The following is a 72,089-nucleotide window of genomic DNA, read 5'->3' on the forward strand; positions in this document are numbered from 1 at the left end:
TTTAATCTTTCAGCTAACAACTGATCTAAAAGTCATATTGCTAATAATACATGAATCAATAAAATACTGACTACATTCTTTACTTCAGCCATATGTGTTTGGTTATTTTTTGGAAAGGTGTACTAGTGTAAAATATGGGTTTTAAATACGTCTGTCACAAAAACTGTTTATCCCAATGTTTCTGTGTGTCATAGACTACAAACCAAACCTGCTTAAGAAAAACTCCCAGTGACCTCAGCATCCCAAGCTTCTATGTGCTTTTACACTCAAGGAATCTTCTGCCAAAGATTTTAGCACACTTGCCTCCTGTGCTTTGCAGTGGTCTCTACATCTTTCTGCTGTTACCAAAATCTACCTCTTCCTCCCAGACTACACTAGTGATTAAAACAACAGGGTCTCACCAAGTTTTTTATATCTCTGTTAACACATTAAATGATATTGGTTAAGATACACACACATTGATTAAAGACAAACCCACAAACGTCTGTGCTTATCGCATCCGTCTTTGCTTGATGCTTGGGAAAAAGCCTATGACTAATTTAAATAATTAGATTCTTTGAGGACTAGTTAAATGAATATACACTAACATGATCTTATGCCATCCATAGGTCTCAATCCCAATCCTTTAAGAGATGGAAGAAGGAACACGTGAAAATACTTGGACATCTATTTTTCAACCATTTTCTCCATTAGTCTTAGTGGCTAACAGTGATAGCAACACACATTATTGTCTCTCACTCTTAAATGCTAGTTGCTATAGAAACTTGACACTGATTAAGATGAGGAACATGATCCTCAGAAAATATGCAGTGAACTGAAATTATTAATCCTGCACGTGCAACCAACACAAATGAGACCTTCCATTTCTAATACCAGACACTGATAAAACTCTTCATGGGCTTACAAACGGTATTTTAGAAATGATGCCCAAGTAGGTTTTTTCTGAATAGTATGATGCATGAAAACAATATGACCTGAAGCAGGTTTTTACATGCTGACAGTTACTGCCAGCTATTTGATTGCTAACGAAAGGAATTTCAAAGAGCATAGGTAAGAGCTTTCAAAGCGACTACTCACAAGCAACTGTTGACACAGAGGTTCTTACCCTAGCCCAGCTCTGGTTTTTTGTGTACATAAGATGCAACAAATTTCCTTCTTACTCTGTGATGCAATTCTGGAATCCATTCAGTTGTCATCTAAAATATCTCTGTTCACATTAGCAAAACACACACACACTTTACACACATCAACTTGCAGTCACAGTAAGCATTCTACCATTTTATCGCAAAAATCGTACGGCTTCAGCTGACATGGAGGTCTTATACGTGTAGACTAAGTAACAATAAAAGCTGTTAACTTTCCTAGGTGAAAACATAGTATTTCGAGGTCCAAAGTAATATTGTTTTTTTCTTTGCAATTAATAGAAGTTTCTCTATTTGCATTCCCTCAACCAGAGAGTGCATTTTGCTTGAAAAGTAAATCATGCAGGAAGGATAAATTTACTTCAAAAAGTCACAAGTAATAATCTTTATCATCAACTCCCAAAACCAAGTTCTTCAAACTGAACAAAAGTTTCTGTAACCTTTAGAAGAAACAGAAGACCTCTTGTCTATTTAGTCCTGCTATAAGGCTGTCTACACTGACAGCTCTTCTGCTATGGCACCAGGCATACATCGTACTGGCAAAGCTTTAGCGATCTCGGGGTAGCTCTGAAAACCATCAGCTTTCACTTTTACTTTGCAAAAGTATAATTTGCGAACAGTGTGATTTGTTGTAGAAAAGTAACATCTTATTTGGAAATATGAAAAAACATTGCTAGGAAATAGGAGGTCAAAGTGAGGTGCTTTTTTTATGGTGATATAACAAACTACTTTTCAAACATTTAAATAACAGGTGTTCCAAGTCATATCCAGCCTCTGTAATGATTTGTTAGGACTTCCATCTTTCCTCTTTGTACAACTGAATTCCCCTGAAATCGGAAGGACTGCCCCTGATCAGGGCTGAGAAGACACAACGTATTGGAAGAGGGGGCAGGTCCTTTAGCTTTCCTCTGGCGCTACAGGTAACAGCAGAGCCAGTTGAGTATGAAGGAACACAGGCTCGTTTCTCAGGGAAGTGACAAGACCCAAGAGCAATGCTCTTGAACATTGCTGAGAAATGCAGCGTCTTCTCTTTCCAAGCTTGTCCACGCTGAACCGTGATTTGAAAGGCTGCACACAACTGTTCTTGAGTGGAAAGAAGTACTGATCTTTCCACTGGAAAGGAGAGCTAGAGACAAGGATGGCAAAAACAATGTGTATTCTACACGTTTGCGCCTGCGCCAACAGCAGAAAAAGTGTCTGTCTCTGATCCTGGGGATGTGAGTCAACGAGACAGCTACAAAGGGCAGCTCTCAATGTTGGCAATATCTCACATTACTTGTTTGCGTATAATTCTCCCAAATTTCATTAAATTCAAGACAAGATTAGTCAGGAAGTTTCAGAATAACAATTGAACAAATGGTCTTGCCATATAACATTCACAAGAAAAAAACTTAGAAAATCTGCCAGTCCTCTTGTGGGAATAGAGGATATAGCAACTTTTTTTTTTCATTCTATAAAACATGTCTTTTAAATATTTACTAGTCTTGTATTTCCTGCATGTGGCCACATCCCAAGCAAAAGCCCACTACCTCTCACTAAAGTATGCTTAAGAACATTCACTGCATATGTAATAAGGGTATTAAAGGATCCAGATGTGAATTAGAAAAACAACTGTGTCTGTTATAGCTGAATTTCAAACAACCAGAGTAAGATCAAGCAGGAACGTTGTGGCTTATTCCAGAGCACCACCCACACAATTCTTTGAGTAGGTTACCAAAGGACAGTGGATTTAACCAGGAAAATGCAAAACAAAGCTGTAACATCTCATTAAATTCCCAGTGACTGAATGGACAATGGGCAAGAGATTTCCTCTAAGTTCTCAAGCTTTCACAATAAACGTTGTGTAGATGCACAGCCACACAGATCACAAATTTCTAATTAAGAACTATCATTTTCTTTGGCTATAAAATATCACGTATGATTCAACCAACTTGAGGAACACTTACTGGACTATTGTGTGGGAATGAAATTAAAGCTTCTCTTTTGAAATAGACGCAGTTTATTTTTGCACTCCAAACTTAGGGAAGTGCAATGTCAAGAGGTACTACATTCTGTGTGTTAGCACAAAACAATACCTCCACGCGTTGTTGAAACGGTAGTGACTGCAGTTTAAGTGATATCAGCAAATACACTACTGCATTTGAAAGACTACACTAATCAGTGCTACATTTAATTTTGACAACCATTTGCGTGCTTTGGGAAGTACTGCCAGGCAAAGCAAACGTGTTAACTTCCACCATTTCTAGGAGGTCCTCATTTCTACCTAAACTATTTTTAACCTGTAATGGACAATAAACATATATTTTCCTTAAATTTACAAGCTGATTACAAAGGATTTGCTTTCAAAACCGGCGAGCAAGCCTCACAGGCCGAGCGCCTTACAACCGTCACTGATTCCGTCGGGGCACAGGAGCGCCCGGTCCCTGCCGAGGGTACACACCTTGGGCCGCGCCCAGCTCCCACCGCTCCTCAGGCGTGCACGGCCTCTGCGCTTCTCACTGGTGCAAACTTGGGCCCGGGTTCTCCAGCTTCGGGACTAGCAGGCCGCTGCTGGCGGCCTTCATCCCGCCGTGAGGAGGAAGGGGCTCACCGGCGGCTGCGTGAGAGCGGGGCTGCGGCGGGCCGTGAGGGGAGAGGCGCGAGGGGCTGTGCGGGCTCGCGAGGCAGCGCTGCCCGGGAGCGGGGCCGGGCTGCCCGGCCAGCTCAGCCCTGTGGGCGGAGGGGGCTGCTCACGGCAGGCACCGCCCGACCTCGCCGCTCAGCCGCCGCCGCTGCTCCCGCCAAGCGAACCGGCGGCCGCCTCCGCACCGGCACCGGCTGCCGCGCGGCTCGCCGTACCTCCGGCGCGCCAGGGGGCGCTGCCCGGCCGCGCCCGCCCGCTTTCCGCCGGCACTGCGCGTCGGCGGGGCCGGTGAGCACCGCCGCAGCGGGGCCTGCTTCGAGGGGCCGGTGCCTTGCAGCTGCCATGGGCAAGAAGCACAAGAAGCACAAGTCGGACAAGCACCCGTACGAGGGTGGGTGGGCAGGGGGCCGCCGGGGAGGGACGCCTCACAGCGGGCGCGGGCCCTCGGCCTTCGCTGCCGCCCGCCCCGCCGCGGGGGCAGCGCGGCCCGGCCGGGCCCGGCCGCCGGCGCGGTTTGGGAACTGAGGGGAGACGCTGAGGCCGTGTGGGGAGCGAGGACGGGGACGGGAACGGGGAGAAGCGGCCTTGATGCCGCCGGTGAGCCCGGCGCGGGGAGGCTGCGGGTGGTCGGGGCGGCGCGGCCCCGCGGCTGTTCGCGGGGGAAGCAGAATCGGCCGGAAAGAAAAGGAGATGATGAGAAGATGGTTTAGCGGCAGCCTTTGAAAGCTGCGTGCGGCAGTGAGGAGCTTGTGCCGTGCCGCGCAGGCTGAGGGTAGGAGTGTGTTTTGTGAGGTGCTCACGTCGCTTGCTCTCTGCTCTCGCCAGAGTACGTAGAAAAACCGCTGAAGCTGGTGCTGAAAGTTGGAGGAAGTGAAGTGGCTGAGCTCTCTACTGGAAATGCAGGACTGGACTCAAGCCTGTACGAAGACAAATCTGAACATGAAAAACACAAGGACAGAAAAAGGAAAAAGAGAAAGAAAGGCGAAAAACAGGTTCCTGGAGAAGAAAAGGAGAAAAGAAAGAGGAAAGTTAAGGTACATATTGATGCTAATGCATTTTAGAAAAAAACATGCTTCAGCTTTCTCTAGTTTTCACATCAAAAGGTGAGCAGATATGACTGTAACTTGCATCTTTAAGTTGGAATACCTTCAAACTCAGTTTTGCTGATTCCTTTTCTCCAGGTATTTTTGTTGGAAAAAGATGAGTGAAGTAATCTGAAATTTCTCATCTTTCAAAAATTTACTGGCGAGTATAAAAACGCAGAAAATTAAAAAGGGGGGAGGAAATTCTGTGTCTAAATAAATCCATTTATATAAAACACAATGAAGATTTTACAAGTTCTTAATTAAAAAGAAAAAAAAATGTATTTCCCTCTCAGGGTTCTTAGTGTGATAAGAAATGATAACACATTTATTTGAAACATTATGGATACCTCTAATTTTAAATTTGCTGACTATTTCTTACTAGTTTTTCTAAAACCTTCAAAAATCATCTTAGGGGCTTCTCTGGAGGCAGTTCTCTGTGCAGGGCTAGTGTGGAGTCGTTCCTGTCATGCCATGAGTGGCTGTCTGTCACATTTTTTAAAAAAATAATTCTGTGATACGTTTCATTTTATACCTGAATTATTTTATTGTCCAGCAGATGGAGACAGTACCTAAAGAATGCAAGGATTTTAAAGACTTACAAACTTTTTTTAAAAAAAACCAAACCTATGTGAGATTGTTTTGAAAAATCCAGAGCACATTATCTACAGTAATAATGCTGGTTTTGCAGGTTCTCTAGGTGTCTATAACAATCTTTCTCTTTACAGGAGGATAAAAAGAAACGGGATCGAGACCATGCAGACAGTGAGGGAGAACAGGAAATGAGGTGTCAGACGCCCATCAGATTGGAATTGCCACCAGAGAAACCATTGACAAGTACTTTATCAAAACAGGAAGGTAGGAGAGAAAAAAAGAAATTTCTTTTGTGAATTCCAGGTTTTATTTATGACTCACATTTTATTGTTCTTTGTTTGTATAGTAAGTGACTTGACGTTTTTTGCCATCTCAGTGTTTTTCCTCATCTCATACAAATATTTGAAATTATGTTACTGTATACTTCTTTTTCAGACTGGTACCTGGTACCTATGTCAGAGTGAGCAGGGTGTCAAGTAAGGCCACTGAGAAAAGCAGATCCCCTGAATGTGTTGTGGGTTTTGCCACTGTATTCTTTTCCTTTATGATGAATTCACAAGCTGTGTCAGTTTTGTTTAGTTGTTTTCTGATATCTTGCAAGTTTAGTTTGCAGTCAGTTCTGTTTCACACCCTTTTTTCCTCTCGCTTCTTTTTGGTCTAGAAGTGGAGCAAACACCACTTCAGGAAGCTTTGAATCAACTCATGAGACAGCTGCAAAGGTAAATGTCTGTGCTGCAGGCTTTTAGAGCCATGAAATCAAAATTCGGGAAGAGGCATGTAAAAAGCTGAGTGAAAATATAATTGCTAGATATATTGCTAACAGGACTATTTTAGGAATTTAAGTACTAGTTTAAGAATGCATACTTACAACTTCTCCTCAGCTTAGGCTTCTTGTAATCACCTTGTTTCAAGTTTAGAGTACTTTTAAAAAACTTTACAGTAGGACAATTTTCCAATAACGCAATGCTTTCTTTATAAGAAGCTTTTTTCAGAGAGGCTCAAGAGTTTGGGATGAACTTGCCAAAACTTCTTTTACCTTGAGTTCTCCTATTTTTAGCATTATTTGCTACAAGTACATACTTGAAAATTTAAGTCATATTCTCTTACTGTCTTATTAACCAAATGTCTTTTGATTGAAACAATCAGATTTGCAGTATTTGTAGTTCTTTCAAGTAGTCAGGGGTTTAAGATGTTATTTCTTGACTTCAAGTATTAAGGAAGTCTGTGCGTCTTGGACAAGAGTGGTTGAAAGATCTTTCCCTTAACCTGTCTCACCAGGTTAAGCTTGCAACTTCGAGTTTTCTGTTAACCTTTCATTTTCAAGACCTTGGTGTCGGTTTCAAGAAGCTGCTTACCAACTGTCAAAAAGCACGTGTGTTTGTTTTGGCTGCCTTTGTATGCGTAAAGAAAGAAGAAACTTTTGCTTTTGAGTCCTGTCTCGCAGTTGGAAGCTATTGTGCAAGCGTTCCACAGGCGTTGCAGAATATCTGCACTGTGTGCTTCTGCAGTGCGTGTAGCAAAATGCTTTTCACTGTTCTGTAGCAACTTTGCACCTTGGAGTAGAAATCCACAAATTGTAAGTAAGCCTCAGGAAAAAGGCCTCAGGAAAAAGGCCTGAAGTGCTGAGGGTTTCACCAGTGTATGTGATTAACAGCGAGGAACATGTCGACCTTGGCGTAGGCCGCCAGGCTCAAGCTGCAGAGTTTAGTGAAAAGCCAAAAAAAATGGTTCTGGAGGAGAGGTTCTTGCCAGCTTATTAACTAAGCCTGATCCTAAGGAGAAAATACCAACCAACTGTATTTGATTTTAACGCTGTTAAAAGCACCCAGGAACATCAGTGTATGTCAGATATCACCGAAAGTCTTGGGAAATTTTAAAAATGTAATTTTTTAAATTTTAAAAATGTAAAAGAACTATTAACGTTACATAACCTGAACATTAACATAATCATAAATACACACATTCAATCACAACTTTTAGCAACGAGCTTTCCCTTCTGTTAATTTCAGAGTAAGCAATGAATGAGAGGTATACGTTGTTAAGACATTTGTTCCCTTTGTTTTTCAGTTAATTATTGTAAAACCAAATTTCAAAAAGCTAAAATTAAAAAAAGAGGGGTTTTTTTTAATCTTCTTGGAAACTCAGTTAATCAAAATGTAGAAGTAACTTCTAAAATATGTTTGTAGCACTTTTTTGGTGTATGGGTTTGCATATGGGATCTTGTCAACCTTCAAAAGTGAAAGATTGTGCTGACACAAGCCATTTCTAGCTTTATGTTTTTGATTCCTTTTCAGCTTAGTCCTTTCCTTTCTATTTAATTCCAAGCTCAATGTGTTCTTTGTTATAAGCTGAAACATAAAAAACTGTCTTTTCATTTCTTAACAGAAAAGATCCAAGTTCTTTCTTTTCATTTCCTGTGACTGACTTTATTGCCCCTGGCTATTCCATGATCATTAAAAACCCAATGGATTTCAGTACCATGAAAGAGAAGATCAAGAACAATGGGTACCAGTCCATAGAGGAATTAAAGGTAATTCTGTACATTTTATTTTGACTACAAAGATGTATAATGCTCAATTAACTTGAGCTCTGGTATTTTATGAGAATATGAAGATGCCGAAATAACCAGTGCTTCTGCCTGAAGAAATGTTTCTTATTGAATTTTTGTGAGTAGTGAAGTTGTGGACATGAAAGAGAAAACACTTCTGGTAAATACGCTCTCAAAGATGTGGATGGCTTTATGCAGGATGAAATAGAACCTGTCAGTTTGTCCTTCAGCATGTCATTCTAGATGTTAAGAATGAAAACGTTAGCATTTCTGTCAGACTGCTCTCTTTTTTTGAATATATTGCCTCTCAAAAAAACAGGAGCCTGGTGAATTTACTGGCTTTGCCTTTTGCTACTCTGTCATTTGCCTCCTGTCACCTCTGTGCCAGCCAGCCTTGTCTAGTCATGTAGATCCCCAACTGGTGAAGGCAAGATGAGCTCAGTCCTTCTGGCAGCAAGCACTTGACCCTGCGCTATAGTGTGTCCAGCGGATTCGAGGGCCTGTTCTGAAGGCCTCTAAAGCTTTTAAAAGGTCTGGGGGCTTGTTTTGTTTTGTTTTCTCCAGCAGAAATATCCTCTACTTCTTTACTGGGCTACATGAGGACCTGAGAAGTGTAATTTGTATATAGTTAACAGTTGAACTTGGGCAGATGTTAGTTAATAGTATTGGTTGTTTTCTTACACATTCTTCTGTAAAGCTCCAAAACTTAAGAGGAATGTTCCCTGTTGTTTCAGCTGTTTCTGGTTAGTTTTTCATTTTAACTTTTTGCCTTTGTAAATAGCTGAGAATGTGATAAAACATACCTACCTGTAGAGGCTCTGCAGTGAGTATAGAAGTGAAGTTTCTAGCTCAGCCATTCAAGAACTTCAAACAAGCATGCATTTCTTTTCTTCATTGTAACTGAAACTTTGCTATATTCCTTACAATGATTCAACTTTGAATTGCAGCTTTTCTGGTTTTAATGTTAGGTTCTTGTCTTTTTTATGTTGCTTTGCTTTGTTTTTCTTTTAATGACTGCTGATTGGTCAGGGGAGTGGGTAATTTTAGCTAAGAGGACTTGCATTAAAACTTTAAAAACGACAAACAATACTGAACACTTAAGAATGCTTTCAGGATGTTTGTTGGGGTGCTAGTTTTGAGATGTGAATCTAATTTACATGCTTATTTCTGTTTAATTTTTTAATTAAATAGATTTCTTAAACTTATTAATTAAAGTGTTCTCTGAAGTTCTTTTTCCCTGAAGCTCAAGACACTGCATATGCAACAAGGGTTTTAATACAGTATACTATAAAATTTTAACTTTCATCCCAAAATTATTAATGTCTGTACAGGATAACTTCAAACTGATGTGTACTAATGCCATGACTTACAACAAACCAGACACCATTTACTACAAAGCTGCAAAAAAACTGCTGCACTCAGGAATGAAGATACTTAGCCAGGTAATAGAAAATACAAAACAAAATATTAAAAAATATGCTGCTTCCTTTTGACCCCTCTTTCATTCCACTTTTCTTACAGTGATCTCAGGAAAATTAATAAAAATTTACTTAATGTTTGTATGTTACAATTTAAATAATACATTGCTTTAAGGCTCATGCTTTAGTACTGCTCCCAGATCAGTTATTGAAGAAATATTTACATTTAATATTTCATTTTCTAAACTGCATTTATACTTGCTAGTGTAAGAAAGAATGAACTGAAATAAGATCATCCTCTGTGGATAGCTTAGGAGAAGATTAATTGAAGTAGCAAATAAAAGGATTCCGGTGTTTCTTAGGAGAGGATTCAGAGCCTGAAACAAAGTATAGAATTCATGGCTGACCTGCAGAAGACAAGGAAGCAGAAGGACAAGACGGAGCTGCAGCAAACTGGGGAAGATGAAAATGGTCCTGGGAAAGACAAAGGAGAACCTGTGGATGGTGACACCAAAGCTTTCAAAACACCTAGCAAAGAACACAAAAAGTGAAGTATTATCTCAATAACAATTATTAAAGGAGAAACCCTTTAAATGCATCTGAAACATGACTCTTAGGGACCAGTGGATGTGGGTTTCTCTCTTTCTGGTACTGCATGTACACTAAGACTTTTTTTTATCTCAAGGAAGCACCATTTATATAAAGCGTCCTCATATACCAAAAGTTTAGAATCTGTTATGATACCATTATTTTTTAATGTACTTAACCCTATACTGCTCATCAACTCCATTCCTTCAGTTATTTTCTATATTAGTGTCTGTTTCACAGAAGCAGTATTGTGTTGGAGAGAGCCTGCAAACATGACCTTTTACATGTTTTGGTACAAATAACTATATAGCCAATGTCAAGTCTCTGTTTTTTTTTTAGTAGTAGCAGTTGTATTTGAAACATGTAAATGCATGTACATATAGAGAACATATGCTTCCTGAAATATCTTTCAGTATCTAGAAATATCTAGAACCTTTCAGTGTTCTGAAATACTAGTGACTTTGTTTTCACAGATCAGAAAATACAGATACTAAAATTCAGAGTATCTAGTATTTTATTTTACCAAAATATCCTTGTTGGTTTTGTGGGAGTGATGACGTAAAATCTGGCAACATGTTAAACTAGGACACCAGTATGGCTGATGTAAGCTAAACATAGGGACCTGTACAGTTACTAACATAAAAAAGTATTTGCTGATATAAATCTTTGTCACATACTTTCCCCAGCTATATTAAATAGTCATATTAAATGGCTTTTTTTTTGTTAGTTGTTTTGTCTACAAAAACAGTTTGCATAGGTGGCAAAAACCAATTTCTTCACTGTATCCTTTTGTGATATTTAGCCGATTTGTGTCTGTTAAATCTGTTAACACTAGTAACTAAGTTGTGTGGATTTTCTTCACAGGAAGGACAAAGATCTGCTTGAAGACAAATTACGAAACAATAGCTTGGAAAGGGAACAAGAGCAGATTGATCGCATTGTTAGGGAATCTGGAGGAAAGTTAACCAGACGACTTGCAAACAGCCAGGTAAATATTTGTGTGTTTGGTAACCCCTTTCAGTTTTCCCTAAACCAGACTTACTTGGCATCTTATGTCAGCTGAAACTCAGGCTGTGCTTTTGCTACAGTTGACACCATTTTGCACGTGGCTGATCATCTGTGTGACATCGTAAGATTAAAAAAGAGGGGCAGAGCAGTTGAATGCCTGCTGAATTTCATCAGCAGAGCAAGTGGAGCTTAAATTTTCTATAAAGTAGTAGAAAAGGATGAATAGTAGGAGCCTCAAGAAAATATCTTGAATGTGACCTGCAAAAAACCCCATAGTTCTGAAACAGGCACATATCTGATCAAAGCTTATTCATGTTACAGGAGAAGGAGCCCAGTTTGGTAGTACTGGGCCAGTTTAATTTTCTACATAAATTACTTATTTTATCTTTTAGCCTCTGCAGAAATGTTAATATTTATCATAATTTCTTAATTCCTTGTGCCTATACCAATAATAAAATTACCTAATGAAAATAAAAAAGTTAGAGAGCAGCACTCCCCTCTGAGTCTGGCTGATCTTTCCAAATCCCTTTCTGATTCCTACAGATAGGACAGTTTCATTAGATGTTTTTATGAGTTTAAGGACCATGAATTTCAACTATTAAGTAAATTAAAATAGTCTGATCTTACTTCAGTGTGAATTTGAAAGAAGAAAACCAGATGGTACAACAACTCTGGGCCTTCTTAATCCAGTTGACCTTACTGCAGGAGGTAAGTTGGCATGGCTCAGGTAACAAGCCACTTTCACATACCTGGTCTGCTGCTTTTTTGGTGGGGCAGATCAGCAAACACTGGCCAAGAACCTAATGTTCCATTACAGTCTGATAAAGATCTGGATTTAAAAAGCTGCAGCTGAGAGAGCACATAGATGGGAACCAGTTGTGGCTGTTGTTAGGAGCAGCTGGAGGGAGCCCTCAGTGGCTCTTGCTTCTTTTTGCATCAGCTGTCTGTGGGACCTGCAAGAGAAAACTTTTGCCATTGGAGAAGAGACTACGGGCCATATGCTTGGGCACATCTAATTCCTGGGCTCCCCTTATGTCTGATCCATGTAGAGTGCAGTGTCTGCTGACCCCAAAGGTCACAGGTGTTCCAGAATCAGCCACTGGGAACTATCTGGGTCCCAAATCGTTTTGTCATGTCAGTACCATCTGTGTACGGCCATTAGCTAAAAGAGTGCAGGTGCTTGACTGTTCAACTGCCAGCTCATGACAGAGCTGAACGGACCAGGACTAGGTCTAGAACAGACAGCAACCAAGCTGAAAACTTGACTTCTCGCGTCCCTCTATTTGTGCAGTAGGAAATGTCAGCAAGAGTAAATAAAGAGTGGTGTTCCACGTTAACAATCAGATCCTCTTTAATGATGCAGCCTCTTGTTAGAGGAGGACAGGAAGGAGGAGGAAGACTGATAGTGAAAACTTAAATGTTAAGTTAAACATTCTACACTTAACTGGTATTACCACTTATTTGGTCTGGATTCATGTCTAAGACGACACATGGTCTTTAATATGAAGCATTTGGAAAGGAAAACACACTTTGGGAGTTGTATTCTATTTATTTTGAAGTTTCTGGCTACGAGTATCAGATGAGTTTGGGCATCTTCCTCTGTCGCCTAACTATGCCTTGGTTATTTCTCTTTTGATACATCCTGCTGTAGAACCAGGTTACTGCCCTGTAAAGCTGGGAATGACAGCAGGAAGGCTTCAGTCGGGAGTTAATACATTACAAGGGTTCAAAGAAGATAAAAGAAACAAGGTTACTCCAGGCAAGTGCTGATTTTTCTTTAAAATATAAATCATCCTCCTCATATAAACGAATTAGGTTGATCTCATTACTGGCACACAAATAGTTTGGAGCTAAGTGGTTTGGTTTTTGTAATGATAAAGCACATTATTGCATGTATCTGTGACATGGCTAAAGAGCGCATCACGAAGTCTAGCTTAATTTACACATCTAAAAGGGGAGGCGTATTTAGTGAAACGTTCATCTATATTGAGAAGAGGAACTACAGAAGATAGATAAAGGTTTTTGCTGGCTTTGAAAGAGCTTAGTGGGGAGCCTGAGAACCTGTTACTGGCGCCAGACTGAATTTCCATACTGTGTTAAGGCACACAGCATTGTTAATAAAACATTTGTAAATAGAAATGCATTTGATCTAGATGTGAGTAAAAGATGTTACAGCGTGAACAGATGGTACTCTGTGAAAGCTTGTTTTTACCATAAGAAATGTGTTCCTGAAAATTTCTTTTTGGGGCTTGTTTTACAACCTCTTCTTGTTTTTATCTGATACATGTGTGTCGGAGGTAATAATTAGTACTGTTATTCATTAGTGACATACTTGAACTACGGACCCTATAGCTCCTATGCTCCCACATACGATTCGACATTTGCCAACATCAGCAAAGAAGATTCTGACTTAATCTATTCAACGTATGGAGAAGATTCTAATCAAGGATCTTTCAGGTAATCAAACAAGTAGGATGCCTGTTACAGCTGTCGTGTACAGCAGCAGTTATGTGCAGCTCTCTGCAAAATGTGCTGGTTTTGTTTTAAGAAAACAAGTACTTTACAAGAAAATTTGACTGTAAAGTGAAATTAGCCAAGATGGAAGGATTTCGATGCTACTGATACATAGGAACACAGTCTAAAATTTAAGTATGTTTGTGACCAACTCTGAAGGACTCATGTTCAAAGCCAGAAGAACATTGAATGGTACAAATGTTTATGCAAACTGGATTTTTTTTAACATTAATGAACTTAGTTACTGCCTTGAGTGAGATGCATCTTTGTTAATGTCAAATACTGACCAAGCCACTATGGTCATAGTGGGAGAGCTGAGGCCAGACATAACGATTCCCGATTTCATTCTTAAATAGTGTGTATATTGTTGATTTTCATATTATTTACTACAGTAAAAATATTTAATTCTCATTGTTTTTATTATTCTTGATTATAAAAACTTCAAAGTCCTTTTGTTTTATGAGAATCTCAAAGATAGAATTCATGGTGGTGTAAGTTCATATGAAATGTGGGAATATTTGGGTACAGTACAAGTGTTAAGTGCCTGTGCAAGTCTGCGGCTGCCTTAGGCAGGATGCTTTTCCTAGTTTTCCAGTTTTTGTTAGGAATCTGAATGGGTTCCTCAGCTACAAAAGGCATGGATAATTAAACTAAAGCAAGCCATTTGCATCCAATTCTGTGCTACTTCTTGTGTTTTCTATGCCGTACATATTGATGTGACTTTACGTAACTTTTTTCCATTGAATGTTTGGTATGAAGGTAGTTACTGTAACTGTCTGTTGATCTTTTAGTATTCATGATTTTTTGATGAAATCACAAGATTATCCTTTCTTAATGGCTGATAGTTTGCTTGATGTTCTAACTAAAGGAGGACATTCTAGAGCTCTCAGAGAACTAGAAACGGTAAGAGTGGGTTTGGGTACTGTCTGATCTTTGGGTTTAGCACACAAGCTCTAAAGCTAGGGAAAGATGATGCTGCTTCTATTTATAGGCTCCCTTTTAATTGGTAAAATTTGAAAGTGAGGACTGATCTTTGTCTCCAATGGATGGATTTTCTGGAAAGGAATTATTCTGATTTGTTAATTTGTGAAATGTGAAGATTAACAAAATATTGTAGATAGGGACAGAGTCACACATTCTTTCGTGGTCTGCTGGCTGTCCTTCTCCTGTTAGCACTAGCTCCTTTTCCATTTAGTAAGAAAATATCAATAAGCAGTTGTTGAGAAATGAGGGAATCATGAACGGGCTTTCTTGCTTCTATTAGAAGTTTCTCATGTTCCTAGCAGCCGCTGTTTAGTTCTGGAGAATTCCTAACTGTTTTTTCTCTTTAGTTGGTGCAGTGCTTTTATACTCAACTATGTACTATGTAAAAATACTAAACACCTACTCTTCAAATTCTCAGGAGGTTTCAGTACCTGTATGTGCCAAACACGACTGGAATCAAAGGGGCTGCTTTGACGATCTTAATTGACAATCTGAGAATTGGTTGAGAATCTCCACAAGACAGTTCCTGTTAACTGAAAGTCTTGAGTTTCACATCAGTGTAAACTATTAAAACAGATCATAGCCTCTTACTTAGGGGTCGAATCTTAGCTAAATTAATACTAGATATATTTCATGGATCAAAGGTCAACCTTTAGCCCCAGTTCAGACCTTTGCTTAGCATCACAAGTTTAGCTCTTTTCTAGCACCCAGAAGTGACAGGGTTCAACCTCTACTGTTGCAAGTGTTAAGAGAAACACAGTTATGTACAGAAACAGAATAGATGTCGGCCTCTAGTACTCATCCTTCCTTTTCCTGCCCCCCCAGTAAATAATCTCGGATGTGACATCACTGGGGATAAGTATGTGGCCTTTGCAAAGAGCAATAAAATGTATTATAGTTAAAACGTTAATAGCTGAAGAAACCCCTCTAAAAATAGCTACTCTGTAACTTGGCTTACAAAGCAAGCTCATCGTGGTATATTTACCTCACTTTAAAAATACTGCATTTTGTAAGGTTTTACTTTGAACTTAAAATATTAATTTTATTGCCTTTAAAAATCCTTTCTCTGTTCAGCCATTGGAGGAAGCTGAAGGCCCACATGAAAGAAGTGATGCAATAAAAGATGTAAAGGTAAAATTCTTCTATATCAGCTAATGGCTTTAACCAGCCTGTCTAACCTCACGGAGACAAAACTGCCTACAGCCTTAAGGCCTGTGCAGCTACGCTGGGACTTTGACGAGCTGTAAACACACAACTACACACTGCGTGACTCACGACAACGTTTGCTATTTTGTAGGCATTTGGAGAGTAAGAATCTCCAAAAGGTTAAGTCTTCAAATGAGGCTATCTGGCAAGAGAACTGGAAGAAAATGTTTTGTATGTTTTCGTTTGTGATTGTTTAACCCTGTGTTAGATCTTCTGGTTGGCAGCTACAGTTGCTTTATTCCTATCTTAATCTGATTCGGTTTAACACGAACTTGTAAGTGTAAAATACCACACGATACATAGCTATCCTTGAGGCGTTTTCACCAATACCTTGTGCCCCTAGGGGCATACAACATATCTCTAAATTAATCATTCCACTCAAAGTTTGTTCAGTTACACAAAGCATAGCGGCCGTTCTAGGGAAAGGGCTGCTCTCCTGAAGCCTTCCTCTGCAGCCTGTTCCCACATTGGTTTTGAATTTAGCCTCACATATTTTTTTTTTTAGTTGGGATGCTCGTCTTAAGGTGCTACATCATTGGTGCATGCCCCCAGTGTTGTTGGCAGATGCCATTTTCTGTTTGAGTTTGAAATGGCATAGTAAACCAAATAACCGTAGGGCAGTAAAATTTCCACAGGGTGTCTTTTCAGCTTTCCCTCTGTATGTTCCCTTTTTTTGTAGAGCAGACTAATTTTAACTAACTTTCGTGTTCTTATTTTCCTCAAACAATTTTGTTGTTTCAAGGCTGATACTATCTAAATTATTACTTACTGCTTTTTTTTCTTTTAAAGATTATGGAAATTGATATTGCTGCCAGGCTGGACTCTGCTACTAATGACAGACTTACAGCACTAAAAGCAGTTTCAAACTTTGGCATGCCTATAGAAGAGTTTGATTCTGAGGGTGAGTTTTCTTGCTACTTGCACTTCTGATATGTCTGTAACCGTTTCAGTTTCTCAATCTCTTCGCATGGTCAGGCTAATCATATTTTACATCATAGAGTAAGTAAATATACTCTCTTACTAGTTAGGACTTTCTTTTTTCTTCATTAAACAGAGGCTGAAATCTTCCAGAGGAAACTCGATGAAACAACAAAGCTTCTGAGAGAACTCCAGGATGCTCAAAATGAACGACTAAGTACAAAACCACCCCCTAATATGATTTGTCTTCTGGGTCCATCTTACAGAGAGATGCACTTGGGTAAATACACTTTTTCTGATCATTCTTGCAGAATTGATCAAGTCCCAACTTGTATCAATTCCAAGACAGACAGAAGTGTAAGAGTGGTACAGAATATGTACCCTGTTAGGCCTAGAAGATGGTGTGGTTTTTTTGGTACGTAAAGCCAGATGAAAGTTTTAAACAGTAACTACAAGTATTTTCTCTTTATTAATAAATTTTCCTAGAACAGACGGGAAGCTTTCTCTATGCCATGAGGCAGATGTAGCCAAACACCTCTAGCTCCATGACTTTTAGTGTCTTTGAACAGGGGTTGCTTAAGTGTTATTAAATTCTTATTGTAAAGGTGGCTTTATTCCAGGTTTGATCTAGCTATCAGTCTATTTTATTATACCAGTTAATACCAATCATAAATTCATTAATTATTTAGTAAAGCTTCTTGTCTCATGGTCAGTTATACAGCCTGGTCTAAAAAAGACAGTGTGGTCTCAAATAACCACTTTGATGTGATAAGATAAATTCCCCATTATTGCAGAAGTATCACCAAGTTGGTATTATACCAAGTCTAAACCAGATCAAATATTACCTACCTTAAAATGTTGAAGTACTTGGAGCTTCCTTCTTGAAGGAAAACTGCACTGCAGTGACAAGAACAGTCTCTCTAGTTTATGTACAGAACTAAATGCTGAATCCTGAGAGCCAGGTGTTACCAACACACCTGCTCTGTGGGTGCCACCACCTCTCTCCCAGCTGCTGTACTGGTGACCCAGGCATCAGTAGCTCACTCTAACTTTCGGTGGTTTTGATGGCAACAAGCCTTGGTCAGCAGCTATTTCATTCCTCCTGTTCATCTTAACTCTCTTTTGTAGTTCCCAGTAGGTCTTGCACGATTGCACACAGTACAACAAAACTCTTGTGTTTCAGAAATATTATTTAACTTTGTTCCATTTGTAAGGAACACTGCTTACAGGGTGAAGGGCTCATTTCAGCCATTTTGTGTGTATGAAAGTACATCCACTTCTCTTTTCTAGCGGAGAGAGTAACCAATAACCTGAAAGAACTTGCACAACAAGTGACTCCAGGTGATATTGTTAGTACATACGGAATCCGGAAAGCAATGGGAATTTCAGTTCCTTTACCCGATACTGAAGACAGCTGGGTAGATTTGACAGGGGGTGAGTATACAAAAAAGTACTGTAGCATCTGTTCCAACTAAAACAAAACCACATCTGCAAATCATTAGACTGGCTTGTGGTAACTTAGTTCCAACTTTAAATTTTTCTCCCCTTTTTAAAATTCTGGTTCTAAGGGAAAGTTGCTGTGTTTGGTCTCAGTCCAAAATTAATCTTTTGGATGTAGGGAACTTTGATTCAACTACATAAAGTAGTTATTTTACCATTCGTCTTACAGTATTGCCAAATTTTAAAGCTTGGCAATCCATTCAAATTTTAATTTTTCCATTGAGTGTGAAGTTACAAGAGAAGAGTTAAAATTCCTCATTTGCTAAAAGTAGGACATCATGCTTCCTTCTTCTCCAGGCTTTTGGCTGTGCACTCCTTTTGCTTAATTTGGCCAGCTGTAGTGTTTTGTAAATTGATGGCACCAGCTCAACTCAACTCGTCCAGCCAAAAGTAACTACTGGTTTTGCTGGATTAAGGAGTCAGGTCAGTGGAAAATCTAAGTGCCAGAACCACATCTCCCCCTTGTGGCACATAAACTGTAAAAGCATACCCCGAGTTTGTGTTTGTCCCCACTTTTTAAGGCAGGTAAGAATTTCCTTTCAAGAAACATATAAAAAGTTTCAGTTAAGTTGTTATTTAATGAAAAGAGCGGGATTACTTCAGGAACTTTCTTACATTTTCAAGGAAATTGCTTAAGAAATTTCCATTTCAAAGTTGCCGAGCGACGTCTTTTTCGTAGCGTTGTACAAGAGGCTCTGTAACAGAACCAACTGAAACATAATCTTTTCTTGGACTCTTGGAGAACATGCAGCTACTCAGGACTACCTGCACAAGTAGCAGCAAATAGGAGTACTCTATTGCGTGTGCATTTCTTTTGTTTAAAAGCTCTATATGCTAATTGACCTGGTATCTTTCAGACTTTCAGGAACCTAAAAAGGCTGTCACCATCCCTGAAAATGAGTGTGGTCCAGTTACAGTCTGAAGCTTCGGTTAAGTTTACAGCTGTTTGTTTGATTCTATTTAAGAACCAGATAAACTGCCTTCAGGTGCATTCACCGAGCAGGTGTATATTGTGTGTTCAACTACTTTTGTTTATTAAATTTTGAAACTGATGACATTTGAAATTGAATGGTTTGTATTGGAGTTACTTCTGCTACATCAATGCACTAAATTATTATTTTTGCATTCCTTATTATTTTAAAGAACGTCAGAAGCATTTAAGTTTTCCGAGGTTGTTAAGCATCTGGAAAGGTCAAAGTGTAAGTGAGAATGTGCCTATATACGGCGCAGGGACTCAACCACAGTTTCTAAAAACAAAGTATGGGCTGTATGTGAATCTGGTCGGGTGAAAATCATTAGTATCTGAACGTGCAGGTTTCCCTTTTTAAAATTACGGTGCAGCTCATACGATCATGAGAAAGAGAAATAAACTTTTTAAATACAACTGATGTAGCCTGATGAATTAACAGAAAATCAGCGTTGTGAGACTTTGAATGTGGATGAATCTCCTCTGAGGGAAACACCACCCTGTGCTCACAGCATTCTGAAACTTGAGAGCAAGCTTAGAGACACGTCATGATGGTATGGTGAGACTAACAAACCCACTTGCTGCCAGTAAGTAAAAATACCGCATTAATACAGTACCGTCAACTCTGAGACACTCATGTAGGCAACTCTTACTCCTTGGAGACATTATCTGGAAAACGATGTTAGGCTCACTTATCAGAAAGGAGAGCATGTTTAGAAGACGCCTAGCATTGAAAGTCAGTGTGCTGTTCACCGAAGCTGCAGACAAAGCAGACTGACAGTACAGCTTTCAGGCACCTGTGCAGTATGAGATACGGAGCCTGTGACTCTGGTACAAGCAGGCTTTTCCCTGTGCTCATCAGTTACATGCACAATCACGCAGCACTACGCGCATCCTTAAGTGTTTTTAAATGTTGCTCTTTTTACCTCATGGCTCCAATATAATCTTGGACTCTACCAGGAATGACACGCAGTGTATCAGCTGCATCTGATTAGCAATTGCTCATGGGTGCAGTGGCATGGAATTGAAACAAAGAGTAACGAAGGCAAAGCATAACCGTGAATTCCACCCTCTACTCCCAGTCTTACAGCCTTACACTCCCTTCCTCCTCTCCAAAAACATGCAGAAGTGTTTATTTAAGTGTTTTTAAACTTCTTCACAATTCTTAAAATTCCTTCCAAAAAGAATGAACTGTCAACCTGGATTTTTCTCCAATATTTTCAGTTCTCCCAGAATATATAATAAAGTCACTGCTAAAATTTTTTCAGTTCTAGGTAATTGCAGCTGAAATACCACTCCAGGGAATGAATTTTTCCATTAATATTTAAGTCATTCTCATGCTACAAGACAAGACGCACAACAACCCTGCCAGCTGAATCAATTATTGGCTCACTTCATAGCATCTCATTTCCCATCACTTACCTTTCATCTAGGGCAGTAGAAGGCCACAAATGACAGAAAACTTCAGTATTTAAATTACTCTTTAGCTGTTGAACTTGAGTATGTCACTATGTATTTTCCACTTACACAGTTTTTAAAAAATAAAGCCATCAAGTTTAGTTTATGAGTAAAAACAATCTCATTAACTCTACAGGGGTATAAGAAACATGCCTCCTTTTCATGGGAATCTTCACCAAAGTAATCGCAAAACCAAACAAGTTTCAGGAAGTTTTTTATTTACTGGTAAAAAGAAAAGTTTGTTCTTTGAAATAGGTTGCTAATTCAAGAGGTTATTAGCTCTTCAAATTAGATACAGTGCCATTTTAAGAAAACAATAATGCTGTAAGGAAAATTTTTCTAGCAAGGTTATTTCCTTAATCTTAAATTTCACAGTTCGTTCTCAAAAGGACTGCTGAAAACAACTCTTTAAATACAGTTCCTTCTCAAATTGAACTTTTTCTGCGGTTGAATGTAGCTCTCATACAGTTCCAGTTCTGATGAGAAATTAGAAAGTCATCCTCAGATACCACCCTTTTTTCATTACACACACTTTCCAACTGCACCGTACACGAACACTGAGTGAGCAGTGTAAGTGCACAATGTCCTTTCAAAACGGCAACAAAACCTACTCCTTCCAGTTTGAAAGCGGCAGCTCCTAATGCCACCCTGGAAAGGAGGTCAAGCTGAAGTTGTGCCCAAGCGAGTTACCAGCCTGACAGGCAACGGAATGTAAACAAAAGCATTTCAACACGCTGTTACAGAGTTTTCTTTCACAGGTAACGTACATCTACATTCTACTAGTTCTGGGAACAGAAACACTTCAGAGCCAGCTCTATCTATACACGTAACGCGCTTTTCCAAATACATTCATGAGGCAAAGAGTCACTTCACCAAACACAGGACATCAAAGCCTGCTGAAAGGAGCCTTTGACACATGAATGGTCCTTATAAAACAATAAATAAATAGCTCAAAACAAATGCTTGCTGAGCATCTGTTACTACAAATATACAAGAGTAGCAAAAGCTGTTTGAAAGTTTAGTCAACTACAACACCGACTTTATACTGACAATAAACCAAGTATGAAACAACTTCTTCAGCAGAGTCCATACATGAACCAGACACCCTCAAACTAAGGTTTTCTATCATGCTATTTTCTGTTGGAGACTTACTACAAACACCATTTTGACCTACCAAATTGACAAAGGCTCTAACCACAATTTTTAATCCACAGCTGGACAATATTTAGATTTGTTCCTGTCTTGAAACATAGTCACTTCATCTTCTAAAGAAATTACACAGTAATTAGAAAGCGGCAGTGACGCATAGGACTGCTTGTTAAACACTTTTCCAGTATGGTTCAGTACTAAACCCAGAAATATTAGTAAATGCTGCCTTGTCTGTAGAAAAGTAAGGCTTAACAAAACAAGCTGAACTCGTTAATCACTGTGCTGTTTAGTCATACTACATGCAGTATATTGGGGGAAGGGGGAATCCATCCCTAGTTAACACATATAACTGGGCACAAGATGTTGGCCTTACGAAATACTATCATCTCCACCACAGAAAACAGTGATTGCAATAAGAAGAAAAGTACTAATTTAGGAATTAGCAAAAGCCATTAACAGCTTAAAAACTTTACAAACTAAACTTACAGCAAGTCAGTCTCTGTGATCTTACTCATACTCTACACATACTTGCAGTACTAAGGCTCTGCTGAAACATTTCCATTATGAATATGTTTTTCCGTAAGTCCTTTTGTAACTCTCAAAACCAGTTTGTTTCATAAACTGCATTGCCTTTAAAAGGAATGTAAACCAGCCAGTGGCTAGTCACTTTGAAGAAACAAGAATAGAAAAAAAAAAAAACCAAAACCCACCTCAGGTGCCGTTCTGTTTATACAGTATCTGCCACTGTTTCTAATACTATCTTATCAGTTCTGTTCTTCAGTTTCCAAACAATCCAAAACAGATCATTTTTTCTACCAGGAGTGCCCTCAAGAAGGCAGTCAGGATGCAGAATTCCTGCCTGTATCAGCGACACGAGCTGTTACCAAAACCTGCCTAACCAAGCACGCAGGATAAACTGCAGGCGCTCGGTGCTCCTCAAGATTGGATATGTTTTTTGAAATTTAAAGTCAGAATTTTAAAGAAGTTCTCTTATGTGATTGTGCACACAGATGCTGAATACAGAGGCACAGAAATACAAAGGAGAACATGTAACGTAATGTAAACACTCCAAACTAGATGAAAGTTTCAGCTGTTGGTCATGAAACCATTTGCATAATACAAGGTGCCACTATGGAGGATGCAAAGACGACAACAAAGTGATTCGATACCGTGCAATTCATTTTCTTTTGTCCAAAGGAGCTCAGCACAATTATTGTCTGATGTATTTGAGTTTACTTGCATTTCTCTTTCCATTATTCAGCCGTCTGCTGCTGTGAAGTCTGTTCAGCATTAAAAGCGGGATATTCAGTGCCCAGAGCATCATCTCACGTGGCTGTGGCAAATGCAATACTGTAAGAGGTGTGTGTCAAGGAATGAAACAGTGGAATGTTTTAACACGGTTATGAGTTCTGCAGTGCATCCACACATGTTGTCACTGGAGCTATTCAGACTCCCACAGTGCAGGTAAGGAAAGGAACTAACTGAAAATGCTTCATGGCAATTCCAGGTAAATCTTCCAATTACTTTAGGAAAACGTAGTCTTTTTCCGACTGGTGGTTACATGTCTTCTAGGAACTTCTCTGAACTTCTTTCAAATAAAAAAAAAAATTATTCTCTTGTCTTGAGATGTAGAAGAAATAGGAATAGTATATACGTGTTTAGAATAAAGTCCTTCACATAAGGAGGGAAATTCTAAGTCTTCACAGAAGGGAGGCAGTTCCAAGTATCTTCTGATTAACTTCATTGTAGCCTCAGTTCAGTCCCACAGCTTGGAATTTGGCAGTCTCGGTGCAAACAAAGTAAGTCCTCAGTTCTCCCTTGCCTTTGACATTAATGAGTCCCCGACATTCACATGAATATCCCAACTCCTGTAGTATTTTACTCGTTTCTTCTGTGACCTTTGCATGAAAAGAATTAGAAACACTTGTGAAATTCTTCTGTTTATTCTCATTTTTAAAAAATCCATAACCAATTAGAAATAATTTCTTAGACATTCCAAGGCTGATATGTTTACCTGGATTTTCCCAAGTTCCCCCGTGCTCTCCATTCGGCTAGCAACATTAACAGTGTTGCCCCAGATATCATACTGAGGTTTCCGGGCACCGATCACACCAGCAATCACAGGGCCATGATTTATCCCTTCGTATAAACAAAAGCAGGTGTTATTACTGAAGGAGAAAGTTACATGATATCTCGCTTCGTTATTAGCCATAAGTCATGAGCTTCAGAGATAAAATCCCCAAATTACCACTGTTCTATAAACATCAGCACTGAGGCTTAGGAGATGTGAAGTGACTCGTGAAATGGAAAGAAAGAGCTAGGGCAAAGTTCATGCCAAAGCAAAATTCTTCCTTTTCTACTCTCAACATATCAAAATAAACATTTGTATAATGACAATACTGGTTTTAGTCAACAGTTAGTAACAGGTACTTCACTCTTCATCCATACCTGTAATTTTTTCCAAACTCATCCAGCTGCAGCCTTCTATTGCTCCCTCCAGTGACTAGAAAAGCTCATCCACAAAGAAGGTTGGCTATTTTAAAAGCTGGACTAGACAACACTACCCTCAGCTATTCCGCATTTTGTAATAATCCAAACGCTGTGTTCAGTGTTAAGAAGGGCTCCACAGCACTCAGCAATTCACCTCAGTATCCTCCCTCATTTTTAATTTTCTACGGAGCTGCAGAGTTCCTGTTCTTCACGAACTGAACTTACCAATACGTAAGCGGAAATTGTTAAAGGAATGTCGGTTGATGCCATCCAGTTTACTCATCAGGGCAATTCCATATTCCACCATAATCCCAATGTGAGCGTGCTGTCTGTCCTTATCCTACGCCATTCATAACACACATTAATGGTCAAATTACAACACAAAGTTGCGTCAGGCTGCTATTCCAAACCAGCACTAACGTATTTATAAGGATGAGACCACTCATCCTTGTAACTGTGCAGAATTGTACAGTTTAACAAACATTCAAACATCCAAAATGGATTTTAAAAAAAATATTAAATTCCATTGGAATGGCTAGAAGACATGAAGCTGGAAGAAGCATGACATGATTAAATTTTATAACAAATTTATGTCTGCCCTTTAGGATTCCAGATTTCATTTTACATGTCTTGTATGTATTACATATGTGCATCCTAATGTCATACACAAACCTGCTATTGTGAAAGCGAGCCTGAGTACAGAAGTTGGTTTTAACTCTTCTGGGTAACAACCAGTTTCAGATTCAGATCTAATGTGGCACTTGAGGACTCCCTTTTTGTGCCAGTTCTCAGGTATCACAAAAAGCTTACTGTCCCATTCTGAGACTCCCTTTTCTTTGGCAGCTGTTCTTCGACTTCCCTATTATTGTTATGCATCTAGATATGTCAAGCTACTGGAATGAAGGACTAAAGATGTAAAAAGTATGCTGGGGTTACAGACTAAATAACTGCTTAGGAAAATAATGGAACTAGGAGATAAATAGTGAATTCAACAGGAGACAATACACTTTTTTTCCACATTTCAGAAAGTCACTCTTGGTGATTTACTGTCTCTTTTATATCACATTACATTCTGTTGCACAGAATACCGAAGGCAGGTTTCAGAGACAACGTACCTGGTTGTTCTCTTGGCCTGGTGTAATGCTGAGACCAGCTGCTGCCATGTAAGTGCTTCCAATGGTTTTTATTTTTTCAACACCACTAAATTTAGGTTTTAACAAGAGCTGTTTGAAGGGAAGGAAAACAGAAACTTGAGACTGTAGTACCGTATTTCAATGTGGTAATTGACCAGAAATCTTATACTGTCTACAATAAGCATTAAACATCTTTAGGAATACTACCAATCACATGAAGGTTAGAGAAAGTTCTGAGTTTTGCCATACCTGCTCATAGGAGAAATAAAGCGCTGAAGTACTGAAACAAAATACCAAAATTCAGGACTTTCAAACCATATTATTAATGAATTAGATGATTTAACTGAAAAATCCCATCAGATGGGAATATATCTTAAACATTTAAAGGCTAAACTCAGAATATAAATTCAGTGTTAACAGCCTTTTTTCCCCGGCTAATGCTTACAGATCTAGTGAAACATTTTATTTTGCAGTAAATATGTAATCCAGTTCATTTTTTGCCAGAAGCTTAATTACCTCATCAAAATCAGCAATGATTTCATTTAACAGTCGCAAGCATTCCAGGCCTTCTTTATTGACATCACATTCAGTATAAAACACCTTAAAATCTGGTACCGATGCAAACATGACACAGACACAGTCATAAGATTGATGGTACCAGTCCTACAGGAAAACAATATATTCACACATTGTTAGCAGTCACCTTCCACCACAGGTATTCAAAACTATGATTGTTGTTTGTAACCAGTAATCAAATTACAGTTTTCCTATGACGTCAACTACAGTACTTTACAGTGGGCATCTCTTATTTTCTCAGAAACATTAACAAAGTCGATTTGCCTAAGGGAAAGCTGAGATATCTATGCATCTTAAAGATTCTCATCAATTCCGGACAGTGCCAGTCTTCTGCCACTTACCATATGAAATCAGCAATATTTATTCTGATAACATGCTGGCTGAATAAGATGTGTGTCTTAAAATCAATAACATTATCGATGAACTTCTCACCGGGGTTGTTACCAAAGAGATACTATCCGTTCCTCAACTAACTTTTTTTAAGAGGCCTGTCCTCTCTGGTAAAATATGGTCTTTGGAAAGCAGTAAATCCTTTTTAAATATTTGCCAAACTCAAACTGTGTCCTGAAGCCAGACTACCAATTCTGAAAACAGATTTCAGAGGCCGACACTAAAGTGCCTGCATTTTTTTGCTGCATTTCTTTGGGGCCATCTGGATAGCAGATTCTTGGGTTTACAAAGCTCTTGGGACACAAATAAGAGGCAAAGTGTGCAGAACCTCAGAGTATTCTGTGTGTTTGTTAGCATGATGTTCTATGTCACAGAAGTCAAATTTACTGTCCTTCACATAGTAGAGATTAAACATACCTCGTTTCGTTTTTCACCAATGAAATAGGCAGCAACGTGTGCTGGAAGTACATTTTCCAGCAAAAGCCTGTTAACATTCTCCATCGTTTCAAACTGTTCATGTTCTTTTTTAAACTTATTCTTCCACAGACAATCCAGTCGACAGTAATAGTCAATCTGCAAAGGGACCAAATATGATAAATTAAATCCACATAATATCTTATTGAAAAATATTAGTCGATTTATTCAAAAAGCGTAGTCGCAATAAAGTTTCTTCAAGGCCTTTTGAGTCTATTTAGTTATGACAAATGTGCTTTGAGAGCAAAGGTCAGAAAAACATGAAGCAGTCAGTATGAATGAATGCCATTTGGGTACCATCAGGTGTATTTACCAAAATGACACTTAAAAAATATGGTCTTTATTTTTATCTTGAATTACTGCCTTGATTTAGGATGAATATTGATATATAAATACAGACAGATCCAAACTGGAAGAATTTGACAGTTCTGACTTCTGTAATGCAAACACTATTAAAAATACAAAAACGTTCCCACCCTTTCACAGTAAAAATGTTTGCATTATCTATAACAAAGTACAAGCAAGTACATTATCTACGACTAAGTACAAGAATATTAAAAAAAGATTAAAATATATACAAATTTAGTGTACAATTTCAATGAACAAATACTTTTGCATTTTATTTAAATCCATTTGCTGCAAGTAAAAGAACTAACCTATTGCTTTTTAAATACATACCTGTTTTGCAAGTAAAATTACAGTTACATAAAACAGAACCAGATATAAATTAGTCATGATCCTCGGCTCTTTGACGAAAAGCCTGAAAACAGGAAAGCAATACAAAGTCATCTGTATCCTTTAAGAAAACCCACATGATTAAGGGTTGGAGGGGGAAGGGGAGGTGAAGAAGCACATAGCAGAAAAAGGTGTCTTTGTTCAGACATACACCACCAGTGGCATTGTCTATTTGTGCCAGTAGCTGTCTGGTTATAGGTTCTATCCTAATAACGAGAAAGGTTTGTCATTCAGTTCAGTACATGAACTGCGTTTCACGTGATGACAAAATGGGTGCTGAAACCCTGTTAAGTAACTAGTGCAGCAAGATGTTCAAGTAAACATGGCTTTATCTTAATGGAGGCATTTTAACTTCCATTTCACTGAGCTCAGCTTTCCTCTCCACACTGCCCCACAAAAACACAGCCAACAAAACCTTGAAGCAGGAAAAAAAAAAAAATCACTTTCTTATTTGTGGAAGGAAAGATGGTAACAAATAAAAACCTGAATGTCCGAAACAAAGACAGCCATGAATTCACACCTGTATATAGTTCCATACAAGTCTGAGGCACCACTCATATTTCACAGTGAGATCAGTCTGTCTGACATCTATTAATTTTCACAAACACATCAAACTAAATTCTCATTATATGAATAGCCTGAGATTAAGAGGCTAAACTAAGAGCTCCTTTAGGCTTTTTTATGATGCGCTGACAGCTCACAGTTGGCCTCTGCAAAATAAATATATCTTAATCTTCAACTATGAGACTATGCTGAGAACCTGAGAAACAGACTTATGAATCAACAGTAAAAACATTCCACATATGATTTCTTAAGTATCTTTATAGTTTCTTCAATTAGATCAAGTAAATTGCTGTTCCTTTTCAAAATACGTGCAGTTAGTGAGGTAGGTAAACGAAGAGTTCACTATCCTATTGACTGGCGAGGTCTCAAGCACAGCTTGAGCATCGGACTTCTAGCAAGGCTTTTCTCCATAGATTAACAGAAGATCAACCTTATTAGAAGATTAATATTCTACCTCCTAGTCTTCAATGTAAGCTAAGCTTCCAGAGATAGCAGAAGCCATACTACAGAATATTTCAGACAACAGACACTTTCTTCAAAATAAAATAAAAAAAGGTGTAATGGTCTAATATGATTTCCATGCCACTAACTTTACAGAAAGGTTTGTAATGTCTTTTACATGATTTTGACATTTCAATATTCAAGTAAGTGTACAAAAACCTATCATCTTCTTTAATGAAACATTATTTTCAATTATAAGAAACTTTACACTGCACCTGGTACTGTTGCCATAGAAGCTGAAGTTTCTCTGCTGAACAGTGTTGAAAATGATGAGGTATACAGTCACAGCAATGGACAGGAGGAGAACTTTGAGTTCAAAGCTCATTTGAAGAAATACCGAGCAAGCAATGAACCCCAATATGCAGCAGTAAGTATAATACTGTAAAAGAAGAATTTAAGGAACACTTGCATTATTCATGCTTTATGCATAAGAGACTTTCAAACTATAGCAAATGCTCTAAGTTCATGATCATTGGAATTTAAATAGAAGAAATTAAAATCTCTTGCTAAAAACACTTGAAGCTTTATTTTTAATTGCACTAAAAGGCTGAGCTTAATACTTTTTTTAGATTACTTTTAAAAAATTTTCAAGACAAACAAAAAGATTTAAACAAGCAATACACCAACATAAGCAGTGTCAGATAAAAACTGAAGTGTGTTGAGAATTTATCTTCTGAAGTCTATTAATTTAAGCAATTATTCATTTAAAGTTCAAGACTAACCTAAAGTAGGTTCATAGCCCAGTGACTGGCCGTTAACCAGTGGAACTACTGAAAATCTCCCAGAGAAATCACAGTTCCAGCATAGTATCCAAGGTCAGCATGCAGCTGGAGCAAGAAAACTGTCAGGCCTTACAAAGCACATTGCACAGACAGGATCGCTCCCTGCAGCCGCAGGCACAGGTAAGAGATGTCGAGCTGGCACGCTTTCGTCTACAACAACTCCAGAATTACCTCAGCTTCCACTCCTCAAGAGTTTATTTATCTGTATGTACGAAGCAGAGTTGTTCACACATAATAGCACAGACCTACCACAGACGTGGGAGATTCTTAGCTAAATGGTTCACATTTCTGCTGAAGTGAATGAAACCAGAACAATTTATGGGGCACCTCAGGACCAGAGCCCGTACAGTAATGTATTGTACCAACTCAGTCATCCTAAAGGCACTGCGCCTAACTTCCAGAAGGTAAGGAACACTCACAGTCACAACCCTGGGGCCAAACCTCTGAAAAAGAAACCACCATGTATAGATAACACTAACACAGGTCTGTGGCCTTTTAAGCCCTGTCACTATCAAAACGCTTTACTGGGATGCTTGCAAGTACAGCTCTCATCTCGCAGACTCCAACACAACCATCATCCTGTTCTACCGCTCTTTCCTCAAAGTTTTAGATCTACTTTTAAGCCTGAAATTTCAGAAAATTGCAGAGCCGTACTTCATTCAGCACAGTAACAGCAGGTGACATCTTGATTCCCTGAAGAACTTTTCTGCTCCGATATCGAAAAAAGCTGTGGTTTGTTTATACAGCAGCAGAACCTGCCAGTTGTCAGCAATACATACAATATTCAGAGATCTGGGTTTTAAAGTAACATTTATACAATACTTACAGTTTCCTCAATGCAGGATTGAGTTGTGTTTCCAAAAGCCTGATTTAGAGACATGCAAGAACAAAAAATTACCGGGTAAGTACAATATACATTATTTATGTGTAACTCAGCATTTATCACCAGGACTTAAATGAAAGGGTCCTCGCACAACCTGCTGCACATTGTTCAAAAACATGTCCATCATCTAAAGGGGTGGCCAGGTGACAAAGGAGCTTCCCAAACATAAAACAGAATGCTACTTCGGAATCAGAGAGATAAAAAATGAAAACCTCAGAAACAATTCTTTTGCATAGTTAGTAAGTGCTGCATCTACCCTTACAGAAATGCTAGAGAACACCTTTAAAAGCTAAGTGAGCAAAATAATCCAAGACTTCAGCTTTATCCATGAGTACTCCAGACTTTTGGAAATCTCTAAAAGATGCACAGTAGAGCCACAGTTCATGATAGAAACTATCCCTACAACTGTCTTGTGACAGGAGTAAATCTTTGTGTTCAATGATTTTAAAATTATATCTTTATAAAAAGATGAAAAAATATCAAAATGCTGCCATTCATCCATATTATGCACACCATCCAGGACTCATTGCATTTTAATCTTAGAAATTAAGACAGTACTCTACTCACGTAGGTGGTAGTGCACAGGTCATTTGATCCAGTAAAGTTTGCAGGTTTGTTCTTTTCAGTAGGCTGATTTATTAGGGGAAAAAAAAAACCACCACAATAAAAAATCAAAACAACAAAAGCACAAAACCACCATATAAATTTGCCAGCAGGTAGTGACTAATTTTAAGTTTTTTCTCTGTATATTACACAATTAGTTCTGATCGATTGCCCTTTCAGTGCTGCTGCAGTATAAACTTTGCAATATAATGATATCTCATATAGTTTTATTAAACATATATGCACGCATAAGGTGCAAGAAGGTTAAAATTGCCAAGTATTCACTTATTTTTTAATTTGGTGTAAAGTTTCACGTTATGGCTATGCTAATCTAACAGCTAGCTGACACAAACATCCCTCAGTTTCACAGCTCCTGATCCTGTTTTCTTTTAAGCTGTCACTAGTGGTGTTAACACGGCACCACTGTGAGTCAGTTCAAGGATCTAAGCCAGCAGAAAAGCAACCCTACAAAAGAAAATTAAGCATTTTCTGTAATATAACTTTCAGAATAAACTCCCTATGGAATCAGAAGAATGGCAGACCACGCACACGGGATGAGAAGGACATGGCTTTCAGTAGCCAGCTATCGGATAGGTTAAACTGTTAACATGGTATGTCACGTAAAGGTTGTTTAAAAATAACCACAACAGAGTGGTCTTGAGCACGAGGTTACTCCAAAGAGTTGTCTACCACATGAACTTTAGTTCTCCAAACTGGGAATTTTTATTTTTAGTGCTTTTACATGGCATTGTGCATTTTCCTTGTGTAAATCAACTCATGTTGTGAATAAGACATTAGGAAAAGCAGCAAAAAGTGAAGCACTTGAAAAGAATACAGGAAGTTACTGAAACCGCGGACATTACAGTAATTCACAGAACAGAGACAATGAGGTTACTTACCAAATTAAAAATGGCTATAATCAGCAGGGCACCTATCGTGACGACCGCTAAGGGAAGCCTAAGTAAAGGCTTTGTTTCCACCTTTTCTGAGACAGCACTGAGATAGCGCAGGAAAGGCCACTGTTCCGAGCAGCACTTCTGTAAACACAATTAGTTTGTTTCAGTAGCATGGATAACATTTTGACACATGGGAGGAAACATTTCTAAATGTAAAATAGTTTTTCTCTGCAAGAGAGTGTCAAGACTCTTTACAGGAATCCTAACTTAGAACTCTGAATCTAGTCATTGATAGGAAATGCCTAATGCCTTTCCACAACTGAAATGGAAAGAATGCTTCCCTATTTCAAAGGGACTAGGTGCTAACATTTTCTTAATTTCTTCCTTAAAAATACAAAATTATGATCTGATTCAAAGTTATAGAAAAATATTACTAAAAATATAGCAACAATCTATGTTGTATTTTTTAGTTATAGAGCTGCAGTGTTATCTACATTACATTTTCAGGTGACTAAATCAAAATCAGTCCCAGTCACCTTTCTTGCCATCCTAATATCCTCCATTTGTTGCTATAGAGAAAAACATCTAGTAAAGCATATACTGTTAACAATTATTCGAGGACGCCCTATCAAAACACTCCCAGTGTAAAACTGAAGTCTGATGCAATTGCAATTTTGGAATTTTCTTTTCTCCATGTATTTTTACATATGTAGAAACCACACATGTGTATATATATGCACACACCTCTCTCTCTATCCACTGATATATATATGTATATAAACACCACACATGCTATCTAACTGTACTTTTAAATTACGCATAAAACTTTATCCCATGTACAGAGTGCAACATTTTTTTTTCCTTTCCATTTTACACAACCTGAACATGGGTTTGTAAGAGGCCGTTTCTTTCTGTGGCAGTGTTCCTGGGAGACCACCATCATCGCTCTGCAACAGGATGATGGTGGCATGTTCTCAGCAGAACTTCAGAATTCCCTCTCACCCTTGGTCTAGCACAACATAGAGTTGACAAGTGTAAGGAACACTCCAAAACGCCTTCCATCTCTCATCCTCGCCTCTGGATAGTTCTTGGACTGGAGAAGGATTTTTTTTTTTTTATTTTGCACTGTCGAACTCTATGTCACTTTATATTTTTAAACAGCAATTGCATACATTTAATAATGCAAAGAAAAAGAAACTACAAATGCAAAGTGTCCTAATTGATATAATGGTGAATTTAGAGTTCTAACAGCTGTGAAATTGTTGCCAATAAATTATTCATATATTTGTAATTTTCGTAAGGTTTATAAATGATTATGAAAACTAATCTTGCCTTCAAACTTATTTTGATTTTAATGTTGTTTCCAGGATAGAAAATATCAGGATTTAGAACCAAAATTACTATTAAGGACAAACACAAAAACAGAAATAAATTTTAAAAACCCAACCCCACTCAGCAAGTTTTAGTATCTTCCTCCTCCCTCCCACCTATCTATTCTGGCACCCAAATAGTTCTGAATTACAGCGAGAATTTTCAGACAAGAACATCTGTTTCAGGCAACGAAATCTTCCGGCAACCTGAGGTTCAAGGCTCCTGTAACTCCTACTGAAATTAACAGCTTAATTCATCATCTTAAAAGACAGATCAAGTTGCCGAATTACATCATCCACTTCCAAAAACAGAAAACGTTTGGGTTTTTTTTAATAAACTTACCATGCATTTCTCAGCAAAGCACACAAACAAAATAAGTGCAATGATGACTGCAACAATGCCAAAGGAAATTCCTAGTTTTGCAGTTCTAAACAGAAGAGAAAGCATTAACAAATCAGTGTTAAATGAAAAAAAATTCAAACTGCAATTTAGACTAACGTTTGCTAACAACGTTTCTCTACATTTAAATAGAGGTTTTCTTCTACTAGCACTGGATTGACCATACCATTGCACAGGTTATTGTTGCTCTGTTGCACAAACATTACTTTAAGATATTCTGCTCCTCACTCACAGCCTGAACCACTACCCCATGCATAAACCACATGGAAATTGCACTGCAACAGCCATGAAAAACAAACATACCACAAACTTCAGAATTATCAATAATCTGCTTTCTCGGAGGTATGAGAAGCAGCTCAAAGTTCCCTGCTTGTATCTCTACAGACAAAAGGATCACTGAGCTCATTTTAACCAGCTAATCCCAGTTTTCTGTTGCTCACTCAAATGTGCTTACAGTCAACTACTCTTATAAAATAGTATTTCTTAATCAATCATCTCCCTGTGTGTACTAAGCAAACACAGTATTAAAAAAATATTTCAATTTTCTTTTCATACTGATATGTAGACTTCTATGCCAACAACATGAATGCACTTCTGTATTACGAGGTAAATTATTCCTAAGAGTTGTACGTTCCTTAAATGTAAACCCTCAGGAATTCCAAAAGACTTCAAAAAGATTCATGCACGTGAGTTTCACTTTAGCAATTGGTTAATTTGAATTATAAATTATTAAAATACTGACACTTACTTTGGCATTATAAACATCTGTATCAGAAATATACAGAGAAACACAAAACTGGCACACGCAAAGTAACTCTTCAGTTTTAGAATAGGAATGGTGCGATACTGAAACAGAGATTATAATAAATTTTAAGGATAATTCTAGTGTTTTTTTTTAAATTCTATTACATTTTTGTGATGATATATACGCAAATTTATACTGTACTATTAAAAATGCACATAGAACTAAAAAAGAACAAATGAACACCATCAGATAAAATTCACTTGACCATCTGTCAAGAAAAACAGCCAGCCTAGTCCAAAAGATAATTTCAAACCTAGAGGGAAATCCACCGAGCATGTAAATAAGCACTTCACAGATGCACATAGTCAAAATCCTTATTAAAAAAGGATAAACACAGAAGTAAACCTAAAATGTGTATATGTACACACACATGCCAGTACCTACATACAGTACACCACATCACAGTAAATTAAAGAACAGTTATCCAAGCAGAAAAAGCACACTGCACCTAACAAATAACGGTTTCATACTTGCAATGAAACAACCACAGAAAGCAAAGTATTTTCATTATGGATGCAGGAATATTTTTTATTTTTCTAAAATAAAAAACCTCATTACTTTTGAGAGAAGTTCTTTATCTAGGTAAACTGCCAAACTCCTACTAACTTCCTTACGGCAAGAATTTAACCAGAGATTAGAGACCATCTCCTTTAATCTACAGAATTAGCATTATCAAGGAAGAACGACCAACTGAAAGGAACCATGAGATCTGAGATCTGCTTTCCCTTAGTCACCAAAAACCTCTTCGCATGTGCAGTCGAAAACAGGCAGTTTCAAATATATTCTTATGCTGCTCTGAAGCACAAATCAATGACCAAAAAGGATTATTTTGCTCTTACCAACCTCTTTTTCAAGACCAGGTTCTGCAAAAATCAGTGAAAATCCACAGAAGTCATCCGATTTGCCACACCACGGACTGCATTCAGAGACACACACATTAAAAAAATGTATGTAACAGACCAAGGAGAATGCAAAAGCATCATTGCAGTTAAGACTCCACAGTACACAGGGTGAGAGTGCCACTGTTGTACACGCATTTGACAGTTCTGCAACGTCTTTATGTTTCATAGCGTAACATACAAGCAGCTACATTTTAATGTAGCTGACAGGCAGATCCAGAACACTCTCAGACAGCAGTGTCTGCCAGTTACGTGCAAAATGTGACCCCTAAGGTTTACAAATTGGAAAGTAAAATAGAAGATGTTAGAGATGGCTCACAGCCTCCAAAAACTTTCCCTAAATAATATAAGACGCCTATTAGGAATAGCTGAGGTACAGTGATAACAGCATGGCTATAATTTAGATGAAAGAAAGTGTTTTTCTTCTCAAATTCACTGGTTTACATTTGATAGAAATTTAAATACTCTACTTTAAATAAAAAACTACAACATTACCTGTGTTTGTCCACTTTTAAATGTGAATACAGTGCCAAATGCATCACCTGCTACTGAGAGAGCATTTACCTTCAATGAAACAGACACTAAAGTAATTTTATTATTACCCCCAAAACTGTGTTTTGACTTTATATATAGGGTTTTTTTCAGGACTGCACCCCATTTCCTGGCACTTATTTTAATAAGCAGAATACAAACATTAACTTCTTATCCCTTCCTACACTGCAGTTCAGCTCATTACTTAGACAGTCATAAGAAACAAAGCAGTAATTTTGCTCTTTTGTAGGACGTTACCACACGGAACAGCTAGACTAACCACTGGCTTCTTACTGTAATAATGCAGTAATACTGCACTCAAATTAAAACCAAAAGGAACTAAAATAGGAAAGGAACAAAGACCAAAAAACAAGGCAAGACAAAAGGAACAAACAAAGATCAAAAAAAGGCAAGATAAAAATCCTGCAAACTTTTCATTTTTAAGAAGTAAACTTGATATCTAGATTTAAAATTCAGAACAGAGATTATTCTCAAAGAAAAGATGAAGAAAAAACTAAAATACTGCATACTTAGTTGAACTGAGGCCCTCAATGGTTGACATCATTTCATCATAAATATCTTCCTCTATCCTTCCCTTCTGAGATGAATTTCTGAGAACAAAAGGACGCCCATGTCACAAATGCTATTCAGAAACAATTAGTGGCTACAGAGGATCATTCTTTTCAGCACACAAGCAAAGTAGGCTACCAGGGAAAGTTAAACAAGAACGCTCTGAACAGATCAACATATACATCCATACGCACTTTGCTAAGCATTTCTCTAGTTACTCAAATCATGCATTTTTCAACACAGTATTTTTATAGACTAAGACAAGGTCTCACAAGTGAAAAATCATCCAGTTCACTCAGTGGTACAGGTGCCATTGTAAGCATCTCTACATATAGTGCCAATTTTTTATTCCGCTACAATGGCATACATTAATGGTACTAACCAAAGATATATATTGTAAAATATATTTACCCGTAATATTAAGTTAAACAGTACTTATTTTGTACTACAGTACTTACAAACAATCTAGCATCTATGAGTAAGAAAACTAAAAGCTGAGGTAGCACAAGCAGTTACAATATGTACATGTACACAATATAGGAGGTGTTTTGTTTTGTTTTCTGCTACTCCCCTCCATCCCGCTACAGCCCCTAAAGCAAAATGCAACCTGAATGAATGAGGGGCCAGTAGGATGAAGAGGGGGGAAGCTCCTTTTAGAGTCTGCTAACAATAACAAACCGGAATTGAGAAGCTTTTTAAAGGCCTAAGATTTAGCTTAGCCTTTCTAATGTAGGGACACCATGCACGCAGTGATTAACCAACCTAAAGACACATGCTTACAGCACACCGAACTGCAAGAGGAGCACAGGATCACCTATTTTAAAAAAAGAAAGTACTTGACAAACCTATCAGATGTTCTCTGGCGCCCAGTGGAACACAAAGGTATATCCTAAATCAAGTAGGGAATTAAGAATAAGTTACACACTCAGTAACACACAACTACAGAAAATAAACTTCAGGAAGCTGCCAAAAATATTTTTATTCACAAATAAAAATGAAGAACCATTCTCAAATAGAAAAACTTATTAAAATCAACCCTCTCCACAAAGAGTAGTCGTACAGCCTTGCTGCACCTCCAGGAGCATGCCTAAAAGCACGCACCTCTCCTCCTTTCAGGTTTTGAGAAGGGCAGATGGAAGCAAAAATGAGTTTTCTTAAATTTTAAGATCTTAAATATCTTACGAATTCTTAATCTTAAAAATTCTTTACTGATAAAATCCTGATGCAGGTGGAGCATGTGGAAGGACTGTTTATTTTTTCTACATTTTAAATAAATGTTGAGCGCATCTAGAGGCTGGGATAAATAATCTTTTTGCCAAAACCACATGTAGCAAGCAGGACCCCAAGATGGAAAAGTGTCAGGGGAAAAAAAAAAAAAAAGATAGTTTCAAAGTTTTGCTTTGAAGGTTTACTATGAGTATAGCATGCTAGAGATTGGCAGAGTTTGAATTCTGTTAAGTTCTGACAGAAATAGTTGTTGCACAAATACTTTCTTAGTTCTGTGTTCACATTTAACACCAAGAATAACAGCAGAAATCGGTCACAAAAATCTTTTCAGATTTCAGCTTTCACACCACAGACACGAGGAGCAGTTTGCAACTGTAGGATGACAATCATTGCTTCAGACCTCACCTTTCTTCGCCTTCCTTGTGAACTTGAAGAGTCACTGCTCACACTTTCCCTGTGGTTCAGGTGGGCAAAGGGCCGGGCTGCTCCCCAGGACTCTAAATAACGTGTCATCCGAACAGATGCTCGCATCTTCAGCCCATCATTAACTCTTGTTTTAGGGAGATGATTATTTGATACACATTGTTTGGACTAACAGAAAAAACATTCGGAAAACAGAAAATGACACAAATGACAAAGAAATGAAGCTCTGTCTCTGTGTGCTTGAGTAGTTTAGGAATATACAATCTAGCTACTTAGTAAGACTCTAAACATATATCAGCAATGCGTCAGCCAACCTCGATTCCTTTATCTCCTTTAATTAATGTGAGCTAAAGCAAACCATGATAATGAATTTGCTTCAGCTGCCTTTACAAGCCTTCACTTGTAATACCACAACGTTCGAACTTCCTGGTTTATTTACGATGGTGCGTGAGATCACAGGATTTTATGAATAGATACAATTTCCCTGCAGTCAGCACAACAGCAGGGGAAAAAGACTCCTAATTCCTGAGCTAGGGTGTATCAAAACAGTGGTGAGGAGAAGATCCCACAAATTACAGACTCTACATTAGATTATATCCCTATGTCACAGGTGAAGAGTCAGGCAGTATATTCAGGGTATATAGCAATATCCTGGTGGGTCTAAAAGGAAGCTAAAACTACAGAATAAACCAATACATCAACGACTGGTTATTCTCTAGTATTTCACAGGTATCTTCGAGTGAGCAGGGACCATTTAATAGACTTAGATCTTCATTCTGAGAACAGGTGCTGTATACACGTAGAGGAGCTTGCAGTGTTGTGCACATAAAATATGCAAAGATAAGATTGAGTTCTTGCTAATTAAAAGCAGCTCTATACTGTTCCTTCCTGTAAAGATCCTTAAGGAAAGAAGTTTGTCATTTTCACTCTTTTTTCTTTTGAAATATTTTGCTCATCATCCACAAGCCAATCTAAAATAGCAACACTCCAGCTGTTTGCAGTTATCAGGCTCTAAAGGGACAACCAACAGTTACTAACTTTACACCTTGAAAGTTGAAACAAGGTGAATCTCACATCTGAGTAGCAAGAAAGAAGATGTCAGAAGCTATTTTACAGGGAATACTTTATCTGAAAGCGGCCACACGGTACAGGTATTCTTTCATTACTTCATCCCACCCTTTAACCTGGATTTGAGACATAGTTTACACAAATACATAGTCAAACACATATTTTTTACTCTGTGTGGACCACATAAGAGGTCTCATCATAACACTTACTACCTTCAAGCTAACAGACGTGTCATAAAACAGTAGGATGTGCTTTCAGATCCGAAGTCCCAAATCCAAGCTACTTAGATGACTCATACCATGCTTTATTTCTGTTCCTAAATTAAAAAGGTGTATGCACCACAGACACCTATGTACTTAAAATGTATGCAGATATTTGAATAAATATACACGTTTGGAAACATACACCTACCCTTGGATCAACCACTAAGTAGGTTTTGATATTCATGGATTCAAGGTAAGGATCCCTCAGGTGTCCATTCCCTTCTTCTACTTCATAAGCTTTGCCTAGGTGATTTAAGGTTGCTTCAGTGATGTGAACACGGCTGAGAAGGGGAGAAAGAACAAGAGACCCAAAAGCTTGCAGAAAGGTCACATTAAGCGTTTCATTTACATTTCAACGGCTACTGCTGACATTTCTGCTTTTCAGTCAGCTTGTGCTTTGGCAGCCAACTACGAAATCCTGCCAGTACTTAAAACCATATTTGCAATCCTTTACTGCGGTTCTGTGTCCCCATCCTACACAGCAAGTATGCTAAAAACACTTCCCGGAATCCAATAGTTATCAGTATAAAATGAAATTGAAATCAGCAGAAACATATAAGAAACAATGTGATCAAAGGAGATCTGATGACTGACAAGGCACACTCACAGCTAGGTTGTTTCAGGTGGCAAGAGCTACAAGGAAAACTCACAAACAAAACACAAGCGAGGACTGTCTCATGCTAGAAATGCATGAGGAGGGGAGGAGATGGTTACAAAGTCCAGAAAAAAAAAAGCTGGGAAAGGTTTTTTGTCAACGAGGAGGACAACTCTGAAAGTCTCTTTTCTGACTGAAACAACTAACTGGAACAGAGCGTAACACAGCAACACACTTCTAAGGGGAGCAGTTAGTATTTTTCTGTACTCATTCACGCCTTCCTTTGAATGTTATTTGGGTCAGTATCCCAAATAACATATTCCCATATAAATTACAAGTAATATCTTTCCATAGGATTTCTCAACAAGAAACTTGAGTGTGTCCATAAAATAGCATTTTTTTCTTATATTCTATTTTCTTATTGTTCACCTCCTCACTTTCCTTTGGCACAGAGGGGTTAAACACTGTGCTGTCAGTCCTACAATTCATCAGCACAGAGCTGGGAACAAAACATTTCCAGAATGGAAGCCGACAGTGTGCAGCACTCCTGCCTAACCACAGAGAGCCAGGGGATCACTGTCTCATTTGCATCTACCTCCTTATGCTGCATGTAGGTTTGCCTAAAGATAATTCAGCCAAGACCTGGAGACCACTGGCTGGGGCTTCCCACAAGGAAGAACAAAAAATTCCTCAATCTTTTTGCAGCCAAAAGGTAAGAGTTTTGGAACACAGAGCAATAATGTTTTTATTCGTCCCCTGGTAATTGTCTCAAAGAACTGTTTTTTAAAGTGTTACCTTGATATGCAGTTTTGCAATCGAGGCAAACCTTCAAATCTGAAATTTTAAAGCTTGCTCTAAAGCATCATTTTCTCCCACAGAGACTGAGGCATCTGTATTAACTGAGCCTTAAAACACAGTCCTGTACTGCAGCAAGTTTTCTGTGGTTTTCCACTTATCTCAAAAAGCAGCACATTTGTTCACTATCCACAATTTTCCATTTTTCCAAGCTTCCTCTCCGCCTTCCTCAAATCACACACTGTCGTAGTACATTTCAGATCTTACTGCAAACTTTCCATTTAACTTAGCATGCTGATGATTTCTCAGCAGTTACTAATGCTGACTGGATTCCAGGATCAGCACGTGGCAAAAGCTGCCTCCCAAAAGCGAGCTGTAACACGCACTATGGCACTTACTATGCTGGTACAGAACGCCTCACACGCCGCACTCCGTTCCCTCCGCTAACAGGCCCAAGAACAACATCTTCCTATCTTTCAGGCATATACATATTAGAAAGAATTGGTCATAAATGCATTTTTAATTTGGGGTTTATGCTAGTCCTTTCTACTTTACTAGTATATTATATTGCTATGAATGTAAATAATTTTTAAAATGAGAAAGAGGATGAACAAGGATACTCTGTCAATGGCAATAAACTATTTATAAAGCTAGAAGTCTTCCTGCATCCTTTCAGAAGTCTTTAGAATTCCTTCATTTACAGAAACCCCAAATATATAGACTTCCTACTTTAAATAAAAACCTCAAACTGCTCCTAATGACACAACTTCAGCTTCCAAAGGAACAGAACTAGCTAACATTGCAATGGGGAATCTCAGACACATCATTTTTCCACAGAGCAGGAAACTAACATAACGTTTGCATAATAAACAGAAACCCTTCCTCCCTGTGATGCAGTCTTCCACAAGTGGAAGCTTTCCTCTGGCTACTTCTGAGCCACGTAAGTGAGTGCTAGACACATATAGATATAGGAAGTATGAAGTGCAATGTCTCAGAATCAGCATGCCAACCTAAACTAGCTTTATTCTTTAACAGATTATCAAACGCAAGTATGAATAACGTAATAGAATAATCAAAGTTTTCAAGATTAGGCAATGGTCTTAAACATGACTAAGAAAAGTATGTTTTCGTGCCGTATTCAGAGTCACGTAGTTTGCTTTACCAACAGAAGCAACTTTACAACTCTGTATTCTCGTTCAATCATGCTGAGTCTACACTAAAACACCCAACCTGGATGGTATTGCAACCATTAATCAAGCTTCCATTAGTTTTCCTTCTGTTTCGGTAACCAATGCAAGAAAATAATTTGATACTCATATCCCCTTATCACTTCAGAGAAATTAGTTTTAAGTTACAAGCACATACCTAAAAGCTGTCTGAGGCATAGAAATAGTAAGAAACCCTGTAATGTCACTGGTTAGAATCACTTTCCGAGAGAAACCAAGACTTCAGTGCTCAAACATATACCCATATGAATGCCATTTGATTAGTAAGTACTAATTTGCACACACTACCAAGAACCTACAAAACCCTGGTCTCAGTTGGGAATGGAAAAAGGGAAACTCTTAATATGGTCTCTTTTGGTGCAGACTACCAGAGAAAAGAAAAAGTTTCTTAGCTGAATCCTAATCCTCAAGTTCAACTTAGGGAAAAAAAACAAGTATACTTTCCCAAATGAGGAAAATACAAAATGCTAGTGTTTTTTAAAAACATTTATAGTGGTCCTTTTCAAGGAGCATCTTCGAAAAGGCAGCACAAATATCAATCTCAGACAGTGAGTAGCACACAGCGAGTTACATTACTGCTTTGCCTCAGCCTTTCCACTCAGGCCTACTCACTTTCCTTCCCGTTCTGCCCATGTCAAATGCTATGCAGAGAGAATATGCAACAACCAGCAGCTCCAAACTTTCCTTGCTGCATTTTAATTCCTGAGTTGTGCTTTCCTGGGGCGTGGTTGTGGCGAATATAGTGCTAATATAAACCTAGTGGGACTGACCTGTCTATTAACAGAAACACTAGGTAAATGCGCAGCTTTGCCTTGCCAACATAAGTAGCGTACCTGTTCTTTAGCTAAGTTTACAAATACAGTATTATCCCTGTGCACGGCATGAATTAACTAAGTCAAAATAATGCACTGCTGAAGACGCACAAGCTTCCTCAACAAAGGGAAGGTCAAGAAGTAGTCACTTGCCTAAGAATAGAGTTTTATAGCTCATCAAAAACAGAATCAGAAAATATTAACATTTTACAGCTCTGGTAAGTACACATTTGTACTATTTTCATCATCCCATTACGAGGATTTGTGTCACGGCACAGTTACAAATTCCAGACTCATAAACCAGGATTATGAAAACCACGATGACAGAGTGAATCAGCACCAGCAGGGAAGATCCTCACCCAGGTACGCCGGCGGACTCCATGCGGTTCGCCAAGGACACGTCGTGCGACCAGACGTCATACTGCCACTTCCGGAGGCCAATCACACCGCACAGCACATTCCCAGAATGAATACCAACCCTCATGTTGATATCCACTCCTGTGGCTTCTCTCACCTGCCTGTGGAAAGAGGAGAGTATTAGAGCATAAGTTACACCTTTGATTTTCTCTCCTCCTCCTGGAGTTCTGTCAAGGTTTAGTCTCCTCATACACTTAGTGCAAAAACAAGAGATGAACTTATGACCTAATGTGTAACTATCCAGCTACAGCTAACGAATACACTTCGAGTGTTGACAAGAAAATTAAGAATTACTTTAATTCAGTATCTTCACAGCCTCGATACATTAAAAAGCTATCTGTGCTATACTTACTTTATTGCTTCACACATGTCGAGTCCCATTTTAACACAGTTCCTGGCGTGAACTGGTAAGGACACAGGTAGGCCTGAGACACAGTAGTAACAGTCTCCCAGGATTTTTATTCTCATGCATTCATTCTCCTGTGAAATTACAGTAAACATATTTAACAGAAAAAACAAGCTGCAAGCAGGCTAATGACACGAAAATTAGGACTTGTCTATATAATTTTGAGAAAGTCAGGCTTCATTCAATTCTTGTTGAAGCAAAGCTTACTTCTCTTTTCCCACATCCAAATGTCTAGATGTTGCTCACTGGAGGGCAACAGAAATGATCACTTCAATCATTTCTGAAATAAAATCATCTTACTAGTTTCTGACTTTATTCTCAGAACTGTTCATCACAGAGAAACTCTAAATAAAAATAAAACTGTCCTAGAATTTACCACCTAAAGGATGAAATCTACTTAGCTATCTTTTCATCTTTATTAACATCTGAGTTACAGTCAGTTTGTTCACCTTTTCCTCAATTTTCGCATGGCAGCCTCATAAGTAACATTGTGCACTGTTGTACGACCTGCACAAAATTTAGGGAGCAGTTAGGAATTAAGATGCTGAATCTGCTAGCTTTGCAGAAGCAAAATGATTAATTTTTGTTTCATATATGACAGAAGAGGAAGCTGGCACACACTACAGTTTGCTATAACTAATTAAAAAAAACCCAACACAATACTATCTGGCAGCAGAAAACTTTTTCTTAACTGCAACAGAGGATACTGCTGCCCATTACTGGCTGGAGAGAGGAAAGAGAAAAACCAAAGAGCTCCTCATGCTGTCTTTTGTTAAAACATTACTGAAGAATTTTAACTGAAAAGGTTGCAAGCAAGCCAGGGCCAATTCTGCTAGGCTGTGTAGTGTTTGACTGATGAGTAGAGATGGTTCAATTTGGGCCAGCTGACAACTTCAGCTGCCCAGCCCTCCTTGCTGTGGGAACAGCCCAGCAATTCTCCAATCAACTCCAAAATCAGCCCAAATCCGTGGCAATTTACCAGACTAAGTTGTTCTCCCTCATTGGTCAAAGTCTTAAGAGAACATCCATCATTCTCCACCATCTTACGCCATCCAGAAGGTTCTGAGCATTACAGCAAGCAATGAGTTAAGATAACCCTGTGCTTCAGTTTCTGAGATCAACGGGGGAACCTAGCCCCAGATTAGAGCTGTTAGACTTCAGTACCCAGCTCCGTGTCCAGGTTCGCCATCCACTTATCAGGTAAATTGGAGCCTACAACATTTTTACTTTCTGGAAAAGATGACAGAATAGTCCCCAGCAGAACAAAAATGGCACAAAAAAGGCAGAAATCTCTTACAGCTCAACCAGAGTTGCAAAAGACCTTGATTCACTAAATCCAGACATTTTTTAAACAGTGCCAGTTGCAGATGAGAGTGAGAAATTAAAACATCATCACTCATAATCTGGAATCTCTTCTGTATCTGAGGAACAGTTGCAAAAATGACCAAATGTCTTGAACTTCAGCTTCTACTGTGGCATAAAAAGCTTGTGGCAAGTAAGACGATGTGACTTATTCTCTGTATTCTTAATAGCTGCTTTGCAACAATACAATTACAATAGTCAGTATGACTCTCTTATTTACCAGTACTTGAAGTTTTAACAGCAACTGAATCCATATAAATGCAAAGATTAGCAATGTCATTTAGTCAAAAAGGTTAACCAGGATTTTAGCCAAGTTTTAATCAGTAATATGTTTAAGGATTTATTCAACGACATCCACAAAAGTTTAATTTAAAGCAATTCCACTCCTCTGCTATATTAATAATTCTAAAGATTTCCCACTTTTTCTGAAAAATTTTTTAGAATTTCACAAAACCAAGATTTTCCAAGTCCATTAATTTTCTAGTGTGCATTCAGTACATCCAAATATGGTCAATTATGAAATCAAATCAACATCTTTAAACCATGGGAAGTTTTGATAGGTAGTCACTGGTCTTGACTTATGCTTTACCAATGCCAAATTTCAAGAACCAGAATTTGCGTTGGTATTTGGGTTTTTATGTCACATAGGATGTAACAAAATGCAGCATTTATTTTCCTAAAGACATATTTGCCTCATAATACTTAACAGAAAAGTCGATGGATATGACAGAACATATACCCAAGATTAGGGACAGTTTCAGAGAATAACAGAAATCATCACGCAGAGTCAATCAAGCAAACATGTATATGATACAGTCCCTGTAATCTGAGAACTCAAAAGCTGAGTTTGTGATTACAGTTGCAAAGAAATTAACCTCAAGCAGCACTTGGAAGTGTAAGAACTACTGCCAGCCTGAAGAGTCTGTAGTAAGGGTATGTCTTAATAGGGACCATTTCAGTCTGCTTCCCACTCTTATGCTTTTCTCTGAGTGTCTACTACTAATTACTACTCCTGAGCTAAAAAACTCTTTGGTGTGATGCAATACGACTGAATTTATGAATTTAAATGTGTGCCTGAGAGTTCTCCATGTGTAGAGCAAACAAACAACGCTTCTAACTGAACACAGCAAACCTCCTCAATAGAGCTTGTATACAGCACCTCTTACAGCCCTATTACAATGATTCATTGCCATCAGACAATTTCCTGAACAATACAGATAAACCTCCAGACTCAAGAATTGGAATTATAGTAACAGCTTTCTAAATTTCTCATTTTTGTTTTAAGTTTTGTTTTAATGTGATTTTGCTACTTAGCTTTAAAGCCAAAGCAGTCTTCCCTTCCTGACTTCAGAAGTACCAACTGCCTTCTGTCTTGTGGAAGGGATTTCTCGCTTTTCCAATGGTGGCCTTTATCCCTAGTGCACAACAAACTACAACACCTACCTTTGCAATCTGATCAAACTTTCCAAAAAGTTCATTCAGCATCACCACCAGTTCCTTAGGAGAGCAGTCACTGGCAAGGCGAGTAAATCCCACAATATCTGCATAAAGAATACTAGACAAGAACAAAAGGAAAAACCAACATAACCGAAATATGAAGATATGTCTATTCCACAGCTTAAATACTAAAATGCATTTAATAGAAAGCATTTCTGTCTTTGGAAAACTCCAGAAAAAAGGGTTCTAGTACCTTGACTGTTTTAGAAGACAGCACATCAGTTCAAGGCACATTATCTTCCCACAACAGGAAAGAAGCTCACTTCAGCATCAAAGCCTACCTCCAAATTTTAATTTCACTGGACCATTTACACTGTTAAGAATGAGCAGCTTACATTAATGCAATTACTTCTAGAGTCTCCACTTACCTAACATTTTGGTGCCTTTTTACATATAGACTGTGGAAGTTGTTGTCATGCATTTGCCTATTATCATTGGTTTCCTTTAGTCGCTCTATGATTGCTAGCTTCATTTCCATAGAGATATGAGCTGGCAGTATGGATAAAAGCAAATTTTCCTACAAGGAAACGGGAAAAAAATTCATCATGCAAAATCCTTAACACAGAATTTTAGTGACTGCAAGAAGGAATTAAAAAACCAAACAAACAAACAGCAAAACACCTTTATTCAAATAGCTTTTAACTAATGCATGTCAGGTTTTCCAGAAAAGACTTTTACATTTCTGTTCTCGAAAAATCACTGATTTTACAGTTAAGTAAGGGTGATGCACGTTTTTTTCTTCTGTTCTTTGTGATCTAGATGAGACATCTCTCTGTAACCATAAAACACACAAAAATTCAGTATTCAGTACTACAATTTCTGGATAAAACAAACTTATTCTGTCCACCAGTCTCGGTGTTATGTTAGCATCCTCTGCTAAAGCTTCTGGTAAAAGCTTACATTTGTAACGAACAATCTATGCAGCGTTAAAAGCCCTTGTGAATTCTCAAATGCTGGAAAAGCAGTAACAGATACAAAAGCATCAACAACCTGCTGCTATAGCTTAAATGAACCACGAACTGGTGCCACTGAAATAGAGTCGTTCGAACTTGATGAGAATACAGATTCTTCAAAAACCATTTACACTGTTTGAGTATTCAGTGCACTGTTTTACACTGGTTTTGACTTAAAGGCCTGTTCTTCAAAGACAACCCTGCTAAGTTGCTGGGCAGAAGAGGAAGACAAAAAAAAAAAAAGAGTACTTTTAACCCAGGAAGCACTCTATGGTCCCAGAGACAGAGTCATCACAGGAGAGGAAATGTTACATGGAGCAGCTACAACCAGGAACTTTTTCAGATGACATCACCAGCAACGAGTAAAATGCTGTCTCTGACCAAATCTTTGTCCCCTGAATAACTGATGCAGCAGTACATAGATGGCAGTAGGCTGCCAGGGCTGCTTAACCAAGTGTCTGCCACCAAAAAGAAATACCTTGGGATTAGAGCGGGAAGTCGGAGTCCTCGAGCATCAAGTACTGGACTACAGTAGGTAAAGGCAGCAGTTTAGTTTGAGACTGTCCCCAGAAACAGAAAACACCTCCTTCCCCTCCTCTAGCATTTCAATACTAGGAGAGTCAACCTTGGGGAACGATTTAAACTGACAGCAGAGCCCCAGTGAATGTAACGGAGCTGTTCGAGACTAACACATTACGCAGTTTTCAAAGAAGTGATGATGAACCCTGAACCGCATTTCTCACATTATTTTCAGAGAAAAAGTGGGCGGCAAAAAGGAGACTCAAAATTGTGTGACAAATTACAACACAGATGAAAAGCAAGCTGTCCATAGACTTAAGCACATCTACACTTCAAACAAGCAACCATTAAAAAAAACCAAACCACCACACACATCCACCACAACCCCATGTAAGTTACCACATGGCCCAAAAAATGAGAGCACACTGCCTGTGTAAGCTGATTAAATGCTTCCCAGGCTGCTGCATGGGGGAATTCTGCCAGGGCTTTCATGCAGATTTGTCATCTCATCTCACCAGATTAGCATCAGAGGACAGACAGCACTACCAGTGTGGCATTTTCTTCTTTTCAATTCGATCAAGTCAGTCACTTTTCAGCCCCTTCCTTTTATCTAATGACTGGTGGGCAGGGAACTCAGTACACACCAGGCTTGTAGAGCTGCTGTTATTAACCCTACTTATACCAGGATAAAAGAGGAAAGGTGCCCTAGTTTCAGATTTGATACTTCTTCACAATCTTTCCTCAGTAAGAAATTTATGTTCCTTGCTTATTCTTTAACTATCACTGGAGTTAATGAAAATAAATGATGTCATACTCAAATACTATAATCTATTATAGGACTTTTTTATCCCTTAGGCTCCAATTTTCTCCTTCTTGCAAAAGAAAATTAGTTTGTGAAACAAGAAAATACAAGAACAAATAGTACTTTGGAATTCAAAACAAAAAAACGTAACCAAGGTAAGCATGAAACTAACTGTTGAAATTACCTCACAAGTATTTTTCTGGGCACTAAGAGCATGCTCTTTTAAATTACCTTGGGCTAGTCTCAGCAACATTTTATATTGGAAAAAAGGTAACTAAAATAACTGGCAATTACATTCCTGTTACAAATACTGTGATTCTCATACAGACAAGCCACAGTGAACAGCTTCCTCCCCCTTAACTTCCTTCTTTTGTTACAAATGGCACAGCTTTTATTTTCGACACTAGGTGGGTATCACAAAGACTGGACCAAGCCTTTCAACATGCATTAGTCACCAACCTTATAAATTTATACAGACTTTAGAAATGAAAACAAGCAATTCATAACATGGATTAGTTCACTCACTTGTTGCCTCTTTTCAATCTTCAGTTTCATTCGGACCTGAATGCACTTTAATGTGTATCTGTACAAATCCCACGAAGCGACCTGCATTTGGCGTTTGTGAAATGCACCCATCAAGTTACCACAAAGAAAAATGACGGCATTGGCAAGCAGCTGCACAAGAAGAAAAATATTTACCTACTGCAGAACAGTCATTGATACTTCACCTTCACAGGCCACATTCACTTTCTCTTACCCTGTCACACACCACATCATAGCATTTCAATGAGCCAGGATGTACCTGGGAAATATAAGCTAACTTTCAGTCATGGCCATTCCTGTATGAATATACAGTAGGATAATGAAACAGAAAATTCTGCTATACCATTTAACATTTATTTGCAGGCACCAGTGCTTGATTTAGGGAGAAACCAGTCTCCGAACTGATGCATCAGCATGCTGTGTGAAGCCTGACACACACCTGCATCAAAAGAGCTGGGGTGCTCCTTTGAACACACCCAAAGCACCCAGTGGCACTCTCAGGTCCTGCTGACTCCAGCAGCAATGTCCCTTTAGATCCACCCTGTAGGCAGTGCCAGATGAAGTTAGATAGGACCCATCTGAAACAGCACAGCTTGGGAAGAACGATCATGACAAAGTTCGTCATATTTTGAGTAACTTAGTTAAAAAATTAAAATAATAATTCTGCTTCTTCCACTTAGGTGAGAAAACCAAAATGCATTATAGATGAAAAGAAATGCAATTTTATGAAAAGCATACAAAACACATTGGGCCCAAGCTCCAAATCCATGAATTTGGAACATTCACGTGGAAGTCTGGCACTTTTCTAAACAAGATAGTTACACCAGTGTCAAACAGTAATACAACTAGGATATTTAATTACTTTACCAAGTAAGTTTTCCATACCTGAAATAGAATGGATTCCTTATTTTCCTGGGAAGTGATGCTTACCACAATGCTTAGAACAATAATATGAGAGAGAGCAGAAAGAACACTAATGATGACAGCACCTCTCATCCCAAAAGGTAGCATGGTATAAACTGTGAAGATTATGAATAGAAAGAATGGCACCTTTGGAGAGAGAGAAAGGGAAAAAAAAAAAAAAAAATCACACATACATGTTACTAGGTGCCTGCCAAAAATCACTACAAAACAAGGAGGAAAGTAGCAGGATTCTTGCTTGTTTTCAGGCTGAACTATTAAATACTGACGTTTCAAAAGCACAGTTTAAAACATAAGGGCAGTGGTAGTCCTGAAAGCTTTGAGGGAATTAGCAGCTATAGATTCATAGATAAGACAGTTTAACATGACATATCACCTTTAATTTTTTCAGTTGTCCTTGTCCTTCATCCTGAATTTATCCACTGCAGCTGAAGATGCACTTTGCACATCATGTATTGGGAACAGTGTGTTGCAAGGACAGCAATACTGAATAGAATCAGATTTCTCACCTTTTCCAAGTTACTATTCTAATTTTAACATCACCTGATCACATGTGTGTGTTTACTCCATGTTTGATAAAAACCAAAAATCCAACTAATACTTACTGGTGCTGACACAAGAGAATAATCATTATTGCCACTAACTACGTATTTAGCTGCACAGATTTTACAAGATGCACACCAGTCCACCAAACTGCTAAGGATCAGAAGGAATGTCTGTAAAACTTATATCCATATTTATAGATTTCTTATAGCGTTTAGCTCATATATATGAAAACTAATAACTCTGATCACAGGAAAATATTGCAGTGTTCCTGGCTCAGCTCCAGCTCATCACTGCAACTCAACTTGTGCCATTCCAGACATGAGCTTCCTTCAAGGAACTCTCAAGGCCCAGACTGTACTTAAAGGTTTTGCCAGAATAGATAGCTTGGTTGGAAGAACAGCAATAAACAAACAAGCAAGCAAATAAAAGTTTTCATTCAACAAAAGTAATCTTTTCATGTTCACCTTTACCATTTTAACTGGACTATAATAATCTTTTTTCTGCCAATCCTATAATCCCTATCACACAATGTTCTGAATGCTGTGTAATAGTTTTACAAGCATGGACAAGCAAAGGTCATATCTGCATTTAAATAGTATCTTAAATTCGTGATAAATTCAGAACTTGAGATAACTGAAACGAGCCTATTCACTTCTACTTTCTAATCTAAGTTCTCCTTATATTTTAGGCTTTAAATCAACATTAATGAATTATTACCACATGACAACAGCATACGACATTGGCTTGCAGCACTGAAAGCAGCAAAACCAAATCTTGCTTTGTTACATGTTTGTACTTACAGTTAAGAACAGTAAATTTTGTTTTTTCCTAAGCTAATAGCTTCTTCCTTAAGTTAAAAAAAAACTGAATAGCAACTGTAAATACACAGTGCTGGATCCAGGCCATAATACAAATCAGATTTTGGTTGTTTAACTGATAATTTATATTTTTCTTTATTTGAAATAAAGAGGGGAAGGGGAAGAGTCAGTAAAACAAGATAAAAAGTCATTTTTATTTCATTAAAAACTCTTCAGTTTACATTATGAAAGCTTAGGAGGAGTTTCCTACAGATTATGATATTTTTGGCATCATGAAATCACCCGTCTTCTGATCAGAGATACCAAGCAATGAACTTAAGCCACACCCAGCTATGCCAGGATGTGTCATTAATCCTTATTGTTCACTTCACCTCTCCCACTGATTTGAAAACATGCTCCCTAGGGCACACCCAGCTCGAGAGTCCTTCATATATTTCTTGAACACCACTTTGACCCATATAAATTAACAAAGCAAGTATTATTTATGAAAAATTCTCTCAAAGATGAATTCGTAGTAATTAAGATCTAGTAAAAATCTTAAATAAAAATACAATTCAATTACAACTTAAAGATGCAGTTCCCACCTAGACTTATGCAATTATCCAAATTTCTCAGCTGAACTGTATTGTCACTATTATAAAGAATACAAACTAAAATTGATTATAATAAGCCAATAAAACCAATTTAGGAAAGTGAAAGTTATGCAGTTATAATATTTAGGGGGGAAAAAAAAGCACACACATTCATATATACTGACTACCAGTTCTCTGTAAGTACCTGAATGAAGAAGACATACATACCTGTTCCCACAGTTGATAATCATTTTCTTTTTCAAATAGAGATACATATCCTACGATTAAGAAGCAAATCCAAATCATAACTCCAAATAACGTTAGCCATCTCCGAAACAGGGATTCAATACATAGAAGTAAGTACATGACTGTAAATATGACAAGAGCAGTACATACTGCAATAATGAAGGCAAGATGATCAGATGCTTCCTGGAAAAGCAAATCAAAGTGTTACATTTGTTGTTAATGATGTTACAATGAAACATTACAAGGCTGTTAACCTATATTTCTAAATGTCCCGGTTAGAACAAAAGGAAAATGCATCTATACTGCCCTGGAAACAGCTCAGACAGCTTTAAAATATGCTAACTTGAGTTCCTAAGTCGTCTAGCTGTAGCAGCATTAATAGTTTCTGACATTCACACATACCAAGATAATATAATAAATACTATTATAGATATCCGGTCTACTCCAGTTTCACCATTATTATCTCCTAAATGAGTGGTTTTGGTTTTGTCTTGTAAGCTAAGTTGTAACTATACTACATTGCACAATGCAGATGTACCCAACGAAATGCATTTAAGGAGTTCAAACTTTGCTAAAAGGAAGCGTAACAGCTCTTTTCCTAAGTTTGACAGGAGAGGACTTTTAACAAAAACAGTGCTGCTACTTCTTTCCTTTTTTTAACAAATAAAAGCTAAAAGAGATAGAAGTGCAACTGGTAAGATTAGATTTGCTGCTAATGAGAGACTTCAAGACATTTTATCATGAAGCATGGTATCTGGCAAGTAGTGTTAGAAGGCAACAAAGGATTATAACAGCTTCCTTATTACCTTTTTACAGCATTATCTTTAAATCATCTCCCATTTTTACCATGTAGACTGGCTTAAGAACACCTAATTTCTTTACAAAATATCATACTATGCTACACAACAAAAAAATCTTGAAGTTGCATCTTTCCTGCGACTACAAAATCCCTACCCTTTGCTGACTATTGATTCAACAGATCACCCATTGTACTGGGAGATTCCTGTTGTGGTTTTATTAAAAAAAAAAAAAAAAAAGAATAGGAATTAATATCTACAAATCCTTTTAAAAAGAAGTCACCTCGGGAATTCATAACCCATGAATCACTATATTATTTTACATTTCTTATATGACTCTAAAAATAAAATAGGAGAAATGCAGGACATTTTAACTTATGTTCTTGTTCCTCCCTTTATTATTTATTTACTATCATAGGTGCCATTTAGCATAGATTATGATTTGTTTAGAACATATAGGAAGGAAAGAACAATCCTTATAGTAACTGCATGTGCCTGACAACACTGTCTCCTCTTTTCCCTATCCCTTCAAAAACATACACAACATTAAATACACAATTACTTGATTTCTTTCAAAATTGCAACTTCGAGACTACGTGGCTCAAAAATATTATTTAGTCAGAAATGTTTTGTGTGCTGTTAAAGTGATTCCTCATCATCTTTGAAAACATTGAACACAAAGAAAAAAGTATACTCACATCAATGACAAAAAAGATTATAATCAGAGTAGTCCAGAAGATGATTGCAATGAAGAGCAGCAATAGCAGGAGTGGGTGCTGCTGGCTTGTGTAGCGGTACTTCTCATAGAGCGGGTCTGATATCCTGCAGTCATCATTTTCATTGAAGAAGTATTTACCTTTAGCTGGCATTTTCTCCCAGGTTGGCCACTGTTTCTCTCAGTTCCCAGAGGACACAGTAAGGCACAACTGAAGCTACTGCTTCAAAGAGCAGTTTTGTCTTTTCACCACTGCGTCTGGGATCTTTAGGCACATCAAGTAACTCACGTTCTCTGATTTTATTTCTCATGAGCGTTAAGTTCAGATTTCCAGTGCAATCAAGAGGAAAACGAGTTAGTCTCCCCAAAACCACAGGCAATTCATCATCAGCTCTACACAGGAATTGCTACATCAACTTGTATTTGTGCAGATAAGAGTTTCTGGCGTGGTGGTTTTTTAGTTATTATTTTGCAAGTCTCTAACTCCATAAACTCGAATCTCACTTCCTGGGATGAAATCTGTAGAGAGACAGTATTATAAAATTAATGTATTCTGTTTAAGTGTACCGAGTGATCCCCAAAGAGGGGGGAGGAAAAAAAAAAAAAAGTACATTCCTTAAACTTCGTGTCTGCATGCTCTACCAAGCAAGCAAAAATTGTTTCTTGCTGGCAAGGTGGAAGCCCAGCATTCCTGTGCGTGGGCAATGCTGCCCAGCAGCTGCAGAGGCAGGGCTCAGGCAGTGCTCACCAAAGGCTGCTCTGCCCACACCACTGCACTCTTCTCTAGCAACTGAAACATTTTTGTATGAAGAATGGACTCAGTTCCTTTAGTTTCCTGTTGAGTAAATGACCTGCGTGTAAACAACCCCTGTATGTATGTGTATATATTAAAAATCTTGAATCATAGTCCACATTGTTTGTATTCTTTTTCAAAACATGTATCTTAATTTTTAAGAAATTCTTTTTTTATGCCTTTCACACTTTAATTAACAGGCATGGAAAATGAGAAAAGAATACAGCTGCCCAAACCAAAATTCAGTAAACTAACTTCTTTTCTTTCAAAAAAAAATAGATACTTAACATCTAGTTCTATATATTTCTTTCAACTCTAATTAATACTGTTTCCCAGGCAATAGGTGTGTTCTGTTAACACTGAACATTAAGGGATGAACTGTATCATTAATTAGTAACGACCAATGTTTTTCAAATAGATGCATGAATATAGTTCACTCAATGCCAAGAGACGTAAAACAAAAAAGCAGGGGGATGGGATGGAGGGAGCATGAAAAACAGGATTTCAGAAGACTTTACAACTTGGTAACAGTACAACTGCTTCTTTGCCACTTGACTGCCATCACCATGGTGCCCAAGGCCATTGCTCTGAGGAGAAAGGACCCACTAAAAGACTTGCAGAAAAGCTAAATCCTAGCCAGTTACTCTCAGAAGGCAAAATGCTTAACCACACACGTTTAGACTGCATTCACACTACAACCAGAAGTGGTGTTAAGGAAAAAGTTTCAGAAACCATAAGGAGTGAGTTAGCCTATGCAAATAGAGCCAAGCACTAGCATACTATCCCATCCCTAATGATCAAGCAGGCAAAACCAGATACTAACACTGGACAAAAAAAAAAAACAAAACAAAACACTTCTGCAGCAAAATGAGTAACTACAACTTCTTGCCCAGAGCAGATCACAAACTTGGATTAATCACAAGAAGAGAAAAGACCATATTGCATCACTTTTATTCAGCAACACCCAGAATAAACTCACATACATATAAAAACTGAAATAAAACGGAAGGCAAATTTCAACACATCTTTCCTGTATATAGTTAGTAGTACAACTAACATCTCACCTGTACTCATTATTACTGAGCTTTTCTTCATAATAAAAGGCCTCTCATTTTTCAACTGCAAAAATTCTTCTGCTACTCGTACCATCTGCGTGTTCATAATAATGCTCTCATGAAGGTGCGTGCATGCATCTTAGAAATCACTGACACTTCAAAGGAGACGCCAAGAAGAACTTGAAACATTCAAGTCATGCCCTAATGCATTTTCCAAGTCATACGGGTGACAGCAGAATTACTTCACTTGAGTGCAGGCTAGTTTTTTCCGAAGAGAAAATTATCAGAAGGTATGCACAGGGGCAAGTATTTTAATCCGAATTCGTCTTTCGGTAGCAAAGACAACTCGCCATAGGCTGTGGGAAGGTTACGACTGCAACAGCTCACGATGCAGCCTGAGGAATTCCTTTACCATGAGGGTGGGGATGTGGGAATGCACTGCCTGATGTGATACACTACATCAGAGACGACGAGCTTGCTGTCCTTGTTCTCCCTAAAAGTGTATTTTCAGAAAAAGAACAATGAAAAAGTTCTTTAATATACCTGCATAAATATGATTTTGAGGGTAATTTTTATGATAACAGACATTTTGAGAGGCAGCTTTATTTTTCCAGTTAGCAGAACCAAATCCATTTTCTAAAAATAACTATTAATTGCTAAGCGGTAATACATTCATAATGATGAGACACGAGTAATCCTGTCTTGGGCTACTTAATACTGAAATCCAAGAAAAATTACTTCACAGCTTGTTTTCTGTAATTTATCCTTCTGACTACGTCAATGAAAAAACAATACCAGAGGAAATCTCTGTTCTAAGGACCTATACTGTGTGGCTGTGGTTCAGTTATCCAACGTTCAAAAGGTGAAAAAGACGTCAAATGTCAGCTTGGAACTATCTCTGGATATTATTTAAGAGTTTTACAGGACACCAAGTTGAAGAGACATGTCTATTCAGTGGTTTTCTCCATTTTAATTAAAAAAAAAGATTGCTACCTTATCAATTTGTTTGTTCCTCTGCTGATCTTTGTAGACATACATTAAAAGTAATTATGAATGACTCCTGGGTAGTAGTATTTTCTTCTCAAAACTCTATCATGTAAAGAAACTCCCAAACAATACTTATTGATTTACCAAGAATCTATAATACATTGCATAAATGCTACTTTGAGATGAATAATTCAACTCTGAACTAGTTTCAATTTGCATCCCATGTCCCACTGCCACTACCACCCCCCTTTTTTAAAAAGTACCACAGAGCAACTTGTAGTTCTTCAGTACAAGTTACATATTTAAGTTGTAAATTACTCGCAACACACAAAATGAGCTATTTGAGCATCATGCAATTATGCATTAGTTGAATAAACACATTTTTACATGTGACAAATGTAATGACCTGCCAATCATCATCATCTTACAATCGAAAACAGAAATATATACACACACACACATATATATTCATTTAGGAATTGTATTTCAGCTCCAAAACCACTTAAACAGTCTTTTGTCATTCCCCTCCCCCCCCATTAAGATTACTGGCATTAACTCTTTCCATTAACAGACAAGACAATCTTTTGTTTAAGAAACTTTAATAGACTTAGCTGAAAGTCATCACTTTTGTGCCCTTCCACCTTCTTTGATTTTTTTCCAACAACCTCCTGAAAATGTAGAAGACAGATCTGAGAGAGAGGAAAAGATTCTGTCTCACAGGTGACATCACACACCAGTAAAATAATCCATTTAACACACTCCTGTTTAACACACTCTGCACCACAGCATCACTTTTGCTTTTCTGGATCACTGTTTCTTGGGGATTTGCTGTTCTGACACCACAAGACAGGTGTAACCCTGAAATGGCAACAGGCCACCAAAACCAAACAGCACTCCCAGAAGCACCAGTGGTAAATGCACCAAGACAAATGGGGACTGGGTCTGCTGCCATAAAACCACGGCACTCTAATCATCAGTTTATCAGGAAAAAGCCTCATTTCTTTAGAAGCCTTCACTTGTTCTAAAGAATTAGAAAAGAGAAGAAACAATTTGTCAATCAGATAAGTATATATAAGAAACAACTTTAGCAGTGTGGATCGGAAACTGCACTGAGAACCTACAGGAACATCTACCAAACAAACGAATACGATTTAGCCAGAGCTGGTGAGCTCCATAGCCACCTGCATGCCAATTAACACGAAAAACATTTGGTCAGATAAAGAAATCTGCCCAATAAACATGTATGAACAAACACTGGAAACGTGATAGGCATAAAAAAATTGGACAATAGGATTGCTTCCAGAACATGAATCAGAACAGCTACAGTCTTCCAAATCTACTCTCTTTCAAGCCACTGGGAACAAGGTTGTGTTCAGATTCAGCAACAGAAACTTATCTTGGGAGTACTGGGCAAGACCTGGCACACACGCACAGCCACCTTTCACCTGCAAGCGAAAAAGACAACATTTCTATCTTCCACAAATCTGGATATTTCTGACTGCTCTATGCTTTCTTTCCCATAGATAGGAATTTTCAAGCATCGCTAAACTCGCTGGTCTCCTACTGACAAAGTCATGGGATTTTGTTACAAAAAATATGAAAGCAAACATTTCATTAGGCTACTAGGCTTGGACTGAAGCTCTTTTGTTCCCCTGGGCTAGTTAAAACTGTCCACAGTGCTTTGTGTCAATACACAACGTTTTCTTAAGAATTGGCCTGGACTCAACAGTTGCAGAATAGACACGACCATCCTGCAAAGCCTACGGAGACCAAGTGTTTTAAAGCAAACTAACTGAAACATGATATCATGGCTACACTAACGAGTCATACCACAAAAGTCAGAGAAGCCTCTTCCTTTCACAGTTTGCTCAAGATTGGCAGCTACAAAAAAGCAAGTCTCTTCACAAGGAAAACTAATCTGGGAACATGCATCACACAGACCAACCCTTTACTGGGGCAAAGCAGAAAGTTCAGGGCAGACGAGGCAAATCAGCTGATGGGCTGAGAACACAATTCCTTGTGCCACCAATGCAGCAAGGACTTCCCTCATTTCCCATCTCCAGCCTTGTCATAAACGATATGCAACGTATCACCAGGTAACAGCCTTCCCTCCATGCAGGCATATTTTAATAATATATTTTCATAAAATGGCTAGTTACTCAACAGAGCATTCTTCCTCCCATCTTATTTCTAAACAGGCTATTACTACTTTCCAAGCCACATCAGCACTGTATTTTCCATTCTAATAGCCAACTGTCACTCAAATAATTTTGTTAGCACCTCAAATTTCATTCTCTGGTCAGTTGACTATCTGTAAAATAATGTAAAAGTTTGCGAGAGGAGGTGATTTTTGCCTCCTGGTGATTACCTATGCATACTCCAACCAGCACAGATGAAGCAAGTCCTGAACAGCAAGGAAAAATCAAGTCGATTTTTCTATCACATCTAATTCTTGCATTTCGTAAGTCCCTTGAAGCTTCTGGCTGCACAGGTTTCATTTCTCTGGAACAATACTGAATGGGTAAATGCCATGAAGCTCCAAGGCTTTTCAAGATGCCTCTCAAAATATATGGAGATTAAAAGTTTGGCTTGAGTCTTTCTCATGATAACAACTAAAGGGTCTTGTCTCTGAGCCCCAGCTCTTTTGACCAGCAGTCATTAGCGATCACTATCTAGCAGCTCTGTTTCAGTTCCAGTGACCTTTCCTGCTGTATGGACAACTGTCTTGCCTCCAGAAAGCCCCTAGTCCCCACTGCCTGCTTGGACCAAAAGGTAGGACCTGCTTTTCTACGCAGTTCCATCCCAATTACCTCTTGGTCATCCACTTTCCATCAAGAGCTCAATAGGTATCAGAGGTCCATCAGTTCTCCCCCACAACATGCAGGTACAGTTGTTTCAGGCACACTGCATTGGGCCCTTTTGGTTTTTTTCTTTTTTTAAAGCACTCTGGGTCACATATCAGCCCAAGGGTGTCGACACATAAGAACTTCAGCACCGTCCTTCCCAGCAATTGTCTGCAAGGAGCAATGCGAGGGCAGACGGAGGAGGGAGAAACAGGAGAACATTGAAGGCATTGAGAGAGCAGAGCAGAAAGCCGCTCGTCGCAGTGACTTCTCCCCCTGGTAACGCAAGGTGGACCAACAGAAGGAATTATGTGCTACCTGGTACCAAAAATCAGACTGATAACAACAAAACAGTTCTTGGGATGGCCCTCCTTTCTTCTCTGTGTTTGCAGAGCACAGTTTTGAGGTGCTAGCTCAGTCACAGGCTGGGGAGTGGGTCCCTCACTCACACAACAGAAAATGCAGACGGGCAGTGATGACAGCCCTTCTCCCCTCTCGGGACAATTGTTCACAGCAGTTCACTTACCAAGTTAACGCCTTCCTGAACCGAATCAGAGTATGTTGCAGCTCTGTTCTTCATTTCAAAACTACTGATGTATTCACAAACACATCCACAGTAACCTCCTGGACAATTCTTAAAGTATTTTTTCACTTAGCTGTTCGTTTGCCAAGGACTTAAGTCCTGCTCACCTAAAGCTGTTTACTAAACAGCAGTCTCACCCATGAAATCTTAAAACAAACCCTAGTAGCAAGAACCAAGTGAAGTGATATACATTGCCTTATTCCTTTCAATAACTGCACACAAAAGCAAGCAGAACCAGTTTTCCATTTTTAACTACTACAGCACCAAACATAGAGGGTACAGTTTTGATTTCCATTCCCTCATTTATTTCACACAAATGACAACAGCGTTTCTGAAATTAATTTAGCCATTTCCCTGACAAGAATGATTGCTGACCGTAATTACCCATTAGCAGATATTAAAAGGGAATCAGGAACCTATAAACATCCAGTAGAATAATTGAAGGAGATTAGTAGATGAATTATGAATCTCAGGCAAAAATAATCTCCAGTCTAGTGGACTCCACAACTAATTCAGTCTAGGAAATGATTGTTAGCACTCCAAACGTACACCACAGGAAATGCCATTCACAGTAAAAGACAACACTTCTCCCTTTTACTTTGCTTTCAAATGCTAGCCTGCAGTCACCTTAGCTTTTTTTACTAATACAAAAACATTAAACGAGAACAGATCCATTTTGAATGACCTATCTGCTAGCAGTGGTAAATATTACTTGCACAGGTAAGTTTCTTTACAAAGATAAACCTTTTATATATATATTTTGGAAGTTTATATGTGAAATTTCACCTTCCTTAATTACATTTAATTTCTGAAGAGTTCCTTCTGCAATACGGAAAAAATCTTACTTATATTTACCTCGTATTCTCTTTTTAAAAGTGAGCATACTCACTTCAACGCATCACCACCTAAAACTGTATGTACATAAAAAAAGCAAATCAATACAAAAAAAAAAAGTAGTCTGTCATTTGGAAAAAAAAATATCAGGAGGTAGAAGAAATCCAACCATGTGTCAGAACAATCAGGGTAAAATACGACACTACATCATCTAGGCTGTGCCCTTGAGCACTGAGAGCCACGGCAATAATAGTGCTAAATATACTGCAAAGAAAGTGTTGAAATTGACCTTTTTTAATTCACATTCTTATTTCAGTAGATTGATTCTTCTCACGACATTCGTTCCACAATAGCCTTTAAAATAGGCAGAACGAGTTGTGCAATTTGAAAACAGTTTTTCAGTCAGCAGCAGAAAGGGAAGATGTGAAATAACAGAGGCTGTGGTTTCACAAACACCTGAGCTCAACAGACGGCTCAGACCACCAAAAGGAGGAGGTCTCACCCACTCGGACCCCCTCCTCCTGTGCCAGCTGTATGGCCTGCCTGCCCAGGCACCCAGCTCCTGCATCCGCTGGGCTCTTTTCAGAGCCTACTCGCCAAACAGAACAACAGAAAGCTATTTCTGGCAGGTCACTTCCCTGCCGGGGTGGTGGAGCGTGACAGCTAGCAGAGGTACAGGTGAGCTCCGTCCGGAGCTGTGTTCGGAAAGGAAAGGCAAACCAAAAGTAGGAGAGCAAGGGCAGCAGAGAGTAGGTAAATGGACTCATCGCTTCTCATGGGTCCACAGCCTAAGAAAAAGAATACCAAGATATCACTTACAGAGTTGGAGGGTTTGTTGCTCATTTTTAAATGTCACTATTATTACAGGATGTGCTTTAAGGAAAGAGATTACAGTCACAGAAAGAAAACTCTATGCTACTGATCCAGGTAGGACAGACAAATGGCAACAGAAGGTGGCTCAGGAAACTGAAGATTTTTAATTTAAGACTAGCTCACAAGCCAAGTTAGTAAAAACGAAAGAATAATCCATATAACCAGATTGGTGCATCGTTGGGCTGAGGCCAATGGCATGAGCTTTAATAAGGCCAAGTGCAGAGTCTTTCACTTGGGGTATAAAAACCCCAAGCATCGCTATAGGCTCGGGGAAGAGTGGCTGGAGAGCTGCCTGGCGGAGAAGGACCTGGGGGTCTTGGTTGACTACCGGCTTGATATGAGCCAGCAGTGTGCCCAGGTGGCCAAAAAGGCCAATGGGATACTGGCGTGTATCAAGAATAGTGTGACCAGCAGGAGCAGGGAAGTGATCCTGCCCCTGTACTCGGCACTGGTGAGGCCGCACCTGGAATATTGTGCCCAGTTTTGGGCCCCTCGCTTTAAGAGAGATATTGAGCTCCTGGAGCGAGTCCAAAGAAGGGCGACTAAACTGGTCAAGGGGCTGGAAAATAAAACTTATGAAGAGAGGCTGAGGGAGTTGGGGCTGTTTAGCCTGGAGAAGAGGAGGCTGAGGGGAGACCTGATTATGGCCTATAAATACTTGAGAGAAGATGGTGGGGAGGTAGGGGAAGGACTCTTTACATTAGTGATGGGTGATAGAACAAGAGGAAATGGGCATAAGCTTAGACAGGGGAGATTCAGGTTGGATGTTAGGAAGTATTTCTTCTCTGAAAGGGTTGTCAGCCACTGTAATAGGCTGCCCAGGGAGGTGGTTGAGTCCCCATCCCTGGATGTGTTTAAGAATAGGGTGGATGATCTACTTGAGGATATGGTTTAATGGGGATTAGGGATGGTTGGACTCGATGATCTCTAAGGTCTTTTCCAACCTAGAAATCTATGAATCTATGAACTGAATTACATAGGAGGGTTTGCTACTGTTCTAAAGTAGTTTATCGTGCAAACACATGATGGGTCAACCAACAGATCTGTTAAGCCTTATAATTAACTGCTGGGTCTGGCTCAGCAGGGGCTGGAGGGAGAGGAAAAAAAAGTAGTCCTTTCATAATACTGGTTTTCATAAGCAGCAAACTGCAGGGTGCAGAAAGATACAACACGCCAGAAGGGAATTGAGCCGTGCTTTGCATCTTTCAAAGTCCAAGGTGCGTGATTATTTCATGACTCCCAGACTCCCTGTCATATCTTACAGATAGATTTTCTGACTTTAGCTGGCTTAAAATTGAACTTATCACTACAAAAGTCAATATTCCACTTACACTAAGTTTTCAGTAAACTACTTAACATTCATATCTTTGAACACAGCAGCCCCAGAAGTCAGGATAGCTTTTCAATATGTAATTTCAGATTAATTACATCAAAAGCAGAATGTTTGTGCAGTTATTTATAGTAATAAACTATAAATATTAAGGTATATAAAGTGCAAAAAAACCACCCTGAAACATAGAATATTTAACTTGCACACCATGAGGAAAACAGAGCTTTTAACTGAGATAGGAATAGGGATAGAGAGTGTGCGTGAAAGCCTCAATAATTTCTACTAGAATACCTCTGATTTTTACAGAAATTAAAATCCCTGACATTCTCAGAAGATTTTTTTTTTAAGGAAAAAAATGTATTACTCTAGGTAATGCTCAGCCTATATTGAAATTAGTGATAAGAAAAATAATCACTTCAAGAAAGGTATGTTTAAGCCATCACGAGTTTTTTTCAGACATCATCATTTAGAATACAGAACTGTAAGCACATGGCAAACAAAGTTCTCAAACTGACAAACTTCCTAAACTCAATATAATTACTTAATTGCAATCTAAAATTAAATCTCTCTCATTTTTATAGCAGTATTTTAAATATGCCTCAACTTTTCTATCTCACTAAAGCCGTCTGTGCTGTGACAGAGCCAGAGTATAAAGACGTAACTTGACCCTTCTAACTATGGCTAGATATGCCAACAGACTAGAAAATAAAAAAAAAAAAATCACTGTGAACAGGAGTGCAATGGGCATCACACACCACTCTCGTTTTTTCTGTCTCAATTATTTAGGGGGAGTGTTGCAGTTCAACATCTAAATGCATATTTCCCACCTCTAGGGTAAATAGTGTATTTGCACAGAACAGGTACAATCATAATATGGCAAGGGATAAGGGTCACACTATGGGCGGGAAGAAGATAAAACCTGTCCTGAGCAAGATAAGAAATCACTTGCTCTTCAGGTTCAGTCCAACTAAAACCAGTAAAACAGAGAAGGAGGCTCAAAGATAAAACTCTCCTATCTACAATACTTCCACGCTACTGAAGCGAGCAGAAATACATAGTCAGCTGAAATTCAGCTAATGCAGCGACATCAACAACAACTTCAGTTTCTTCCGCTTTTGTTTTCTGAGTCTCTAATTTTCAAAAGAACTAACATTGATGTGTACACTGAAAACGAGTCACTGAATAGCAGGTAATGGACCTTGAAGGCTGCTCAAAGCATAAATCAGCACTAAATTCCCACTGTACTCTGTTAGCAGTAGAGAGTTCTATTACAGAACTAAGTATTTTTTAAAGCGATTTTGCTGAACATCATAACCAAAAAGCAAGAGTAAACCGTAGTGTAAGAACAACATCACTTGAGTCTGTTGCCAAAGACCAAAATGGTTGTTTCTATCTGAATTTCTGCTTACTCAACAGCATCATCTGTATCATTCTTCAGATTAGTATTCTTCCCGAAGCAATAACATCACCGGCAATCTCACTTTGGAGATAAACCTCAGCCCAAGGCCAAGAGATGGACAACGGAAAGAACACAATTGTGCATCAGTACCCGGAGCAGCGTACTGCAGGGTGATATTACAGTACAAATATTTCTGTTCAGGTATAAAACGCCCTTTAAGTTTAACAAAGCAAAGCCTTCATACTATTTATGAAATAAGGGACAAGGGAAGGAGACAGATTAAATCCAATACCCTCCTTTACTTAATGACTAGTACTTCAAGAGTAAGTCCTTTTAAGTATATGTTTTTAAAATCTTGTTTCTATATCCTATGTATGACAAGAGAATTTTAATGTTCCCCAAACTTCTTCACATGTCAACCATGCAACAATTGTTACACCACCACATCCGTACTTCACAGCCAAAAATACTAAAACTAACACTTGCAATAAGGAAGTTCCCTCCCTTGAAGGTTAAGTATTAAAAACACCACCAAGAAGACATACCTACGCTTCTGACAGAAGCATTGTTTCTACAGTCGTACCCTACCTCAGGACACAACAGCAGCCAAACACATGCAATTCTTTCTAAAAAGTTTTCCAAAACGTAACATTGGGTTTAGGAAAGGTCCTTTGCAGACTCATTCCAAAATAAAACAATAATAATGGATGCAAACATCTGAAATCTTGTATTTTTGGTCCCACTCAATAGCAACACATCCTCCAAAATCGTTAGGAGTTGTATACATATTTTTCACTGATCCAGATGATATACCACATGAGCCAAGCATTCATGAGTGCCTGGGTAAGCTCTCTTGGATCACGGAAAGAGCCAAGCCGTACATAAGCAGCGAGAGCTCTCCACAGACAACCAACATGCCTCATGGGATTTTTGTTTCCACATTAAGTTTTCATTGTCTACTAAGATAATGGAATGTCTGAACACAGACCTAATCACTATCATTCTTCTCGTTTCATCTTATCTTTCATCTTACCATTTTCAAAGCGTTGCTTGACAGCCAGCCCTGCTGTTCCGACTCCAATAAGGTACTGGAAACCCGCGCCACGTAAAGCACTGACTCATCATGGGAAACATGGATATCGCACCTGGCAACAGCCAAAGCGAAGCAGATACTTTTAAATTAAATTCTCCTTAAGGAGCTTTATCCTTTGGATTTGCTGATACCAAGTCCAGTTAACTAGTATTAAACCAGAACTACTTAATACCTAAATCCTTAAATAATACAAGTCACAGCAAAACGTCAGGATATGGCAAAAGTCACTTTTCTGAAAAGCTATGCAGTTACTGCCTCAGAGCAACATAAAGTCCGTAAAAGGACTTTCCGAAATAGCAAAGTATGCAGCCGCTTTCCCAGCAAAGGTCATCGCTGATGAGTATCTAAGCAATCCCCAGGGCTGTGTGCAGCCATTGAGAAAGCACTTTTTACCTGGACTGTAGTGCTGACCTGTGCACAACGGATTACTCTGGGGTTTTATGGTCCTAAATCTTACTGAGACTACTGATAAAAACACATGCTTATTGTTTGCTTACCATTATAGGCCACAGGAATCATCAGCAAAAGTCATATTTCTCCACTCCGCTAAGGTCTGTTCAATCACTTTGAAATTCCTAGAGTAGGGTGAGTGCAGCCTACTCCGGTATGATCCTTGACATTAAATCTTTTGATGCATCACGCACACCAACCTGCAACAAGACAGGAAATCTTTACTCCAAGGACCACTGTAAGCATTAACAATGTTTCTGTTTCTCCCTGTTGTAGTTCAAGGAAGAAAAAACTACTCACTCTCCATCTCCACGTATTGTGAACCTGTTACTCAGACAATCAAGAGATGAAAAAGTACTTAACTATACTGTGGCAAGCTGCAGCATGAATGTAACTGGATTGAAATACTTAATGATAGATGGAAACGTCTGAGAAGAAGGCTGAATACTGATGAGAGATACCATCTTTATGCTAACTGATCCCGATGTTTTTCAAGCAAGGTCTGTGTGACAGCAAAGGATGCCAAAAATAGGAGAAGAATGTTTTACTAAATTTTACCGCATTCTTGATAATGAAAGCCCTAAGTTTTTCAGTAAGTTTTATTACACACAAGATCAAATATCAGCAAATAAAAAACACAACCCAAGAAGAAAAACTTGACTAAAACAATGTATAATTCAAACCAGCACAAAATAATGTTTAAGACTCTGGATCAAAAAATACAACAATATGGCAGGAAAATAAAGTAAAAGAAAAAAAAAAACCACTCTTCTACCTTGCAGCTTTGGATAAAGGTTTATCTATTGCTGCTGCGGAAATGAAGAGATTCTGCCCACTAGGTTTACTTGGAACACGAGAAAGGCAGAAAGGCACGTAGCCAGGATGCTGCGAACAGAAAATGCTATCTCCAGGTAGGCAGATGATGAGAAGACATGGTCAGGTTATCATCCTTGAACTTAGTGCACCAGCTGCCTAGTAGGGGGATCCATATCACACACACCAGCTCTTGGCTTTGTCTTCCTCTCTTTCTACTTTACTGTCTTCACATGCATTATGGGAACAACTGTTTGGATGTGGCAAGATACCAAACAAGTTCAATACCTCAGCAAAGTACCAGGCACTGGTAGCAGGCATGCTTGCTCACTATTCATTGCTGGAATCCAGTACATGCCCACCAGGGACAGGAACCAAGAAGGGGAGTAAATGGTTATACGGTAGTGTTGAAACAATGACCCAGAGGAGAAGAGGCCCAGAGCAGGAAATCAGAATTAAGATGTCAGTGGGAAACCTGATTCAAAGTAAATAGCTGTGCTGGGAAGGGAACATATCAACACCTACTTCGTTGTTCACCCCAAAGCTCTGTCGCTAGAGATCTCCTTTGGAAACTGAACGGCAAGCTAAACTGCCAAATAATCTGGCACAAAATCAGAATGGATGCAAAGTATTTTACTGCTAAAAGAATTCATAAATCTATAGTAATTTTCTGTTAAATTTCTACTAGGATATATAAACTCCTTTAATCATCACTCAAAATAGGCACTCCGTTCTGTCACAGTAGGTTAAATGCCCAGTTCATACCTAAGCCCTGGGACAGATGTGACCAAGACCCATTACCTTTTGGCCAGGAGTTAGCTCCATCTAGCCAAGCCAAACAGGCATCGGTATTTATAAAAGTTAGGTGGAAACTGGAGGTGATTCTTAAGAAAAAGGTCAAGATCCTGACAAAGCCTTCTGGCAGCCCTGGCCATAAATAAGCGAGAGGATAAAACAATAAGACACCTCCCAGAGTTCGTCTGAAAAGGCAGATACAAATCTGCTGTGTCTGTGTGTGTGTAAAACCAGATAAAACTGAGACTTTGTTTAACCTCTGATACGTGTTCAATTTGGAATGCCCAAATAAGCTGCTTCTTGACTTTCACCTTACTAGGTACCCAGTAGTAAGAACGGTAATCAGCAGAGAGATGCCTCATGTTCCTTTGAAACCGACCAGTACTGTCTGGAGAGCAATACTGGGCAGCAGTTTACTGGTATTCATTTGGGATAATGAGGAGGATGCTCAAATAGTTAGTTTGTCCCAGAAATTTCATAATGCACTTTAGGAAAATATACTATGACAGTCTTTAAAAATCATCCCAGAAGCAGCACTCTTCAGTGACTTTAGAAGAGGAGCTAAAGGACCTAAAATTGCTGTTTTCAATGTTTATGAAGGTGCTTAATTGTAGCAATTCGTACTTGCAATTCGTACCTAGTTAGCTTTCGGATAATTAATTTAAGGACTATGCCAAATTCACAGTTTCCTTGATTTTTTCTTATTTTTTAAAGATGTGCCTGAAAACCTAACCTTCACCAGAGCCTCTGATAACAGTCACATGCAAGATTCACTTTAGCTGCTCCCCCAGCGTGTTCTCAGGATCCCGTCTGAGGACGGAATACTTCCTCCCATACACAGACACTATAAACAAAGATAATAAGCGAGAGAAGTACTTTACATCAAAACGTAAAGAGATAGGGCAAAAAAAGAAAGAAAAACCACGGAAGATTCTCTCTGTATTTGTAACTGAAGCTCCTCAGAGCACAGAGACCAGCCTGCAGATAAGCAGCAAGCTTCCGGAAGCCACGCGATACGCAGGCTGAGTACTTGGAGCCGTTTTTCGATCGGCACGGCAGACAAACCTCTCTGCACTCGACGCTAACCACAGGCGCCTATTTCCCCAGCAACGCCGTGCAGGCCGTTTTCGTTCTGACTGGAACATTGAACCAGTTACGTTACAAGCCCGGCACCTCGCTGCTGCAACAGCCGTGGCTTTTCACACCTATCAAATCGCTGTTTGCGCAGTATTGAGCTGGTGGATCAATGCTGCACCTGCGGCACAGATCTGCTTTATCGGGTTGTTTGGCTGGGTTTTTTTAAAGTTACCGAAACTTTATCAAGCTAAAACTGGACAAAGGTAAAAAAAAAAAAAACACCCGTATTAAAAAATTCTTCCTTTTGCTCCTTCGTAACATCTCCCCCTATTACTGTTTTCAAGATTTTTCCTTTGGTTTAGGTTTGGAGTATTAGAACACAAAGAAGAGGAGGACATGACGATAGTTCTTGATTAATTTTAGAGAGATTTCATTAGCTTCAAGAAACAACAAATTTCATACAACAGAAACTCCAGAACGGAAGGATGGATTATTTTTGTATTATGAAATGCCAGATTCATTATACTTCACCAAATATAACACTTTTTTAGAGCAAAGACTTCCAAAATTGTTTGATTCTTCCCAGTTTTATTCAAGACATCTGTTCACTGATCATTTACCAGCATATTAAACTGTCGAAATCCAGATTTCACTGTAGTTATGGAAATGAGACGTAAGTTAACAAAACATCAGTTTTGTTTGACTCCTTTTTCTTTTTCAAAACAGCAGCCCCCTTTACATTTTTCTTTTGATCAGTTATGAGATACACTTTATATTTTGACCAGTAGCTTCACTTTTTACACATAAGTAGAAATTATTAATAACAGCAGCTTTACTATTTTCAAAAATGTTCACACTATCTTTGCTCAGACTTTCTGATTGGTTCAGTGGACACCTCCACAAACCTCTGTAAGAAAACACTGCAGTGCACTGAGGGTTTCTAGTTATCTACTTAATTTATTTATTAACTTAAAAGTATAAAAGTTGCCACAAGTCTTAAGAGTTCACCCTGCTAGTAGACATAACAGCTACACCAATACTGCTGGAGCCCTAATTTGAACACTCATCCTGAGCAGGCACAATCATAGAAATATCTTAATTTAGTTCAAATTAATCACATTTACACTAAGTGAAATATTTTACAGGAAATCTCTTGTATCATTTTTGAATAACTTCACTAAAAAGTACTCTGAACTGAAATACTGAATTCATTTGAAGTCTTTTTGGGCAAAATATAGTAGCATGTGTACCTGGTACAGGTTTGGAAGTTTTTTACATCAAATCTGTAAAAAAACACATTTCATTACAACAGTTTTTATTGAACAGAAGTATTTCTAAACAAAAATGTGATTCGCATTATTAAAATATTGTGCTATACTTCAACTATATCTTAACAGGCAGATCCTTTAGACACCATTTTATAACACTGCTAAAGTTATTTCCCCCTCAGTTACACATCGTCCATATCTCAGAACACTCAGTATTTTTCAGAAATGTTTAAAATACATTTCATATTATTTTTTTTAAATAAACAATCATTTATAAATCAAACTAAAACTACTACAAATACTAAGATGCTCCTTTCTACTTTACTGTCTGGCCAACACCTACAAATCTTCTAAAAATCACGTCCACATCACCCTAAAAGACAGTATAAGGAAATGTACATTGAACTGATGCTCAGCTTAACGTTTATTCAGAAACATCCAGGACAGTTTACTGCAGAAACCATTCAAATGCTCAGGAACAAAAAAGAAAGTCAGAACAAAGCGAACAATATTACATAAAACTGGTAATACTTCCTCTTCCATACGACCTTCAAAATTACATTGAAAACCACGAGAAGAGTCAAGCGTACCAATTTCTCCCATAAAAGGGATTTTAAAATTCCTTAACTACGACATGAAGAAGGATGCTGACTGTACATGTTACAATTCACTGAACTGCTGCCAGTTCCTTTCGATTTACCTCTTGTTGCATTCGAACGTGGCTACCACTGTCTTATAAACTCACACGAAATGAGATCCTCCTCCAGATACACCTAGAAAATTGGATTTGTACACAAAGATTAGATTCTGGTTTCTTGGGAGTAATAATTAATGCAAAAACTACTTAATGAATGCGGGAAGTTTGAAATGAAAACACACAGATGCAGAGCCAATCTTAAAAGCACTGCTGAGAAGGTCTCCAAGAGTTTCTGGTACAATCTTTCTTGCTCTGACAGGTCTAAAGGTTATGTAGCACTGCTGGAGTGGCTTTCACTTTCAGTAATTAGGGGTTTTCTACCTGATACAACAAGTTAATTAAGAACTTATGAAATGGTAGTTCATATTTAAACTATTTCATGTCTAAAATTGCAACAAATGCAACAAGAGAAACATCATTACTACAAGTTTGTTTCAAAGAAAACATGGTTTCTGCTCTGGCAGCTGCAGCTCTCCAGGTTCAGTGGAAACTATTTGGCAAAACTCAGAACGGGTCTATCTGAAGCTCTCTTTTTGTCAGCACGTTCATACTACTGCCTGGTACCTTGACAGAGTTGGTAGTGACAGAGATTTACACCAAAACTAGCAGAAGTGAAAAGCACTATGGAGTTGAAACCATACAAGATCAGGCAAAGGAGACAGAAAATGTGCGAAACTAATAATGTAACAGTGGATTTCAACTATTCACCTATAAGCAGATCAAATGGCATCATGAGATAAAAATTTAAAAGTGACAAATTCAGAAATTACAATCTAGAAAGCAACCATTCAAAACTGAGAAAAAGCCTGAGATCCAAATATTGCCAAAAACCGAAGAACGTTATTTCAATAACCACATCCTGTGGTTAAAGCATAATAAATTCCAGAGGTATTTTTCTCGCCTGTAATCCCGTCTTTCTGTCCTGTGCACATACAAATTCTCAAGACCTTCCGAAGCCCTTAGCCCCTGTATGAGAAGGATGACCACGGTGGTTAAAGCAAAGAACTCAAAACCCATTTTCTAGCTTTTGGTTGTCCCACAGATTTCCTGCTGGCTGGCTGGCTCTGAGTGTGTGGTGTCCCTTTTTTCTCTCTCAAAGGAACTGATCCGATACCATCACCCACCCACAAAAGGTGCCAGCAAAATAAACGAATACTCACAAGACATTTTAGAAATATAATAGTCCCAAGTTTATAAGACAGAAATAATTCTGTACTATAACAATCCATTACAGAAAGCATCTTCGTTGGCACTTAAATCTTTTGTTGGACTTTAATCTCATACTTCCAGAAACTCATACAATCCCTGGAGGAGAATGTCTGTTCAGCTGTAGCAGGAAGCACAATGTTGGGCTTTAAATATCACATAAAATAAT

The 72,089-nt window shown here is 38.5% G+C and overlaps 2 protein-coding genes across 4 annotated transcripts; one reads left to right on the forward strand and one right to left on the reverse strand.

Moving 5' to 3' along the window:
- The first annotated feature begins 4,073 nt into the window (after positions 1 to 4,073).
- On the forward strand, positions 4,074 to 19,323 carry BRD7 (bromodomain containing 7). 2 transcript variants are annotated; one of them, XM_086620834.1, is made up of 17 exons: positions 4,074 to 4,156; positions 4,591 to 4,799; positions 5,576 to 5,705; positions 6,103 to 6,160; positions 7,827 to 7,971; positions 9,321 to 9,431; positions 9,770 to 9,954; positions 10,860 to 10,983; positions 11,636 to 11,711; positions 12,655 to 12,762; positions 13,328 to 13,460; positions 14,309 to 14,420; positions 15,576 to 15,632; positions 16,497 to 16,608; positions 16,762 to 16,905; positions 17,916 to 18,059; positions 18,983 to 19,323. In XM_086620834.1, the coding sequence occupies exons 1-17, from the start codon at positions 4,108 to 4,110 to the stop codon at positions 19,045 to 19,047; spliced, it is 1,962 nt and encodes a 653-aa protein (XP_086476960.1). In that variant the 5' UTR covers positions 4,074 to 4,107; the 3' UTR covers positions 19,048 to 19,323. The 2 variants fall into 2 exon arrangements, with proteins under 2 accessions (XP_086476960.1, XP_086476961.1); XM_086620835.1 differs by having other exon boundaries at positions 15,576 to 15,626.
- Positions 19,324 to 23,317: 3,994 nt separating this feature from the next.
- Positions 23,318 to 54,067, reverse strand: ADCY7 (adenylate cyclase 7). 2 transcript variants are annotated; one of them, XM_086620844.1, is made up of 26 exons: positions 53,808 to 54,067; positions 52,295 to 52,495; positions 50,095 to 50,259; positions 49,192 to 49,341; positions 46,761 to 46,909; positions 46,339 to 46,450; positions 43,480 to 43,607; positions 43,070 to 43,228; positions 39,431 to 39,563; positions 37,934 to 38,119; positions 37,147 to 37,190; positions 36,262 to 36,342; positions 35,145 to 35,217; positions 34,245 to 34,342; positions 33,440 to 33,524; positions 31,730 to 31,867; positions 30,795 to 30,857; positions 30,171 to 30,209; positions 28,778 to 28,941; positions 27,441 to 27,522; positions 26,706 to 26,861; positions 25,839 to 25,985; positions 25,305 to 25,412; positions 24,415 to 24,529; positions 23,714 to 23,838; positions 23,318 to 23,597 (listed from the first exon to the last, which is right to left on the reverse strand). In XM_086620844.1, the coding sequence occupies exons 1-26, from the start codon at positions 53,976 to 53,978 to the stop codon at positions 23,451 to 23,453; spliced, it is 3,219 nt and encodes a 1,072-aa protein (XP_086476970.1). In that variant the 5' UTR covers positions 53,979 to 54,067; the 3' UTR covers positions 23,318 to 23,450. The 2 variants fall into 2 exon arrangements, with proteins under 2 accessions (XP_086476970.1, XP_086476971.1); XM_086620845.1 differs by lacking the exon at positions 30,795 to 30,857 and having other exon boundaries at positions 23,318 to 23,633.
- Between the last annotated feature and the right edge of the window lie 18,022 nt (positions 54,068 to 72,089).

This window comes from Tauraco erythrolophus, chromosome 15, assembly GCF_009769465.1.
Source record: "Tauraco erythrolophus isolate bTauEry1 chromosome 15, bTauEry1.pri, whole genome shotgun sequence".
Classification (NCBI taxonomy): Eukaryota; Metazoa; Chordata; class Aves; order Musophagiformes; family Musophagidae; genus Tauraco; species Tauraco erythrolophus.

Excerpts from the sequence above, each read along its gene's own strand:
- BRD7 (XM_086620834.1), top strand. The coding sequence starts at position 4,108 with ATGGGCAAGAAGCACAAGAAGCACAAGTCGGACAAGCACCCGTACGAG. Across the intron at positions 9,432-9,769 it reads GAATGAAGATACTTAGCCAG|GAGAGGATTCAGAGCCTGAA; the intron begins GTAATAGAAAAT and ends GGTGTTTCTTAG. Across the intron at positions 15,633-16,496 it reads ATGCAATAAAAGATGTAAAG|ATTATGGAAATTGATATTGC; the intron begins GTAAAATTCTTC and ends TTTCTTTTAAAG.
- ADCY7 (XM_086620844.1), bottom strand. The coding sequence starts at position 53,978 with ATGCCAGCTAAAGGTAAATACTTCTTCAATGAAAATGATGACTGCAGG. Across the intron at positions 50,260-52,294 it reads ATTATCAACTGTGGGAACAG|GTGCCATTCTTTCTATTCAT; the intron begins GTATGTATGTCT and ends CTCTCTCCAAAG. Across the intron at positions 46,910-49,191 it reads AGATTGAAAAGAGGCAACAA|GAAAATTTGCTTTTATCCAT; the intron begins GTGAGTGAACTA and ends GTTTCCTTGTAG.